A 72,089-nucleotide genomic window follows, 5' to 3' on the forward strand; every position below is an offset into this window, starting at 1 on the left:
TACCCCACTCACAACTATGGATAGATCAACTAAACAGAAAATTAACAAGGAAACACAAACCTTAAATGACACAATGGACCAGCTAGACCTAATTGATATCTATAGGACATTTCACCCCAAAACAATCAACTTCCCTTTTTCTCAAGTGCACACGGAACGTTCTCCAGAATAGATCACATCCTGGGCCATAAATCTGGTCTTGGGAAATTCAAAAAAATTGAAATCATTCCAGTCATCTTTTCTGACCACAGTGCAGTAAGATTAGATCTCAATTACAGGAAAAAAAAATGTTAACAATTCAAACGTATGGAGGCTTTTGAATAACCAACAAGTCATAGAAGAAATAAAAAAAGAAATCAAAATATGCATAGAAATGAATGAAAATGAAAACACAACAACCCAAAACCTATGGGACACTGTAAGAGCAGTGCTAAGGGGAAGGTTCATAGCATTACAGGCTTACATCAAGAAACAAGAAAAAAGCCAAATAAATAACCTAACTCTACACCTAAAGCAATTAGAGAAGGAAGAAATGAAGAACCCCAGGGTTAGCAGAAGGAAAGAAATCTTAAAAATTAGGGCAGAAATAAATGCAAAAGAAACTAAAGAGACCATAGCAAAAGTCAACAAAGCTAAAAGCTGTTTTTTTGACAAAATAAACAAAATTGACAAACCATTAGCAAGACTCATTAAGAAACAAAGAGAGAAGAACCAAATTAACAAAATTAGAAATGAAAATGGAGAGATCACAATAGACAACACTGAAATACAAAGGATCATAAGAGACTACTACCAGCAGCTCTATGCCAATTAAATGGACAACTTGGAAGAAATGGACAAATTCTTAGAAAAGTATAACTTTCCAAAACTGAACCAGGAAGAAATAGAAGATCTTAACAGAGCCATCACAAGCAAGGAAATCAAAACTGTAATCAGAAGTCTTCCAGCAAACAAAAGCCCAGGACCTGGTGGCTTCACAGCTGAATTCTACCAAAAATTTAGAGAAGAGCTAACATCTCTCTTACTCAAACTCTTCCAGAAAATTACAGAAGGTAAACTTCCAAACTCATTCTATGAGACCACCATCACCCTAATTCCAAAACCAGACAAAGATGCCACAAAAAAAGAAAACTACAGGCCAATATCACTGATGAACATAGATGCAAAAATCCTTAACAAAATTCTAGCAAACAGAACCCAACAACATATTAAAAAAATCATACACCATGACCAAGTGGGCTTTATCCCAGGAATGCAAGGATTCTTTAATATCTGCAAATCAATCAATGTAATACACCACATGAACAAATTGAAAGATAAAAACCATATGATTATCTCAATAGATGCAGAGAAAGCCTTTGACAAAATTCAACACTCATTTATGATTAAAACTCTCCAGAAAGCAGGAATAGAAGGAACATACCTCAACATAATAAAATCTATATATGACAAACCCACAGCAAGCATCACCCTCAATGGTGAAAAATTGAAAGTGTTTCCCCTGAAATCAGGACAAGACAAGGGTGCCCACTCTCACCACTACTATTCAACATAGTGTTGGAAATTTTGGCCACAGCAATCAGAGCAGAAAAAGAACTAAAAGGAATCCAGATAGGAAAAGAAGAAGTGAAACTTTCACTGTTTGCAGATGACATGATCCTCTACATAGAAAACCCTAAAGACTCTGCCAGAAAATTACTAGAGCTAATCAATGAATATAGTAAAGTTGCAGGATATAAAATCAACACACAGAAATCCCTTGCATTCCTATACACTAACAATGAAAAAACAGAAAGAGAAATTAAGGAAACAATACCATTCACCATTGCAACAAAAAGAATAAAATACTTAGGAGTACATCTACCTAAAGAAACAAAAGACCTATAGATAGAAAACTATAAAACACTGATGAAAGAAATCAAAGAGGACACAAACAGATGGAGAAACATACCGTGTTCATGGATTGGAAGAATCAATATTGTCAAAATGGCTATTCTACCCAAAGCAATCTATAGATTCAATGCAATCCCTATCAAGCTACCAATGGTATTTTTCACAGACCTAGAACAAATAATTCCACAATTTGTATGGAAATACAAAAAACCTCGAATAGCCAAAGTAATCTTGAGAAAGAAGAATGGAACTGGAGGAATCAACCTGCCTGACTTCAGACTCTACTACAAAGCCACAGTCATCAAGACAGTATGGTACTGGCACAAAGACAGAAATATAGATCAATGGAACAGGATAGAAAGCCCAGAGATAAATCCACCAACTTATGGACACCTTATCTTTGACAAAGGAGGCAAGGATATACAATGGAAAAAAGACAACCTCTTTAACAAGTGGTGCTGGGAAAACTGGTCAACCACTTGTAAAAGAATGAAACTAGAACACTTTCTAACACCACACACAAAAATAAACTCAAAATGGATTAAAGATCTAAATGTAAGACCAGAAACTATACAACTCCTAGAGGAGAACATAGGCAAAACACTCTCCGACATAAATCACAGCAAGATCCTCTATGACCCACCTCCCAGAATACTGGAAGTAAAAGCAAAACTAAACAAATGGGACCTAATGAAACTTAAAAGCTTTTGCACAACAAAGGAAACTATAAGTAAGGTGAAAAGACAGCCCTCAGATTGGGAGAAAATAATAGCAAATGAAGAAACAGACAAAGGATTAATCTCAAAAATATACAAGCAACTCCTGAAGCTCAATTCCAGAAAAATAAATGACCCAATCAAAAAATGGACTAAAGAACTAAACAGACATTTCTCCAAAGAAGACACACAGATGGCTAACAAACACATGAAAAATACTCAACATCACTCATTATCAGAGAAATGCAAATCAAAACCACAATGAGGTACCATTACACGCCAGTCAGGATGGCTGCTATCCAAAAGTCTACAAGCAATAAATGCTGGAGAGGGTGTGGAGAAAAGGGAACCCTCTTACACTGTTGGTGGGAATGCAAACTAGTACAGCCACTATGGAAAACAGTGTGGAGATTTCTTTAAAAACTGAAAATAGAACTGCCAATATGACCCAGCAATCCCACTTCTGGGCATACACACTGAGGAAACCAGATCTGAAAGAGACACGTGCACCCCAATGTTCATCACAGCACTGTTTATAATAGCCAGGACATGGAAGCAACCTAGATGCCCATCAGCAGATGAATGGATAAGGAAGCTGTGGTACATATACACCATGGAATATTACTCAGCCGTTAAAAAGAATTCATTTGAATTAGTTCTAATGAGATGGATGAAACTGGAGCCCATTATACAGAGTGAAATAAGCCAGAAAGATAAAGATCATTACAGCATACTAACACATATATATGGAATTTAGAAAGATGGTAACGATAACCCTATACGCAAAACAGAAAAAGAGACACAGAAGTACAGAACAGACTTTTGAACTCTGTGGGAGAAGGTGAGGGTGGGATGTTTCGAAAGAACAGCATGTATATTATCTATGGTGAAACAGATCACCAGCCCAGGTGGGATGCATGAGACAAGTGCTCGGGCCTGGTGCACTAGGAAGACCCAGAGGAATTGGGTGGAGAGGGAGGTGGGAGGGGGGATCGGGATGGGGAATACGTGTAACTCTATGGCTGATTCATGTCAATGTATGACAAAACCCACTGAAATGTTGTGAAGTAATTAGCCTCCAACTAATTAAAAAAAAAATAAAGTAAAAAAAAAAAAAAAAGAGGCAAAGCAATCAACAGAAACAGACTTAAAGATGACACACAGTTGACTATCAGAAACTTTTAAATGATTATGATTATTACAAGCTGTAGAGGAAAAATAGACAATATGTGATCAGATAGGTAATTTCAATAGACAAATTATAGGAAAAATAAAGCGCAAGTGCTAGAAAATAAAAAACATGGTAATAGTTATGAGGAATCACTTTGATGACCTCATCAACAGAATCAACACAGTCAAGGCAAGAATCAGTGAAGCTGAGTTTAGATTAAAAGAAATTACTCAAACAAAAAAGCAAAGAGCACAAAAAAGTGGGGCATGGTAGGACCAACACAACAGAATATCCGAAAGCTACAGTGCAATATTAAAGTCTAACATATGGCTAACTGGAATCCCAGAGACAAGAGAGAGAAATGGGAATGGAGAAATATTTGAAGGGACATCAGCTGAGAATTCTCTAAAATTAATTTGTATTGGGAGGAAAAAAACTAGTTTTTCCTTCTCCTTAGTAGGGAAACACCCTCAGTTCCTCCTGTGTGTCCAATCACCAAATGTGTGTGGGATTCCCCACAAATGAATTCTCTGTGACATCATCTAAGTGTCCTACAATATAACTCAATTCTAAATGTATTGATATCCACCTGGAGATAGTATCAGATCCCATAGGTTAAGAGCTCAATACCACAAGACTGATGCACATTTCAGATGCCAATCAGATGCCTAGATTACCCACAACTCGTCTGATGTAGACAAATCAGAGATTCCCATGACCTTTTGCCCCCTGGATTCAGTTATTTGCTAGAGCAGCTTATAGAACTCAAGGACACATTTATGTTTACCAGTTTATTAAATAATATAGTAAAATATACAAATGAAGAACCAGATGATGAGATACACAGGGCAAGGTCTGGCAGGGTCCCAAGCACAGTAGTTTCTGTCCTTATGGAATGGGAGGTGCATCACCTTCCTGTATATTGATGTGTTCCCCAACCTGGAAGTTCCCCAAACACCTTCATCACAGAGGCATGATCAATTATTAGCTCCATTTCCAGTCTCCTTCCCCTTTGGAGGAGGGAGGCGGAGCTGAAAATTCCAAGCTTTTAATCACATTTTGATCTTTCTGGTGACCAGCCCCCATCTGGAGCCATTCCAGAACCCACCCAGAATGTCCTCATTAGAACAAAGGATCCTCCTGGGTCTCTTATCACTAGAAATTTACAAGGGTTTTAAGAGTCCTGTGTCAGATATGAATCAGAAACCAAATATTAGAATAACACATGCTCTTAGTGCTTTTTTTCTCTCTTAGTGCTCTTATTACTTAGAAAATAACAAGGGTTTCAGGATCTATCTGTCAGGAACCAGAGAAAAGACCAATATATTAATATATTTTCTATTGTCTAACATAATGACAGGCTCAAAAGCATAAATTCAAGAAGCTCAGAGAATGCTAAACAAGATAAAAAAAAAAAAAACCCCACTCTAGATATATCACATTTAAATTGCTGAAACCAAAGACCAACAGGAAATCTTGAGGCACCCAAAGAAAAAATAACACAACAGAAAGGAAAGAAGAAAAAAATACAGCAAACTTCTCATCAGAAATTATAAAAACTGCAAGAGAGTGGAATAACATCTTTAAAGTTCTAAAACAAAACCTTGTCAACTAGAATTCTATATCCACTGGAAATATTATCAAAATTGAAAGAGAAACACTTTTTCAAGCAAACAAAAAGTGAAAGGATTTATTGCCAGCAGACCCGCACTACAAGAAATGTTAAAGAAGGTTCTTCTGGTAAAAGGGATGTGATTCTAGAAGTCTCACCTGTATCTATACAATGAATGAAGGACACTAGATATGGCATTTGTTGTTGTTCAGTCACTAACTCATGTCTAACTCTTTGTGACCCCATGGACTGTAGCATGCCAGGCTCCTCTGTACTCCACTACCTCCCAGAGTTTGCTCAATTTTAGTTCATTGAGTCAGTGATGGCATCTAACCATCTCTCATCCTCTGCTGCCCCCTTCTTCTTTTCCCTTCAATGAAAGTAATTATTAAATTTGTTTTTATTGTTTATAAATGCTCCAAAAGATAACTGGCTAAAGCAAAACCAGTGGCACTGACAGAAGAGAAATGGGCAAATCCACCATTACAGACAGATGTCGCCATTCTTCTCTCAGCAATTGATAGAACTAGTAGGCAGAAAGTCAGTAAAGATCTAATGGTCCTGAACAACACTGCTAACCATCTTTAACTAATTGACATTAATGCTACACTCTCACTAAAAACAGCAGAATAGACTTTTCTTTTTTTTTTTTTTTTTCATTTATTTTTATTAGTTGGAGGCTAATTACTTCACAACATTGCAGTGGGTTTTGTCATACATTGACATGAATCAGCCATAGAGTTACACGTATTCCCCATCCCGATCCCCCCTCCCACCTCCCTCTCCACCCGATTCCTCCGGGTCTTCCCGGTGCACCAGGCCCGAGCACTTGTCTCATGCATCCCACCTGGGCTGGTGATCTGTTTCACCATAGATAATATACATGCTGTTCTTTCGAAACATCCCACCCTCACCTTCTCCTACAGAGTTCAAAAGTCTGTTCTGTACTTCTGTGTCTCTTTTTCTGTTTTGCTAACTTTCTGGCTTACTTCACTCTGTATAATGGGCTCCAGTTTCATCCATCTCATTAGAACTGATTCAAATGAATTCTTTTTAATGGGTGAGTAATATTCCATGGTGTATATGTACCACAGCTTCCTTATCCATTCATCTGCTGATGGACATCTAGGTTGCTTCCATGTCCTGGCTATTATAAACAGTGCTGCGATGAACATTGGGGTGCACGTGTCTCTTTCAGATCTGGTTTCCTCAGTGTGTATGCCCAGAAGTGGGATTGCTGGGTCATATTGGCAGTTCTATTTTCAGTTTTTAAAGAAATCTCCACACTGTTTTCCATAGTGACTGTACTAGTTTGCATTCCCACCAACAGTGTAAGAGGGTTCCCTTTTCTCCACACCCTCTCCAGCATTTATTGCTTGTAGACTTTTGGATAGCAGCCATCCTGACTGGCGTGTAATGGTACCTCATTGTGGTTTTGATTTGCATTTCTCTGATAATGAGTGATGTTGAGCATTTTTCATGTGTTTGTTAGCCATCTGTGTGTCTTCTTTGGAGAAATGTCTGTTTAGTTCTTTAGTCCATTTTTTGATTGGGTCATTTATTTTTCTGGAATTGAGCTTCAGGAGTTGCTTGTATATTTTTGAGATTAATCCTTTGTTTCTTCATTTGCTATTATTTTCTCCCAATCTGAGGGCTGTCTTTTCACCTTACTTATAGTTTCCTTTGTTGTGCAAAAGCTTTTAAGTTTCATTAGGTCCCATTTGTTTAGTTTTGCTTTTACTTTCAATATTCTGGGAGGTGGGTCATAGAGGATCTTGCTGTGATTTATGTCAGAGAGTGTTTTGCCTATGTTCTCCTCTAGGAGTTGTATAGTTTCTGGTCTTACATTTAGATCTTTAATCCATTTTGAGTTTATTTTTGTGTATGGTGTTAGAAAGTGTTCTAGTTTCATTCTTTTACAAGTGGTTGACCAGTTTTCCCAGCACCACTTGTTAAAGAGGTTGTCTTTTTTCCATTGTATATCCTTGCCTCCTTTGTCAAAGATAAGGTGTCCATAAGTTGGTGGATTTATCTCTGGGCTTTCTATCCTGTTCCATTGATCTATATTTCTGTCTTTGTGCCAGTACCATACTGTCTTGATGACTGTGGCTTTGTAGTAGAGTCTGAAGTCAGGCAGGTTGATTCCTCCAGTTCCATTCTTCTTTCTCAAGATTACTTTGGCTATTCGAGGTTTTTGTATTTCCATACAAATTGTGAAATTATTTGTTCTAGTTCTGTGAAAAATACCATTGGTAGCTTGATAGGGATTGCATTGAATCTATAGATTGCTTTGGGTAGAATAGCCATTTTGACAATATTGATTCTTCCAATCCATGAACACGGTATGTTTCTCCATCTGTTTGTGTCCTCTTTGATTTCTTTCATCAGTGTTTTATAGTTTTCTATGTATAGGTCTTTTTTTTCTTTAGGTAGATGTACTCCTAAGTATTTTATTCTTTTTTTTGCAATGGTGAATGGTATTGTTTCCTTATATTCTCTTTCTGTTTTTTCATTGTTAGTGTATAGGAATGCAAGGGATTTCTGTCTGTTAATTTTATATCCTGCAACTTTACTATATTCATTGATTAGCTCTAGTAATTTTCTGGCAGAGTCTTTAGGGTTTTCTATGTAGAGGATCATGTCATCTGCAAACAGCGAGAGTTTCACTTCTTCTTTTCCTATCTGGATTCCTTTTAGTTCTTTTTCTGCTCTGATTGCTGTGGCCTGCTTTGTCTCTTAACAGTAGAACTTTTTTTCCTTGCTTCCTTTTATGCTTCATAATTTTTTGTCGAAAGACATTTTGTATAAAACAAGAGACAAAAGCATACATATATTTAAGCTTGGAAATTGACAGTTTTTTCTTCTGCTAGCCTTAATTGTGGAGGTGAAATCAATCTAGTTAGAAGTTCAGCTGGAATTGAATTTTATTGTTGCTACAGTTATCCCAAGCACACCACAGATTTTCAGTAGTCTCTGGTGATACCATGAGGATGGATCTTGGTTTGCCAGTGATTTTTTTCTCAACAGGTGCTACGCACTTGCCTTGAAGTCTTTGTGCTTAGTGTTATACTCGCTCTATGCTCTTGCACCTCTGATTGCAGTAGACTGCTTTTGCTTGTTATTGAATGCATTTTATCCTAATGGTAAGAAGTGCAGGACAGTGAGGAGCATCCTCTGCTGTCCTATAATTAAGCTAAGCCAGCAGGCACTATGTCTTTGGATATCAGTGATACCTTCTCAATGATCTTTCCATGCCCTCAGTGACAGGATATCTCTAATGGTCTGAACCCACAATGGATTTCCTGTATATCTCCTAAGATTTCAAGTTTTAATTCTATTCCCTTCCTGCCAGTTGCAGGGGGTCTTCATTTATGCCCTAAAATTGTTAAGAGTTTGCTAGTCTTCTTCCAGAAGCTTAGGGTTTATAATTTGTAGGGAAAATGGGGGAAAAGGTTCTGGGCAGTCTTTGCGCTTTTCCTGCATCTGCTGCTCTTCTCTTGTAAGCCTGCATCAAGAGGATGGCTTACTTAGAACCCTCATCCTGTCCCGTCCCCACCTAAATCTTTTCTGTAAGTACTGAGGAGGTCTATGGAGAAGAGCCTGAAAGTGATTACAAATTTCTCTTGTGCTCCCAAGGGTTTTGTATTCTCAAGCTAGCCCACACCTGGCCTTGAGCAGTTTGTTACGACTCTCAGATTACCTGCTGTTGTCCTCGTTGCCAGGCTATGCAGCATCTGGTGGTGTCTGCCTCAGGTGAGCCAGTGCTTATGTTACGTCTTTCCTTGGGTGCATTTATCCCCTTAAATTTCAGGTAACCCTGCAATATTAGCCCTCGGATTAATGTAAGAAAAGTTGCGGATGTAGAGATTCCTGGCTTTTTAATTCATTGTAATGCTGTGAGAAATGCTTTTTCCAGTTTTCTAGATCACAAGTAGAAGCCTGATTCCCCAATTTTAGAAAATTTAGATATAAGTGACATATAACATCGTATTAGTTTTAAGTGTAAAACATGACTTGGTATTTGTATATATTGCGAAATGATTACCACAGTATTTAGTTTTTTTTTTTTTTTTTTAGTTTTGAGTATTACCTTTTTTTACACTGGCATTTTAAATGACATAGTTATATCCAGTCATAAGAGAAATAATAGAACTTGCATATACTTTATCCAGTGTATTTTTTGCTTTTAGTTATATCACATATGAAATAGTGTAGCTTTGTGTACATACTACCAAAGTCAAATTCCATTACCCCAAGGATACCTCACGTTGCTCTGTTAATAATCATACCTATACCTTGTCCCTGATCTTTGTTGACCACTGATCTGTCCTCCATTGCCAAATTTTGTCATTTCAAAAGTGTTACATAAATGAAATCATACAGTATATGACCTTAGGGGATTGTTTTTCCTACTCAGGATGATAATTCCTTATAAATTCAAGTTATTGTATATATCAATAATTTTTTTTTTTTTTTTTGCTGCTGAGTGGTGTTCCACCATATGTATATACTACTTGTCTGGGTGGTTTCCAGTTTTTCACTATTACAAAAAAAGTTACTGTGAATATTTATGTACAGGTTTTTGTATAAACATTTATGTACAGGTTTTTGTGTGAATGTGAGTTATCATTTATCTTAGATAAATGCCCAGTACAATTTCTGGGTCATATGGCTTTGCATGTTTTGTTTGTAAGAAACGGCAAACTGGTTTCTACATCGGCTGTACCGTTGTATTTCCATGAGCAATGTATGAGTGACCGTTTTTCTCCATTCTTGTCAGCATTTTGTGTTGTCACTGTTTTTCTTTTTTAACCTTTCTGATAGGTGGATGGTGATATCTCCTTGTGGTTTATATGTATGTCACCAATGGTGTGATAGTGAACATGCTTTCATGTGTTATGCCATATATATATTCTCTGAGTATGTTTTATGTCTTTTTTTTTTTGTTTATGTCTTTTTGCCCACTTTCTAGTTAAAATTTTAGTTGTTTTGAGAGGTCTTTATTGTATATATTTTTGTCAGATAAGTGGTTTGAAAATTCTTGTTCCTAATCTGTAGCTTATCTTTTCATAGGACAAAAGTTTTAATTTGAAGAGATCCAATTTATCAGTCTCTTATTTATGGATCATGCTTTTGTTATGAAGTCTAAAAGAAAATCTTTCTAAACATAGAGCCTTAGGATTTTTTTTTCCTGAAAGTTTTACGGTTTATTTTACATTTAAGTCCAAGATGCATTTTGAGTTAATTTTTGCAGAAAATGTGAAATTTAGGTTGAGATCGTTCTGGTTTTTTTTTTTTTTGCCTATGGACATCTAGTTGTCTGAGCACCATTTGCTGTAAAGGCTATCCTTCCTTTCTCCCTCCACTGAATTGTACCTCACCTCTGTCAAAAATCAATTGTGCATATTTTTATGGTTCAACTTCTAGGTTCTTTATTCTAGTCCACTGATCTCTGGTTTCTTGATTACTGTAGCTTTATAGAAAGCCTTAATATCACACAGAATGATCCCTCATATCATTCTTTTTTGGGTCAATATTTAATTATTTTAGTCCTCTTCCCATTCCATATAGATTTTAGAGTAAACTTGTCTATGAAAAACTGTTGGGTTTTTGATAGGGTGTGCTTTTGAGAACTGACATTTTACTCTGTTGTCACTTCATTTATTTAGGTCTTTCTCCTTTGATTTGTTCCATAAGCATTTTGTACTTTACAGCATACGGTTCCTGTATGTTAAGTGTATACCTAGATATTCCATTTTTTAAAATAAAGTTTTATTAAAGTATAAAGGAGATAGAGAAAGCTTCTGATATAGACATCAGAAGGGGGCAGAAAGAGTACCCCGATATTCCATTTTTTAAGTTTTCACATTCTCATTAGCATATAGAGATCAGATTTTTGTATGTTGACTTTGTATCCTGTGACACTGCTTAAATCACTTATTAACTGTGATTTAACATTTCTTGGGATTTTTTTGTGTGTAGAAAGTCACATGCAAAAATTCATTAGCTATTACTGAATTTATTTAGAAACTGTTTAACATTATCATTACCCCCCAAAATAGCATATGGTGAAATACTGCAGCCATTTTCTTTAAAATTGGAGTTATATATGATTCCTGCTTCCATTATTTAATATTTTGGAAAATTAAAGCTAAAGAAATTTAAGGGAAAAAACCACACCAAAAACAAGAGTTTTATTCATTTCCAATTTATATGACTTGGGTTTTAGGGTTGATAATTCTTTTCATACATTGTGGGATTTGGTTTGCCTGTGTTTTGCTGAAGATTAGAGATAAACAATTTGCAGCTTTTACTTATTTTTGGTACTGTCTTTGATTTTACTATCAGGGTAATACTGGCCTCATTAGTTGGGAAGTATTCTTGTTGATAGAATTTGTCCTATTGACAAAAATTACAGAATAGGCCAATTTCTGAAAGAGACATTTTCTAAAATAGATTTTTTCCCTTTAAGAGTCTCTTTTACATTGGTACTAATCCTTTAAATGTTTGGTATAATTTTTCAGTGAAATCATATGGGCTTGGAGATTTTTTTCAGAAGCTATTAATTATGAATTTAAAAAAATTTTAATGGTATAGGGCTATTTAGATGATTTCATATTGAGCTTTGATGGTTATGTTTTTTGAGGAATTGGTCAATTTCTTCAAATTTATGAATATAAAGTTATTTGTAGTATTCCCTTTTATCTTTTTAGTGATTAGAATCTGCAGTGATTAGATTAGAATCTATAGACTTGTGCCTTTTTCTTAGAGGTTTATGCCTTTCTCTAACCAATTTCATGGCTGCAGAGCAGGCAATAAGATTAATAAAGACTGGAATTTTGCCAAGTAATTCAAGGAAGAATGGAGTGATGGAGTTGAGAGTATATGCAAGGGAGCGATTATAGACTCTGGGTAAGTGAGGGAGAGAGGAGAGAAATACTATAAGGCACTAGGATTAAAGGACTGTGGGTTCTAGTGAGGTCTAATGATTGCTGGAGTCAGGGCCTATCCAGAGTAAGAAAAGTTAAGGGCAAGTAGTGAGAGATTAGTGATAGTGAAGTCGCTCAGTCGTGTCTGACTCTTTTGTGACCCCGTGGACTGTAGCCTACCAGGCTCCTCCGTTAATGGGATTCTCCAGGCAAGAATACTGGAGTGGGTTGCCATTTCCTTCTCCAAGTGAGAGATTAGGATGCTTGAAATTGAGACTAAGAATTACAGTTGTTGGCAATGACAAGGGAGTGGCTAAAGTTGATTAGATATCAAGATCATTAGCAGAGAAGTCAAGGGACTGAGAAGTTGTCAACTAAGAGAGTGACAGTGAAACAGAGAAAAGATCTCTAGGGAGTAAGGAGGCGTGAACCAGGGATGGTAAGTGACTATGGGTGTATTGTCTGATGATCATGAAAAACTTAAAACCTGGGGTATTTATGGAAGGAAAGGATAGTCTGCAAGTAGCACTCCAGAGAGAAGAAAACTGTTACTGAAAAAATAGGTGCTGAGTGACAGCCTGCAGGAGACAGCCAGGATTCTGTTAGAACAGTGGTTCTCAAACTTTAGTGTGTGTTAGTATCACTGGAGGGCTTGTTCAACTACAGGTTGCTGGCCCCCATAACAGAGGTTCTGATTTAGTGAGTCTTAAGTCTGAGAAGACTCTTGAGAGTCCCTTGGACTGCAAGGAGATCCAACCAGTCCATCCTAAAGCAGATCAGTCCAGGGTGTTCACTGGAAGGACTGATGCTGAAGCTGAAACTCCAATACTTTGGCCACCTGATGTGAAGAGTTGACTCATTGGAAAAGACCCTGATGCTGGGAGGGATTGGGGGCAGGAGGAGAAGGGGACAACAGAGGATGAGATGGCTGGATGGCACACCGATTGGATGGACATGTGTCTGAGTAAACTCTGGGAGTCTGTGATGGACAGGGAGGCCTGGCATGCTGTGATTCATGGGGTCGCAAAGAGTCGGACACGACTGAGCGACGGAAATGAACTGAACTGAAGTCTGAGAATCTGCATGTTCCCAAATGATGCTGATGAAGCTGGTCCATGGACCACTCTTCCAGGACAACTCAAGAAAAAAACAGGAATAAAAAGCAAAAAGGTTGATTATATAGATAATGTTAACAAGTAAAATCCATGCAAGAAGTTAAGAGAAGCCAAGCGTTTTTTAACTAAGAAATAATGTACAAATTGAGGAAAGATCAGTTATACATCAGTATTTTCTCTGCAAAACTGACTTAAACAAGCCTACTAAAATTTTGTTGACTATCTAAAATGTGCCAGATCTCTTACTGACTGAGCAAGGGTTGAAGTGTTAAATTGGTTAAACTAAACACTGATAACCATAACATCGCTCTCTATATCGGATGTTCCAAAGGTTTATAGAAAAACCTCAAGTAAACCATTTAATGTAAAAGGATATTAATGAAGCTGAACTTTCTTTTTAGATGTAGACAAAGATCATTCATTGAGCAGTTTTATTATTTAAAGGCAGTTGTTGAAAGAGTTAATGTGTATTTGACAGAAGTTAAGTTTCTTTTTTAGAAGTAAGTTCTTATATAGTATTTTTATTCTCTTCAAAGTGGAAAATTTCTCATAGATCTTAAAAGCATTACATAATATTTAAATGAACCAGAAAATATTGAAAGGTCTAAAGAAAAAAACAAAACAAAACCCTATAATCCCATCACCTAGAGATAACCACTATGCATTTCTGATGTGTCTAAGACTATATATACTTATATAAAAAAACAAATTAGAATATATAGATATATATAAATTAGACTATATATAAATATAAATTAGAATATATAGATAAGTCCACATGCTCTTTTAGGAAAATAACTGCATACTGTTTAATATATACATGCTAATTTCTTGGTTAAAAATATAGTGTAATATGTATGACTATGACTTTTATTCTGGCTGTTTCATGAAGGTATCACCACCATTTCAGCCTCTAGTTAATCATATTTTTAAAATGGTTGACAGCTTAAAGATATTTCAAAAAATTATCATATTGATTATAAAAATAAGTCAAGAAAACTTTCTCTTTCTCTCTATAATACATATACACTTTGAATTTTCACTTTAGATGATACTGGAATAGTGCCTGAATGTTACAAGAGTCCAAATTTTAAAATACATGAAGCTGATATACATAATTATACATAATTCCAACTTGAGGGTGATGAAACAAAATATTTCACAGATTTAAATACTTAGTATAGTTAAGTAAAAATTTAGACATCCATTGCTATCACATGCATATCAAGAAATGTATAGATTCTTAAAGACATAATTAATATTCACTGTTATTTTGTCTCAAATTTAACATCTTTCAAACCACAGATAATAAATATAAATTTTGAATATAGAACCAATAGAGAATCTTATGTAATCTGACACTCAAAGAAACCAGGTGTTATTTGTTAGAGGTTCTAAATATTTCTGAAGGCAGACAAATATATGTTTTAAAAGTTAAAAACTCATAGTGATCATTTTGTAATATACAGACATATTGAATCACTATGTTGTATACCTGGAACTAACACAGTATTACAGATTAATTATACTTTAATTTTAAAATGTAAATAAAATAATAAATTAACAAAACAAAACAACCCTGCTTGTTGGCCCCACATTTTGCCACCCAGAGTCATTTAAAGAAACCCAGGCAGAATCGTGGCTCACTGAAACATTATTTACATTACAAAAGGGCCCTATATGCCAAAAAGAGGCCTGAACTCCATTAAAGGACAACTCCCTGTAAAAAAAACAAAAACAAAAAACAAAGTTAGAAACTCAAAAAGAACTATTTTTTTGATTCTTATATCAAAACAAGAAGTGACCATCTTTGAAACAAGAAGGGACCATCTTTCTGGATTTTCATTGCTTAGATAGGACCTATAATATATAGTAGAATATTGGTAAAATGAATAACATTTGGGAGTTTATTCAATTTTTAGGTATCAAAAATATAAAATTTCCTATAAATTATGTCATTAAAAAAAATGAACATATAGTTGTCAAAAAATGTAAGTGAAAATTGTTTAATCATCTTAGAGCAGTCAGAATACAATATAAGTTAGTATCTTGGTGTTGGAAAGCAATCACTTTACCATTTGCATTTTAATCTTTTATAATTCATTTAAGTTGATGGTTAATCAAAAAAGTGAGTTGTAATCAAAGTTGTTTTCAAACATTGTCATAATATCACTTTGAAGAGTCATATCAATGGTACCAGCCATCTGTAGAAAAGAAGAGAAAATATAAATGTTACTTTAAAAGTTTATGCTTTCATTGTATTACATCTATATAAGAAAATGATAATACAGTATTTGGAACACAGAAAATGAATGCACTTCCTTTAACATAATGAGTTTGTACATAACTCCTAATTTCTGTTCAACTACTGATTTTTGTTAAAATATCACTCACATGATAAATAAAAATTAAAACTTACAAGAACACAAAGAACAAGTTTAATTTATCTCTCCAAGTAAGAAAGTTCTCAGTGTTAATCTACACATGAACTAAGATTACATGGTTTGATGTATCTCTCTAACCAACACAGGACTAAACACACATAATTATTTTCTGAATGAACTAGTATCTTACCCATGTGAGAGAACTACAATATGTAATGTTAAAGTCATGATTCTGCCAAATACTGTGTAACCTAAGGCAAATTGTCTAACCAAGTTTATTTTATATATAGGTATTTATGAAGAGCAACCAGACTGAAAGTATAACATTCAGCACAGTTTTGCTCATTAAATGCTAAAAAACTAAATAAAATAAGCTGAAGTATAGGAAAAGCTAAACTAAGACAAAAGAAACAAATGTTTTCTTACTATACTCTGAAGACATCTCTAAATGTCCGTGAGACACAAGTTAGTCTTTGCCACATGTAAAATGATACCAACTATGAAAGTTCACTTTTTTTTTTTTTTTTTTTTTAAGACAGTGAACAGTAACAGCTCACAGTAGTAGCACCAGTTTGTAACCAGTTGGTTGACTTCCTGGTTGAGAATCAGTGTTCTTTGATTACGTGGGAGATTTGGAATTATGACTTGGCTACCAAAAGGATATTATTTAATAAGAAGTTGTATGATTCTTAAAAACTATAAAAATGCCTTTAAATATGATTTAGAGACAAGGGTAAATTCTTAGATCTTAACCCCAGCTATTTTCCTAGTGCCAGCTATTAGGATACCAAATGTCTAGCTCAAGCAAATAGTTCCTCAGAAGTTCTATTTTAACACTCCAGTGAATGTTGGATATACTGTCCTGGTTTAAATATCACTGATACTCTTATCTCTAAATATCCAGACTTACCAAAAAATTCCAAAAATGTGTAATGAAACTTATTTTGTTTAAAAGTACTTTATTTTAGATTCTCTTCCATCTTGACTAAATCTGAATTTGTGGATATTGATTGATATCAAACTGGATACTGCCTGTACTAATTAATCTTAGATACCACAATTTAAATACTAAGGCTCTCTGCAGCTGACACAATAACCTGGATATTCCTTTTTCGGTGGTCCTAATACACACTTCAACCATTCAAACTTAAGATCAAAACTTGGGTCAAGGGAACTGGCAGAGGCTCTCCTAAGGAGCTTATGCTAGATGTCAAGTTATTGCTGCCATTTACAGTACCAATCTGGTCCAGAAGCTGCAGCATAAGAGTTTGGCGTGTTAAGAATGATAGTAGGTAGCTCCAAAGTCAAGTTTTTAATTGTCAAGCTGCTAGAGGTGACACTTCTAGTCACATTTCAGTGGGTTCCAGAAAAATGTTTGGGATTTTAGAAATACCAGATTACCTAGTTGGGTTGTTGGGTAGGAGGAAGCTTGCTGAGAACACTTGTGGGTAGCTAAAGTCAGGCCCTTGTGAGTACCAAAAGGAAAACTTCCTAGGTCACTAGTGAAATACTTCTAGTAAAGTACTAATTAAATTTTAATAAAAAACTTCAAAAATATATATAAAAATTTGCTAATTAAAATTCAACAAAATGAAAAATTGACTTCCTTAGTTGCATTAGCCATGTTTTAAGTCCTCAATAACATGTAGCTAGTTGCTATTATAGTTGATTGAGTTAAGCACATTCCTATAATTGTAGAAAGTTCTGTAACAAAGATCCCCAATCCCCAGGTCACAGACTGGTACCAGTCCATGGTCTCTTAGGAACTGGGCCACACAGCAGGATGTGAATGCCAGGCAAGCGAGTGAAGCCTCATTGATATTTACAGCTGCTTCCCGCCGCTCACATTACCACTTGAGACTGCAAATGACAGTGGCCATAAGGTATGTTTGAGCTCGCTCACATCTCCACACACGTCACACCTCCACACACGCTGGATCAAGTCAAGGCAGAATGTCCTGGACTGCCCAAAAAGCACTGAAAAGCCTGCTTCCGTTTTCAACATCCTGTCTTTGTGAAGCAGTGACAGCAACCAAAGTGAGATTATGGAGTAGACTGGACACAAGCAACACACTTCAGACGTCACTGTCTCCCATCCCCAGGGATGGGATCTAGTTGCAGGAAGACAAGCTCAGGGCTCTCATTGATTCTGCATCTTGGTGAGCTGTATAATTATTTCATTATATATCACAGTATAATAATAATAATTGAAATAAAGTACATAATAAGTGTAATGCACTTGAATCATCTTAGTAAGCACCCTACCCGAGTCTGTGGAAAAATTGTCTTCCACAAAACTAGTCCCTGGTGCCAAAGATTGGGTACTGCTGCTCTAAAGTAAACTCCATCATATGTTACAACACTGGTCAACACAGTTTGTTTCTGTCTTCACGTTCTAAATAAGCTGATAAAACTTGTGTTTTATTCCCTAGGAAATTCATTTGTATCATAAGCAATACTACATGTGTGCCTGTGTGCTCAGTTGCTTAGTCATGTCTCTTTGTGACCCCATGGACTACAGCCCACCAGACTCCTCTGTCCATGGAATTTTTCAGGCAAGAATACTGGAGTGGGTTGCCGTTTCCTTCTCCTGGGGATCTTCCAGACCCAGGCATCAAACCCTGCCTCCTGCATTGGCAGGTGGATTCTTTACCACTGAGCCATCTGGTAAGCCCAGTCAACACTACAGCAAAAGCCAATGACTTTTTTCTTCTGGAACTAGCATTTCTGTGTGACCTGTGAATTCACATGACCTTTCCAGGATTACAAAAATATCCAGCATTCAACAAGATAAAATTTGTATCTGGCATCAATGATTACCAGGTAAGTAAAGGAGAAAAACATTATCGTAAAGGAGATTAATCAATCAATTGAAACCAACAAATGTCAGAATTAGCAGAGAACCCATTAAACAATTATGATAATTGTTCAAAAGTTCAATAGAGTTAACTAAAAACATTAAAAATACCCAAATCATACTTCTAGATATGATGACTATAATGTCTGAGATGGGACAACTTCAAGTGGTCTAATACAAAAGTAACTGGAATCTCTAAAGATTCCAACTAAACAACATTCTGGAAATGGCAAAACTATGGCAGTAAAAAGAATGGCTGCAGGAGGGAGGGATGAACATAAGGAGAACAGGGAAGTTTCGGCAAAGGGAGAATACCATAATGGTTGACGTACCACAGTGGTTGATGTATGTCATTATGTATTTGTCAAAACCCATAAATTACAACACAAAGAGTGAACCCTGATGCAAACTATAGACTTTGCTTGATAAACCAAGACTGACAATGGTGTGGCAATGTTAATTCATAGACTGTGTAACAGATGTCCCACACTAATGTGGGAGAGACTGTGTTGGTAGGGAAGGGGGAGGAACATGTGGGAACCCTGCTGTCACTCAGTTTTGCTGTGAATCTAAAACACTTTAGAAGAAGTCCTTAAAGGAAAAGGAAAATCAAACCATTGGAAGTCTAGATCTAAACGAATAAAAACACTGGAAATGGTAACTAGGTAAATACAAGTTTTTTAGAAACGTCATTTAAACTTTGACAGATAATTTGACTGCTTAAACAATAGCCTAAAGGCTGGGAGGGAGGAAGTGGAACTATACTATTTTAAGGATATTATACTAAATGTGAAGTGGTGTAATATAAGTTGAAAGAAGACTGTGACAGCTAAACTATCATATATATGATAAACCATAAAGCAACCACTAAAGTAACAAAGAGTTACTTAATAATAAGCCAATAAAGGAAAAAAAAAGGAATCATAAAAATACTTATTAATCTAAAAGAGTGCAGAGAAAAAAAGAATAGATGACACACATAAAAGATAAGATGAACTCAAATGTAACCATATCAATAATCATATTGAATGTAATTGGTTAAACATTCCTGTAAAAGGCAGAAATTGGATTTTTTTTTTAAAGGCAAGACTACACTATATGTTGCAAGAAAATAATTTTAAATATGAAGCACAGATAAGTTAAAAGGATGGAAAAAATGTCTGCACCATGCCAACACTAGTCTTAAAAAAGGTGAAATTGTTACATTTCAGAGAAAATAATATTACTTGGAATAAAAAAAGTCATTTTATAATGAAAGGGGGTCAGTTAATCAAGAGGATATAACAGTCCTATATGCTTACGTACCAAAGAACAACTTCAAAATATAGGAAATAAAATTGATAGAATTGCAAGGGTAAAAAGCCAAGCCTATAATTATATTGTCATAGGTACCAATGCCCTTTCTCCATATCTGATAGAACAAACAGGCAGAAAATCAGCAAGAAGTTAATAGACTTGAAAAAACATTATCAACCAACTTGTCCTGTTTAATGCCCTGCCCAACAGAAGCAGAATGCACATTCTTCTAAGTGCATACAGAATATTTACCAAGGTAGATCATAATCTGGGCCATAAAACAAGTCTTATTATTAGTGAATTTAAAATAATTCAAGACATTGTGTGTTCTCTAACCACAATGGAATTCAATTAGAAATCACTACTTTTCTATTATTTTCACTAGCTAGAAAATTTCCAAATATTTGGAAAACTAAGTAACACACTTCTAAATAATCCACAGATAAAAGGAAGAATTCTACACTTTTTATACATTGAAAAGTGAAAGTTGAAAGTGAAGTCGCACAGTCGTATCTGACTCTTTGCGACCCCATGGACTGTAGCCTACCAGGCTTCTCCGTCCATGGGATTTTCCAGGCAAGAGTACTGGAGTGGATTGCCATTTCCTTGGACACCTTAAACAGAAGTTTTGTGGGTTTTTTGTTTGTTTGTTTGTTTCCAGTTTCATCAAGGTATAACTGACATATAACTTGATGCAGAGTTGAACTAAATAAACACCAAGATGGCATATCTTTTGGCCAAAATTCACAGGTAGTTTATAGGTTTTTCAAGAATAATAACAGTACGTGATTTTATCTTTGTGCCAGGCATTTTCAGATGTGCTTAATACAAGTAAATTCATTTCACCTTTTACCTTTATTATCCCTACTATATTATCCCTATTATTATGCCTTGAGGCACAAGGAGGTTAAATGAATAGCCCAAGCTCTAAAGTCTGCTTATTGGAAGAACCAGGATTTGAACCCAAAGTTCAAACCCAAACCCAAAGGCTCGAGGATTGATACTCTATTATTATACTATGCTTGTGTCATTTGACTATGAAATTTTAATTTTACTCTCTGATTTTAGAATGAACTTGATCCTCACTAAAGAAGTAACTCCTCACACTAAAGAGGTAATTGTTACTGAAGAACCACCTAGAATACATCTTTGAACATGTAAAGACACTGCTCTGTTAAATCTTTTCTTTGTTAGATTCAGTAAACTAAAATTTACTTACTGCTTCTCTTCTCCTCCGCTCTTGCTCTTTCTCCCGTGCTAAATTTCGGTCTTTGAGAAGCCACAGTTTGCCTTTATCTTGAGCTTCCTGTGACTGCTGATGGTCTTTCTGCTCTTCTCCAAGACACTTGGTTTGCATTTTATTTGGAAAAGATTCTAGAGTGAAGCCATGGTCCCTTAAGAAACAGGAAAGTGAAAAGTAGGTTTCAAGCTCCTTAAAACCTTTTATTATGAAGATACATTGTTAAATGACAAATATAAAGCAGTGTTCTAGATGTCCTTCTTCATATGTTATGACATTATTTTTTAATATTTCTGATGTCAAATTTTACATAGGGCAATATATGTTAACAAAGAGAAGGTTTTGGAAGATTATGAGCAAAGTTTACCATTATCTTTTTATACATAGAATGGAAACAATATTAAGACATTTCTGGAAAATAATGATACCGTCATAATTCAGTAATATTAGTATTTTTAATAATTCTTTAATCACTCGATTATTTATATCCCCTTTAAAATAGGTATTACTACTTAATTTTTTAAAAATTAGTAAAAATTCACTTTTTTAAATATAATTTGCTCTGTGGTCTATTAAATAGCTGAATATAGTCACTTACAAGAAAGAAATTTAATATCTTTAAAATACACAAATAACAACAAAATATATATATATATATATATATTTAAAATACATGTCCATGTCTCCCCAAATCTCCAGTAATCCAATAAATTACAGACCTCTGATTTTCTTGAAATACTTTTGGTTCCTTTGTATTCTGTTCCAGATGTTTCTGTATTAGTTCCTGTGTTCGAGCTCTTACTTCCTTTTCTATTGCTGCTTTTCTAAACTGGTTGAAGAGCTCATCTGATGATTTCAGTACACCTGATGTTTTCACTGGTTTGCCTAAACTTTTCCAAGAATCTGCATTCTTGATCTTTATATCCTAAAACAAATATTTGATTCAGTATACATCTAAAGATGTCAACTATTTGGAAGAAAAACATTATTTTTGATATAGATAAAAAATAAAGATTCCAAAGGCTTTAGGTAATTTTACTAAAGTTAAAGGTGACCAAAGTAGAGAAAAAACAGGATAATAAAATAGCTAAATTCAATTTATTCATCTAAGACCAAATTAAAACAGCATGCTTGACAGTTAATTTAATAGGAAACATATGTTAAGGGTATGATAATCTATAAAGAATACAAAAATTAACTGGTCACTGTAATCAAGACATTTATGAACAACAAGGTCCTACTGTATAGCACACAGACAACTATAATCAATATTCCATGACCATAATGGAAAATGTGTGTGTGTATGTATTATATATATATGTATATATGAATCACTTTGCAGTAATTAACACTATAAATCAACTGTATTTCAATACAAAAATTAAGTTACAAATCTTAAAAAAGATTATAATTCTATGCAAAAATTAACCAAGTATACAAGTGATTAATCAGAGGCAAAGTAAGATGATGGCAAAAAGAATGTAAGAAGTAAGAATGGTACAGTATTTGTTGAAAACCCTCTGACATAGCTTTGTTTTCCTTTCTTTGGTATGAAGAAAAGAATTAACTGCTTGTGATCGCTGTTCTTAACGGAGACAGGCCAAGGTAAAGGTCAGTGGCTGACCAACAGAAATGTATGTAGCTGAAAATCTTCCAGTACTGCATTTTTTTAAAAAAAAGTAAATTTTTAATAATATATTTTATTAAAGGAATCAAACATCCTTCCTCACCCCTAACACACACACACACACAAACCTTCACCATTGGTCACCCAGTTGTATTTATGAAGTCTTTCTTATATGTTGCCAATAAAACCTGTTTTTGTTCCTACCCATGGAATGGACTAAATACTAGTTTCACACTTCACTTTTCTATTGAGTCAGGTAAAGAATATTTGCCTTCAGATAGAGACATAAAACAGAACAGGTAATACATGGTAGTATACTTAATAGGAAATAGAGGGAGGATGGAACCCTGGTCTCTGGCTTTGTCCTTAAAATGTCTATTTAACTGCAATACAATTCTGGCAGACTCTAAAACAGGAAAGTTCATATTTGGGTTTGGAGTATGGGACAGTTTCTCAGATATTACAGAGAAGAATAAGAAGATTTTGAGGTGAGAATGGAAAGCATTCCTCACTGAAGGAAGAACATAGGCATATGCTTAAGACTGAAAAGCTAAATTGGAGTCACAATGTAAAGGTGCTTAGTCTTCATTTTGAAGTCGAGGCTAGAAACTATTGAAGGTTTTGTATGTAATAATTATATGATCAGAGCAATACATTAAGAAGTACAGTTAAAAGAATGTTAAAAGCAGAATGGGGACTTCCCTGTGGTACAGTGGATAAGAATTCGCCTGCTAGTGCAGGGGACATAGGTTCAATCCCTGGTCTGCGAAGATTCCACATGCCACGGAGCAACTAAAGTCGTGTACCACAACTACCGTGTCCATGCTCTAGGGCCTGCATGCCCTAACTACAGAGCCTGCGTGCTGGAACTACTGAAGCCCATGTGCCTAGAGTCTGTACTTCACAACAAGAGAAGACAATGCAATGAGAAGCCTGGGCACTGCGATGAAGACCCAGTGCAACCAAAAATAAATAAATAAAAATAGATTAGAACAAGGAGGGTTTCAAGTTAGTCTGCAGTTATAAATAATACAAAGAGCTTACATTGAAGGCAATAAGGCCTGGTCTATGAAGTGGAAGTGGAAAAGGAAACATCTTGAAAATAAAATATAAAGAGATTAACAATTCCTTGACTTCAGGAGACTAAGAAATCCAAAAGGATTAAAACTCACAGGATGCCAGGTCTAGAAGTATATATTTGAGTCATCTGCAGAGAGACCATAATGGAAATCACCACAGTGGATGTTCAGAGACAGAAGTAGTAGAAGACCCTGATTTCCTCACACCATCAAGCCTTTGGGAGGGATGCAGCAATTTCAGACATCATTGGTTTTTCTGATAGGGTTTTACAGGGATGGGGCAATAGCTAGATCTGAGGTAGAATTAAGGTACTGCTTTTCAGTTGAGGGTGACTCCTTTGCCCAGGAAGGACACATGGCGACGTCAGTCAAGTTTCTGGTTGTCACACAGTGGTGAAGACAAGGGTGTTACTAGCAGCTAGTGGGTAGAGCTGAGGGTCCCTGTGAAGCATCCCACAATGTATAGACCCTACTCAACGAAAACTTATCCAGAAAAAAAAAAAAAAAAAAAAGAAAACTTATCCAGTCCAAAATGTCAATAGGAAATGATGGAAGGAAGGAAGGGAGAGGAAAAAGTGGGGATATGTGAATATCTCATTCATGGTCAGTTTCTGACAGTTTTGAGAGTCACTTTGACTGTAAGGAGATCAAACCAGCTCTCCTAAAGGAAATCAACTCTGACTATGCTAAAGCTGAAATTCCAATACTTTGGTCATCTGATGCGAAGAGCCGACTCATTGGAAAAGACCCTGATGCTGGGAAAGACTGAAGGCAAAAGATGAAAGGGCGGCAGAGGATGAGATCGTTAGATAACATCACTAACTCAGTGGACGTGAATTTGAGTAAAATCCGGGACATAGTGGACAGGGGAACCTTGTGTGCCGCAGGCCATGGGATCACAAAGAATCGGACACAACTTAGTGACTGAAAAACAACAACTATATTCAAATGTCTAGAATAGTACCTGATGTATCTAATGTATCCCAAACATCTAGAATACTTGTTGAAAGACTGATCAATGTGTGGTCTGAGATTAAGTGCACAGAAGACTCCATGAGGAAATCACCTACAACAGATTGTAAAAGCTAGTTTTATAACATGTTTAAAAATAAAGATAGCTGGCAAATACCAGCATTCAAGAATTTAAAATTAAATACAAATATGAGGACTGATGGTAGAGGGTGGGGAAAGGTGTTGCTCACAGTTTAACTTCTGTTTTTTAACAAATAGGCAAAAGTTAAGTCTTAAGAGATCCAAAATTCATTCAAATTAGCACTTAAAATACCTCTGTGCCATTTCTGTATTCAATTGTAAATTTCTTTAAGATCTGTGAGAAAAAAATAACGTTATTCTTACCTTCTGCACTGGAACTTGACCCTGATTCTCTGATTCTAACATCACTGTGTCATTATCACTGGACTGAGGCATCACAGTTAGGCCGTTCAGAAGTTGTTCAGAATCATCTAGATGCACACATTTTAAGAACAGTACAGTCAAGTTAATATATTTCATCTTGATTCTCCACAGTTTGACATCTTCCCCCTTTCTATGTTAGAAACTATGAAAACAAAATAACCAGTATTTTTATGCTTCTTAATTTTGGGGTATCGTTAGTTGGAGAATTGTAACACTGTAAAATAAACATTTTTCACTTGAAATTTTACCTCTCTATATTTCTTCCTTTTTTTTTGGCTGGGGAGGCAGTCAACATAAAGTATAGATGACATTTTGGATGGTTTGCCTTGGAAACGAACTGAAACATGTTATTTTTGATACTCAAGTACTGCATTTCAGACTCTTTTGGTGACTATGAGGGCTACTCCATTTCTTCTAAGGGATTCTTGCCCACAGTAGTAGCTATAATGGTCATCTGAATTAAATTCGCCCATTCCTGTCCATTTTTGTTCACTGATTCCTAAGATGTCGATGTTCACTCTTGCCATCTCCTGCTTGACCACATCCAATTTACCTTGATTCATGGACCTAACATTTCAGGTTCATGTGATATATTGTTCTTTACAGCACTGGACTTTACTTTCACCACCAGACACATCCACAACTGAGTGTCATTTCTGCTTTGGCCCAGCTGTTACATTCTTTCTGGAGCTATTAGTAATTGGCCTCTGTTCTTCCCTAGTAGCATATTGACCTGGGGGGGCTCATCTTCTGGTGTCATATCATTTTTCCTTTTCGTACTGTTCATGGGGTTTTCATGGCAAGAAAACTGGAGTGGGTTGCCATTTCCTCCTCCAGTGGACCACAATTTGTCAGAACTCTTCACTATGACCCGTCCGTCTTAGGTGGACCTGCACGGCATGGTTCATAGCTTCATTGAGTTACACAAGCCCCTTCGCCACGACAAGGCTGTGATCCATGAAGGGGTTTACATGCCATAATAAGTGAAAGATGATCAATGTATGGCATACCTGAGTAAGTAGGAAGACTGCTGCAAGCCTATTGCTGAAAGCTGAGGGTAGAGGGGATCCTACTTTAGTAAGCCTGTGCTTCAGAATCTGGCTAGAAAAGCCTGGAGCAAAGTAAAATGATAAAGGCTTAAGGATGTAACTTCAGAGTATTATCAGTATATACAGCAGGCAGATAAAAATAGGTCTCTGTAAAGAACATTCAGAGATGTAATGATCAAGAGAATAGCGTCACAGAAGCCATGTATATTAAGGATCTGACAGAAAAACAACTTCATAGGAATGCCCTCTGGCACCTTAAAACACTACAAAGCTCATCCTTCATCAGACATCTGTTATTCATCTGCGTTCCAGGTCTGTCAACCTGGACCCATATCCAGTCCTGGGTTATGGACTGAGCCCCAAAGTGTATACACCTTTAGTTATTAAAACTTGGCATATAGTCATCTTTAGTACACCTGCTCACTCAACTTTTGTGCTTTCTTTCAACTTTTCCCTTTTTCTATCACTTAATTTTTTTGTACTACTTTAATAGCTTAGTTTTTAGCCTTCTTCTCTGGTCTCTATTCCCCATCCCTCTAACTGACCTACACAATACTGGCAGATTAATTGCACTTAGGCACACACTTTGCTCCAGAAATCTTCATTGGCTCTCCACTGACTATACCATTACAATTAAGTCCAAGGTCTCTAGAAATTAAGGTTATTTATGACCTGAACCTGATCTATTGGCCAAAAAGTTCCTTTGGTTTTTAAATAAAAATAGAAGACACATTTTTCATTTTCACCAAGAACTATTGAACAACATATTCACCATTTTGTTCTACTACCTTCTACCGTTTTTCAGGTAATTTCATAATTTCATCTTCCCCAAACTTTTTATCTTTTTGAACAACGAACTGTTCCAGGTGACTTTTACAGTCTTCCAGGGAATTGAAATTTTTTCCATTAAGAGAATTTTGTAAAGATCAAAATAAATGAAAGATTACGCCTTTTCTGGGGTTCCCAGGTGGCACAGTGGTAAAGAATTCCTGTCAATGCAGGAGATGCAAGAGATGAGGGTTTGATCCCTCAGTCAGGAATATCCCCCTGGAGTAGGAAATGGCAACCCACTCCAGTATTCTTGCCTGGAAAACTTCATGGACAGAGAAGCCTGGCAGTCTACAGTCCATCATATTGCAAAGAGTCAGACATAACTAAGCACACACATACGCATCTGTATGCTATCTGTTAGTTAATTCCAGACGCTTTATGTCAAGTGCTGTTTTCAGTTGGTCTAACTGGAAGCAGTACTCCTTGGAATTAATCATTTGGTTTTCTGGAAGGAGCTCATAATAGAGGACTCCCTTCCAACCCCCCCACATATACAACACCTTCTTTGGATGAAGACCCGTCTTTGGAATGGTGGGGAGACCACCTGCAATGCAGGAGACCAGGTTAATCCCTGCACTAGTTCCATCTCTAGGTCAGGAAGATCCTCTCAAGAAGGAAATGGCAACCTACTCCAGTAGCCCAGCCTGGAAAATCTCATGGACAGAGGAGCCTGGTGGGCTACTGTCTGTGGAGACGCAAAAGAGTCAGACACAACTTAGTGACTAAACAACAACAAATACAGAAATATTCATCTTTCAAAGAGATCAGGTAATTTCTGCCTCCTTCACCTCTTTCAATTTTACTTTCACTTCTTTTAGGGCAAATTATTTTTACTTTATATACCAAAGTTGAGCACAATAAAGGACAGAAATGGAATGGACCTAACAGAAGCAGAAGATATTAAGGAGAGGTGGCAAGAATACACAGAAGAATTATACAAAAAAGATCTTCATGACCCAGATAACCATGATGGTGTGATCACTCACCTAGAGCCAGACATCCTGGAATGCAAAGTCAAATGGGCCTTAGGAAGCATCACTATGAACAAAGCTAGTGGAGGTGGAATGGAATTCCAGTGGAGCTATTTCAAATCCTAAAAGATGATGCTGTGAAACTGCTGCACTCAATATGCCAGCAAATTTGGAAAATTCACAGGACTAGCCACAAAGTCAGTTTTCATTCCAATCCCAAAGAAAAGCAATGCCAAAGAATATTCAAATTACTGCACAATTGCCCTTATCTCACACGCCAGCAAAGTAATGCTCAAAATTCTCCAAGCCAGGCTTCAACAGTACGTGAACTGAAAACTTCCAGATGTTCAAGCTAGATTTAGAAAAGGCAGAAGGAACCAGAGATCAAACTGCCAACATCCACTGAAACACTGAAAAAATAAGAGAGTTCCAGAAAAACATTTACTTTTTCTTTATTGACCATGCCAAAGCCTTTGACTGTGTGGATCACAACAAACTGGAAAATTCCCGTCCACATGACCTGCCTCCTGAGAAATCTGTATGCAGGTCAAGAAGCAACAGTTAGAACTGGACATGGAACAACAGACTGGTTCCAAATTGGGGAAGGAGTACGTCAAGGCTGTATGGTGTCACCCTGTTTATTTAACTTATATGCAGAGTACATCATGAGAAATGCTGGGCTGGATGAAGCACAAGCTGGAATCAAGACTGCTGGGGGAAATGTCAATAACCTCAGATATGCAGATGACACCACCCTTATGGCAGAAAGTGAAGAAGAACTAAAGAGTCTCTTGATGAAAATGAAAGAGGAGAGTGAAAAAGCTGGCTTAAAGCTCAACATTCAGAAAACTGAGATCATGGCATCCAGTCCCATCACTTCATGGCAAACAGATGGGGAAACAATGGAAACAGTGACAAATTTTCTTTTCTTGGGCTCCAAAATCACTGCAAATGGTGACTGCAGCCATGAAATTAAGACACTTGCTCCTTGGAAGAGAAGCTATGGCCAACCTAGACAGCATATTAAAAAGAAGAGACATTACTTTGCCAACAAAGGTCCATCAAGTCAAAGCTGTGGTTTTTCCAGTACTCATGTATGGATGTGAGAGTTGGACTATGAAGAAAGCTGAGCACTGAAGAATTGATGCTTTTGAACTGTGATGTTGGAGAAGACTCTTGAGAGTCCCTTCGACAGCAAGGAGATCCACCCAGTCCATCCTAAAGGAAATCAGTCCTGAATATTCACTGGAAGGACTGATGTTGAAGCTGAAACTCCAATACTTTGGCCACCTGATGCAAAGAACCAACTCATTTGAAAAGACCCTGATGCTGGGAAAGATTGAAGGCAGGAGGAGAAGGGGACAGCAGAGGATTAGATGGTTGGATGGCATCACAGACTTGATGGACATGAGTTTGAGTGAGCTCCAGGAGTTGGTGATGGACAGGGAAGCCTGTCGTGCTGCAGTCCATGGGGTCGCAAAGAGTCGGACGCGACTGAGCGACTGAACTGAACAATCATATAAAAGCAGAAACTGAAGAAAGTACAACTGATCCAATTGAAAACTTAGTCAAAGCCTGATATTTCATAGATAGGATGTTAAAATAGGAACAAAAGACTGTTAAATATAAATGTATACTCACACACCCACAGCCACACACATATATATATTTGGCTGCACCAGGTCTTAGTTGTAGCACGCCGGATCTTTAGTTGTAGCATGTGGGATCTAGTTCCCCGACCTGGGATTGAACCCAGTCCCCTGCATTGGGCGTGTGGAGTCTCAGCCACAGGACCACCAGGAAAGTCTCCAAAGACCACTTAGACTGCATTCTTTCCATTACTTTTCAGTGTCTATTCTTCTTCAAAGCTATCCCCACCATTCTCCTATGAATTTGCTATAATGAAAACAACCTTTCCCTATCCAACTGACATTCAGACACATTCAAATCTCTCACATTTCAAAGTCCAAAACAAAACAATCTCTCTTCTAGTCTTACAAAAACAAACACTTATCTTCCTGGTTAAAGCCATAGCCATCCTCCCATTCTCTTCACCAGCAAACTTCCAAGTGGACTGGTTTATGTTCAGATTCCATTACTCTCAATTTACAAGAATCTGCCTCTGCTCCATCACAATGGCCACAAAAGAAGCTTTTGGAAAAGCAAAAAAAAAAAAAAAAAAAAAACAACAACAAAAACCCCGCAAAAACAAAAAACCCAGCATATCACATTGCCAATTATAACCTTCTCTCTTCATTCCTCACAGTACTTTAATGCTTTGTACAAGGACGTGATACTTGTGATGATTTCCTCCTAAAAACGTATCTGCCGGGTTTCTATTATACCATTTTTCCTTTTCCTCTAGGTTTTGATTACCTCTTGTTTTAACATTCATTTTTTTCTACTTTTACTGAGGGAGTTTGGTTACCTAGAATTTGTTCTTGACCTTTCTCTTCCTGCTTTGTATCTTTTCCTTCATTTTTACGGCTTCAAACAGCTTCTATATATTCCTAAATATAGTTCTTGTTACACCCTGTTAGTTCCAGAAACCTATTTCTAGTTATATATTTCCAATTAGATATTCTGCAATATTTTAAATGTGGTGGTACTAGTGTTAAAGAACTTGCCTGCCAATACAAGAGACTTTATTAAAAAGAAGTGGGTTTGATCCCTGGGTGGGGAAGATCCCCTGGAGTGTTGAGGACACGGCAACCCACTCCAGTATTCCTGCCTGGAGAATCCCATGGACAGAGGATCCAGGTGGACTACAGCCTATAGGGTCACAAAGAGTCAGATACGACTAAGGTGACTTAGCACACAAACATGTCCAAAATGAAAAATGCCTTTTATTTTCAAGCCAGCTATTGGATAATACTCTGGTAAGGCACTGATTCTAATAAAGCTTAGTAATTCTGCCACAGAAATATCTAATTTATCCATATCCTTTTTGTACTTACTGCCTTAGTTTTTGGTCATCATAGTTTCTTTCCTAGACTACAGCACTCAGCTTCTTTACTTGGTCCCAACTATATCAGAGCATCTTCATCTTAGTTCATCCCCTATATAGCAAGCAGCAATCTCTTCCTAATGTAAAATTTGATTTTGTCATGCTCTTGTTTGAACCTGCTCGTTGTGTGCAAAATAAAAGATCCTAATGTAGCAATGGTATTTAAGGTAATTTATAACTTAAAAACAACTACATCTTCAGTTACTCTCCTAAAGACCTTAAAAATATTTTTTCAAAAAAGAATGGATATAAACATTTCATATTTTGGATCTTTTATTTATTCTTCTTCCTGGGATACCCCTCAGTGTTGCCTCTGATATTTTCCCCTTTATCTCCACTCCTCCAGTCAAGAGCTATAACTCAAGTTAAATACAAAATGGAATATTCTAACACAGAACAGTAGGGAGCTTTTATTGGAAGCAATAAAGGAGGATCATCATGTTCTTCCTAATCTGTGCTTCAGTAAAACATCTTAGAAATTTCTTCTGCTTTGGAGAAACTTCTGCCTTTGGAAGGTCAAATGGAAACCATGGAGCAGTCTAGACAGAAGACCTGGATATGGTAAGTTCACATCTGCTCCTAGTCTAGGCCTGAATACATTTGTGTTGTCTCAAGGTTTAGGTACCCCATTAGGTGGGCTCACCCCTGTCAGAGAAGCATCTCCCTGTGTCACACATCCCCAGGAGAACCATGATGAGAAAGGTGATAATTCTCTTCTGACAAGACTAATAGATGAGACATTTATAAAGTCAAATGAATCTAACAATATAAAAATTTCCAGTTTTGGAAGATGTTTTTGGTAAATGGGAACTACCATAGGCTACTGGGAACTATCCACTACTACTATTACTAAATGGGAATTTGTAGTGGGAACTACTACTAAATGGGAACTACCACTAGTAATTCTAGCTCAAGTTTCCTCAACTGTAAACTGTTTTTAATGTTTATAACTATTTCTCTACCTCTAGAGTCTCTAACAATCTTTTCCCCATTCTAATCTACCTTTCCAACCCACAAAGACATCATGGAAATTAGAGCAACATTTCACAAGTCTGCTCAGAGCTTGCTATGTCCGACTCTTTGCAACCCCATGGACTGTAGCCTACCAGGCTCCTCCGTCCATGGGATTCTCCAGGCAAGAATACTAGAGTGGGTTGCCATTTCCTTCTCCAGGGGATCTTCCCGAACCACGGATCGTTCCTGGGTTCCTGCATTGGAGGCAGACACTTTAACCTCTGAGCCACCAGGGAAGCCCATGAACTACAGCAGTGACAGGTTTTTATGTATGGCCCATATGCCAGTGTATATAATCTATATGAAAGTAAGTTGTGTGTGAACTGTACATATAATTTTCTTTCATTCAAATGTAATGAATACTTTTGGGTATAAAGGAATATGCTTCAGGGATTATCTCTACCCTGGAATTTACTAGTTATGATTTTCAGTATTTCAGATAGATAACATTTAAGATGACCTTGGCATTTTCATTTAGAAGTCAACTATTCAATCACAGCTATTTACTCATTAATTTCTTACCTAAAAGAGGCAGAATTTGTAAAGGTGAAATGTTTTCCACACTCTGTGAATGTTCTGGTTCTTGATGATTAAGTACTAATTGGTGGTGGTTTGGTGGTGTTCCATTTGAACATGCAGTCTGATGAACCAGGCTAGTTACTCCAGAGGTTGTATCTTGCACAGAAGATTTTACCTGTTAAGACAGAGTTAAACAAATCTTTCAGAGCTTTAACCACAGAAGAAGTATAACAAAATAAAAATACAAGAGAATAGAATATAACTTAACATTGTCTTTGATTATGTTATTAAAGTCACATAAATTTATAAGGTATAATTATCACGATCTTACAAATGAGAAAAGGTTTAGAAAGATTAAACAACTTGGTCATTATATAGCTTGTAAGTAGAGTCAGGCATCAAAGTCTATGGTCTTAAGTTACTAGCATACACAGACTCAACTCATATGTTATTAAACAGTGCTATTTTCAAATGCTTTCCTGTGACTTACTGAAAATAAAATCTGAGCTTTTATACCAAATCTAGAGACTAATCCACTTTTTTTTTTTTACCTCCTTTCCTTAGTGAATTAGAGATATAAATGGAGGGTGTGTTTATTTTTTTTAAAAATCACATGGCAGTTGACCCACAGATTATCAACAAATTCTGATTGAGTATTCTGTTAACTACTTATTGGACTTCCCTTGTGGCTCAGCTGGTAAAGAATCTGCCTACAATGCAGGAGACCTAGGTTCAATCCTTGGGTTGGGAAAATCCCCTGGAGAAGGGAAAGGCTACCACTCCAGTATTCTGGCCTGGAGAATTCCATGGACTGTATAGTTGCAAACAGTTGCACATGACTGAGCGACTTTCACTTCACTAACCACTTATTAAGAAAAGCTGTATTATAATAAATATTTATTTAATACTTGGATGAGCCTTTTATATAGTTAATTTCTCACAATAATCCTATGATAAGAAAGAAAGTAAAAGTGAAACCAGGGTCTCCTGCATTGCAGGCGGATTCTTTACTAGCTGAGCTACCGGGAAAGCCCATAATCCTATGTTAGTTGCTCAGTTGTATCCAACTCTTTGCAACCCTATGGACTGTAGCCCACCTGGCTCCTCTATCCACAGGATTCTCCAGGCAAGAAAAATGGAGTGGGTTGCCATTTCCTTCTCCAATAATCCTATGAGTTTGGTATAGTTATTATCCCCATTTATAGTTCATAGTGGGCTTGCCTGGTGGCTCAGATGGTAAAGCGTCTGCCTGCAATGAAGGAGATCTGAGTTTGATTCCTGGGTTGGGAAGATCTCCTGGAAAAGGGAAGGGCTACCCACTCCAGTATTCTTGCCTGGAGAATTCCATGGACAGAGGAGCCTAGTGGGCTACAGTCCATGGGGTCACAAAGAGTCAGACACAACTGAGTGACTTTCATTTTCACAGTTTACAACAGGACTTACATGTAACTTAAATTCTCACATTTATTCAGTGGCAAGATAAGTTACAGTGCCCAAGCCCAGGTACCTTATCTGCTAAACTATAGACAGTACAGAGACAAATGAGACAATCTTCCCTCTCCACTGAATAAAGGGGTTAGGATTATCATCAGTTGATAAGGCATAAGCAAGTGTATGAATACTTATGCTAGCTTGAATAAAATTAAGGCCATAGGAATGTTTATCTCAACAATAATAGAGACCCAAGCCCAAAGTTTTAAAGTCAAATGCTGAGATTTAAATCAGCAAAATATTACTTTCTGAAACACATAAGTACGTACATTTATTCATTATTCTATAAATATACTTTGTTTTTATGTCTTGAATGAGCATTAAATTCTTCAGTGAGTGACACTGAGAAAAACTTGGTCACAAACAGATCATAAAGATAGAATTCTATATATTGAGAATTATTCCAAAGTTTGTTTATAACTTGACATAATTTTCTGTTTTGACTAATACCTATGGCAAGACAGATCACCTGGATCTTTTTCCCACTCAAAAACCTTTGAGAGTTAATGCTTATCTTATCTAGCAAATTAAATATTAACATTTTATCTAGGTGCACAAAGCCCCCCCATTACATCTCCAAAGATAACTAATCCCATACAAACACCATCTGCTACCATATTTTCCTGAACACACCTCCTTATGCTTTTTGACTCGCTTCATGCTGCTCTGTTTAAAAAAGTCCCTAATCAGCATGTCAATATACTAACCATTTCTTCCCTTTCTCTGTAATTTAAAACCCATTTTAAGCATTTCCTCCTTCATGTAATAATATATGTGTGTGTGTATATATATATATATTCCTCCTTCGTTTTCTCAATATAGATGATTATAGATGATTACAGCACTAGCCATACAATCTCTTTAACTGTGTGATTATCTCTCTTCTTACAACTAAGAGCTCCATCAAGATAGTATTATTTATATTGTGTTCCCCTTGGAGTTAGATGTTGTTACATAAGCTTATGATCTAATAAAAGGGGTGTTTGTGCTAGTCGCTCAGTTGGGTCTGAGTCTTTGCAACCCCATGGACAGTAGCCTACTAGGCTCCTCTTTCTATGGAAAGCTCCAGGCAATAATAATACTGGAGTGGATAGCCATTCCCCTCTCCAGAGGATCTTTCTAACCCAGGGATTGAACCCCAGTCTCCTGCATTGCAGGTGGATTCTTTACTGTCTGAGTTATCAGGAGCCCTTAATAAAAGTCATATGTTAGTGGCTCAGTTGTATCCGAACTCTGAGACCCCCATGGACTGTAGCCTGCCGTGTGCCTCTGTCCATGGGATTCTCGAGGCAAGAATACTGGAGTGGATTGCCATTCTCTTCTCCAGGGGAATAATAAAAGGTATATACCTATAATTCTGTATTTGAAATGGGTACAAAGGATTAAAAGTTTTATGAGGATGACAACTTGAATTAGTAGTAAAAGATAAAATTACTTTTACCCTTTTCAAAGCATGTCAACTACTAATCAAACATAAATGTGCTAAAATCAATAAATGGTAATTATAAGCTTTAGAAACTCTACTACCACCCCCCTACTACTTTTTGGGGATAAATTCCACCTTACTGTGCACATCTTACTGCATGCACATGGGGATACCAAGACTCTCCTTCTGTATTTAGAGCCTTAAGACTTAGCCAAAACTTCTATAATTTGTTCTACTTACAGTTTGACTTAATATTAAAAAAAATACATTAGAAAAATGCAGCCAAATCATTTCACTATTCAATCTTTTTTATGAAGAAATCTATGAACATCTACGTGAAAAAATGAATGACAACAAAAAAATAATAAAAAATCTTTTTTAAAAATGAGTGATAACTCTTCATTTAAATAAAATCAAACAATTATAACCATGTAGTTATAACCCATATAATCTTAAAATTCTGAGGTAAAATGAAGAATTAACTTACCTGTAATCTCTCTTTAGGAGAATCATTCTGTTTTACTCCAGTAAATTTAGGAAACATTTCTGCAAATGTATATAAAAAATATTTTATAATTTGCCAACTTAAAAATCATCTAAATTGTAGGTCTTGCATATTAGAAATAAAGTGATTTTAAGAAAACGGTCAACTTCTGAAATCAAGAAATTCTTACACTTACCAGGTTTCTGCCCTCTTGGAATCAGTCAAAATTTCTAAAGAGATACTTGCTTTCTTTTCTACCTAATGGAATAAATCTCTCCTTACAAATTTCAACTTGGATTTTTAGGCAAAAAGAATGATGTGTTACTTCAGAGTAAACCACTTGAATAAGTGATAGTTTAAAAAGAAACAAGTTACAGCAGAGATAAGGGTTTAAACAAGCAGTACCATTTATACCAAAACCATCTTTTACCAAATAGCCATTAAGAGGTTTAATTAAAATAATTACAAGTTTACCATAAGAGAAAGGAATGTATCTGAGAGGATACAATCTTATTAAAAGTGAAGCTATTTGATTAGGCATGATAAAGTCTGCTCTGCTCCTAAGCATTATAATAAAGACCCCATCTAATTAATCCTGTTTACTTCTGAGCTATCTGACAGCCTCCACTACAGAGCAACAGGTGGGTTTCACAGCACCTCCTTTACCTGTAGAAATGCCTTTACAGCTGACACTGGCAGTAGAGTGGATATTAAAAGAGACCTCTCTGACATGGTGTTCACAGGTTCCACTTTCTTGATCCTACAATTCATTCTGGTGCTATCCTCCCCAGTCACAAGCCTAAGTCGGTGTGGTAAAGCACCAAACTGGTAGTTAATGCCTTGATCCATCTCTCCAAGCCAGCTTTCATGAGCCACCAGAGCATCATTTGCTTCAGGCTTCAGGGCACCAAGGCTAGTCAACACCAAATCTTATTCAAACTTAACATTCTAATTTTAATAGTTACCTTCTGCTTCCTGAAATGCCATCAGTTTCCACTGGATGTGTTACTGTTCTTTCCTAAAATGTTTGATGCTGGACATTGTTAAAATTGCTAAATGCCACTCAAGGACATGCTTTAATTTTAAAAATTTAAGTATTTAAAATGACATGAACCATCTTAATGTCACTCCACTAAATATTATTTTAAGTGTTAGGGGAAAGGGAAGGCAAGAAGACAGACTGCAAAGACTGAGGGTACAGATCCAGGTAGCTTTCACATTTAGGAGAAAAATTATGATTTCAGCTTTGAACAAAAAAACAAAAACGAAAAACAGACTTCATTAATATGATCATATACGTACATCCATTTATCTATCTTAATTATCCAAATATGCACCTAAACAAATTACTCAATGATATAAACTCTTAACTATAATAAAAATACAACATATCACATTAGTGTTGTGATGAAAAATTTAAGGGCATTATCTTAGTTTTCTGATACAAAACTAAAGCTCACAACTATTACAAAAACTAACCTCAAAATCTAAAAACATGAGCAAAAGGCATCAAAGAATTTTAATTAAAAAAAAAAACCAACACCAAGTATAGGATGCCTCAAACAAGTCTTACAGACTATAGATATATGAATAATGGTAGCCTAAAACTCAGTATTTTGCTTCTCCTATTCTTACATAGTTGATGTTCCAGACACAAAATAAAAGTGCATATTTCTATTTGTTTATAAGTTCCTGGCCTTTGGAATTAAAAGGCAAATATATATATTTTCACTATCAAGCTTAAGACCACATTTCAATAAATGAAGAAACCCTGCCAGGTCTTAATAAAACTGAGCACTACAGTGACAACATATACACTTATCAACTAACTTCTCCAGGGAACTGTGATAACATGTATACCTACCTTATGAGGATCCAATTGGATAAAATATGTTAACTACTGAACAAATGAATATTTCGCACAGTATATATATGTGTGCTATTTTCATATTTCCCCCAAAACTTCAACATAAAACTCTGATTGAAAGTTTTTACTTCCAACCCAACAAATTTTCATCACAGAGTCAAAAAAGAGAGATCTGGAGTTAACTGTTTGATTGAAGGATTTGTTAATACCCATCATCTATCAAAGCACTGAGATCAATGCTCCAGTGATACCAAATATTATCATCAAGCCAATACTGACTTAAAAACTTGATAAACTGAATATGAATATAATACCATACATAATGTAAAACCAGAATGTAATGCCATTATAGCAGAAAAAAATTACGGAAGATTTTTAAATTAGAAAAACAAATCACACTTCTATTACAAAGGACTGGGTACAGAAAAGTGATTGGAGGTCATTACCTTATTTTATTGGAAATGCTATCTGGACACTAAAGTTTTACAGGTGATTTCTAATGTACTGCTGCCAAGGTTGAAAAACATTATTCTAGACAGCCTGTTTATTCATTAAGATGCAGTTTTTAAAATGCACATGACACAATTTATCCTATTTCTAAGACTCCTGGCTCAAGTACAGACCTCAATATGTGCAAGTTTTTAAGCAAGCCTGGGTCCCTGAATTTATCCTTCTGGGGGTTTAAAAACACCTTAATTGATAAGAAACTAATGAAAGTTTAAAATACTTAAATGATGAATACTAATCATTTCTCTTAAACTTTCTAGCTTGAATGGTGAAAAGTTACTCCAAACTGTCTTTTCATGGCTTCCCTGATAGCTCAGTTGGTAATTTGCCTGCAATGCAGGTGACCCTGGTACGATTCCTGGGTCAGGAAGATCCACTGGAGAAGGAATAGGCTACCCACTTCAGTATTCCCTTGTGGCTCAGCTGGTAAAGAATCCATCATTTCATACTTCCTATATTTACTAAACCACCCTCCCCCTTAAAAGGTAAACTAAAATCTAAACTTCAACCAAGTTTTTCCTTTCTTCCTTGAATGAAAAAAAAACCCAAAAACTGCATCATTGTCACTTCTACAGAAGACCTGGATATAGCTAAAATGCGAAATGATTCTTTTATTCCTACTTTTAAGTCAATGAAACTAAGAAAGTTAAAAAAAAAAAAGGAACAATTGTTACTTAAGGAATTTCATAAATTTCACTTTAAGAACATTACACTGAAGCCAATAAAAGCAAAAAATCCAAAATATGAAGTGACAAATTCATTTTGTCTTAATCAGGTAAAGAACTGTTGCCATAACCATTCAATTTCTTTGTATATAACTGTTTTAAGAATTGAAATGATAATCATTCCTGAAAAATATTATATTCCACACTAGTCAGGTATTTGAGCTAATATCTGGATAGTTCCTGAAGCTATTTCCTACAAAGTTAGAATCAAAAAAGCAGTATTATCTATGAGCTGCGCCATTTGATGGTTTCTCAGTATTATTAAATCTGTTAATACTCCTCCTCATTATATCACTCAAGATAGCCAATCTTTGTTGAATATTAAAAAAAAAACTCAATTGCTTGTGTGTACATTCTAGTACAGCCTAGTTAACACAGGATATATGCATCTGGAATTCATTTATATTGTCAAGCCTATTTGTATCTTTTGATCTGGCATTTAATGATATTTTGGGTTATGAAAAATAGAAAGGTTTTATATTTATGCCAATGTTTAATCACTGCCATAAATATAAATAGGATAGGATTTTATTTTATTTTTTTTGGTCATGCCTCATGGCTTGTGGGATCTTGTTTCCTGATCAGGGATTGAACCCAGGCCCTTGGCAGTGAAAGTGCAGAGGCCTAACCACTGAACTGCCAGGGAATTCCCCATCATCCTTCTTGACTTATCAGCACATGATAATTTGCGTATGCCAATGTAACTCAAGAAGATACTTTAAATGACAATAGCAAGTCACACTGAAATTTGCAGTTAAGTACTGCTTCCAGCTAATAGATTTCTTGCTTGTATTTTTCAAAGATATGGAATTTCATGACAGTTCTATCTTGGAACTGATTTAATATCTTGTTTGAAATTATAATTAAAGAATTATTAAATCTTTCCTTGTAACTTACTCCTCTTCCATTTAATTAACCCAATTTAATTAGCCTAAGCAGAATTAGTCCATTTTTTCAAACATGCATAAAATAAGATTTAAGATTACATAGAACATAACAATTTAATGTGGAATAAACAGCTCTACCACTATCTATAACATATAAATGTTTTTCAGATGTTACCCTTAAAATATTTTAATATACCTGGAACAGAATAATACTGCAGTAAAGAAAGCAACTCATAATACAAGAAAGCTATAAGGAGAACTTTTAAGTCAATACTGTCAAGGAATTTAGAAATTAGAGATCTAATTTAGAGATCTATTAATTTAGAAATGTGTCCTTGACAACAGAAATTATAAAAGATTGTGACTTGGTTAAGAAAACTGCATATGGTCTCAAGTTGCTATAAAAATCCAGGAAGACAAGTATTAAAAAATATATTAAGAAAAATTACTTGAGATCAATATTCTTCTATCAGAGAAGAATTTCTCCCATCCAAGTACTAACCAGGCTTGACCCTGGTTAGCTTCTGAGATCAGACGAGATCAGGCACATTCAGGGTGGTATGACTGTAGACCAGAGAAGAATATCTCACAGAAACTTTCAGAAAAGATGCCACTACTAAAATTTTGAAGAAATGAAATTATATACATATGTCCTATTTTGAATAATCCAAACTCTTATTTAACCCGAGTTCTGATAATTGAGATATTCCTTGTTAAAGTCTCAGCTCTTGACAAATCATAATAAATATTAAAGTTACAGTTTTTTACTTATATTTTCAGTTAACTTTTACTAATATACCTAATTTTTACACATTATTATTTTCTCCAGATCTCCATTTCCCCTCACCCTGAAACTTAAGACTTGGGATTTGTCCATTTCTTGATAACATCATGTGCATAATTTAAGAACGATAGATGCTTTGCTTATTTTTACAATAGGTATAGCTAATGATAGTCTGAATTAATTATTTTTCACAATTTGTAGTCCTTTTACTTAGTTTTTGTTGTTCTCAGGAAAGTTAAAGAAAATGTTGTTAACTTATACACCAGAAATAAAGAGCCTTACAGTATTATAAAGGGTACAACTGAAGTTAATAGGAGAAAAGGTCCTATTGCTTCATTTACTATTTTATTAAGCAAAGTTAATTACTGCATTAAGTTAAGCATTGCATTTGCAACTTATATATATATTCAGTGTTTTTTCAATGAAGTACATAGTTGGTTTATAAAACAATGAAAATTTCAAACATAAACAAAAACTCTTATTATCCTATCATTTTAGAAGACAAACTGACCTTAGTGTCATAAATCTATCTATACACTCTCCATACAGTAGACTGAAATGTAAAAATTTGCTTCATTGATTTTAACAGGTGTTTTTAAAAACACTTCGTTATTTGAAAAAGCTGACATCAAACAAGAATGTCAGTCATAAACAAAAATTCAATGGTGCTTTAAAATTAGAGCTCGGAGGCTGCCTTATTCTGTTTGAAAGTTAGGAAAGCATATACTACCACTATTGTAAGGACACAGTAGATGACATTCTTTCCCTCAAGCAACATACTGTAAGATTCTATTGGAAACTGGTAATTCAAATTAAAGTACTTCACTGAAGCACTCTGAAGTATTTTTCTGCTAATACTCAAGGTCTTAATCAGTAGTCAATATAAAATTAGATAATTTAATAAGAGTTTTATCCTATAAATAAAAGACAAAGTGGTCTAACTTCTTAGGCAACAAATGCTTTATTAGATGACATTACAAATGCTAGTCACAATTTAAAATACTAAATGCAACTTAAAGAGTTTTCCAGCATGTTTTGCTTAAAAGTCAACTACAAGGAAATAATGTATACGGAGTCCTAAATTAATTAAAAAATTTTCTAGGGTGACAAATTTCAATAAAAGTAAAAATTCTGTTTATTCTAACAAAAATGTTTACCACTATATACTTTATAAATCTAAAACAACATGAGGCCATCAGCACCACAAACTAAAAAGAACCAGAAGTGAACCAATATACTGCAAGGCAGCAGACTCTTAATACCAGATCGAAATAAGATGGATATTCTTACAAATGCTAAGAATTCCTGATGTGACAACATTTTGTGTGGAATGTTTTAAAAAGAATTGAATCTCATGACAAACAAGAAATATCTTATTTAAAATAAAGCAAAATTTGAGGCCTAAAAGTGCCCTATATTTGAATGTGCCTTTTAGTGAACAATGATGGAATGCCTCTACCAAGACCATATCCTGAGGGCAGCCATACCTGTCAACTATGTAAGTGTCAATGAAAGAGTACAAACAAAACATGAATGAATGAGTTAAACTTGATATAGTTGATGATAAACTCTTTGAGGTAATATCATACTTTAGCATAACTGAGACACTGAATCTAAAGTATATTTTTCTACAAATGGAAGATAACCTACAGTGAAGAAAACACTGAAGTGAAAAAAAATCTGCTTTACACCATTCTAGGATGACTGGTTTCTTAATTCAAAATGATTATCCAATTCAGAATATTTTGTCACAACAGTGCACACTTTGCAACATTAGAGTGATTTGATATCTCAAAGTAAAAGATGTCCTCAAATAATATTTTATTAAAAGAAGATCAGCATTTTATTCTTTGATATTTTTGGTATTAAGATCTGAATTATATATTGATATTATCCCACCGTTAGTAAATTATTTTCAACAGTACAAGCCTATTTTCAATATTACAAGCCTGTAAGTCACATATGTATAATAAGAAGTTTCACTTTACACAGTATCTCTTTTAAGAAAAAGCTGTAAGACTGTCAACATGCAATTAAATAAGTGTGGCATCCCACCACAGATTCTGGATAAGTAACAAACATTTTTTCGCACTGTAAGTCTCAGGATTACAAGAGAAATATTTTCCCACAAGCAGAAGTAGGCTAACCTGGTTCGGAATCACTGCTGTCGGAAGAGCTGGAATCACTGCTGCTGCTTTCAGACTCTGATGAACTGCTGCTGCTGCTACTGCTACTGCTGCTGCTTTCACTCAGTCGAGAACCACTTCCAATAGCCTTGGATGGTTCAGTTTTCTCAGCTACAAAATAAGACAAGACATTAAAAATGGCAGATATTAAACTGTCACAGGAACATTTTAAAAACTGCTACTGGGACTTTCCTGGTGGTCCAAAGGTTAAGAATTCACCTGCCAATGCAGGAGACACAGGTTTGATCCCTGGTTCCAGAAAATTCCACACACTGCGGGGCGACTAAGTCTGTGTACCACAACTGTGTACTGATCTGAGCTCTAGAGCCAATGAGCTGCAACTACTGAAGCCTGTGTGCCTAGAGCCTGTGCTCCACAACAGTAGAAGCCACGGCAATGAGAACCCCGCGCACTGCAACTAGAAGAGTAGCTCCAGCTCGCTGCAACTAGAGAAAGCCCATGCACAGCAACTAAGACCCAGCACAGCCAAAAATAAATAAGTAAATAAATTTAAAAAAACAACAAAAAAACCAGATACCTACATTTTGTTTGATGTTTTCTAGAATTTAACTGATTATTGACATCCAGTAACCGTTTTTCCAACTCTAGTTTTTTCTCTGAATTAAGTTCTTCTCTTGACTTCATTATTCTCTTACCTATGTGATTTAGAAGGAAAAAAAAAAGTGAGTACAACCAAAAGTGAGTACAACACAAATACTAGACTGCTTTCTAATACATACCATGATGTTTTAGTGGTCTTTTTCTTAGACATCCAGCAACATATTTTTCCAGTTCTCTCAATGTTGACAATTTCAGTGTTTCAAAGTCTATCTCTATCTCATCAGGGTTGGAATTTCTCAATGAAGGCTCTCTGGATTGTATTATATGAACAACTCGCCCAAGTTTATCTCCAGGGAGTTTGTTTATAGCCAAACTCAACTGTCTTTTCTCATCGTAGTTCATAGGTTTTGCATTATCTTCATCTTCAGATTTCATAGTGAAGACCTGTTGTTTCCTCTTCTTTGGCAGACTGTAACAAAAGTTAAATTTAATCAAATGTATTTCAGATAATGTTATCTTGATGAGGCATCATTAAAGATACTTACTTGCACTTGGATTTTTCCTTTAGTTTCATTTGCTTAGACTTTTTCCTTGGATTTTCATCTCTGTTATCAATCTTTTCTTTTTTCTTTTCCCTTTTAGACTTCTCATTCTTTCTCTTTAGTTTACGAAAAGGTACTTGGGACAGAACCTGTAGCTGTTGATGAACAGCTTTAAGCTGATAAAGGAAAAATGCTTTAAACATTAATGATTCTAAATAGAGTAGAAAAAAATGAAGGCACTCAAAAGTCAATAGTATCCTTTATGAAATTAATTTACTTCAGACTGATATTTCATTTCATAAATTCATCATTTTGAAGGGTGTGTTTCAAAGAATATTATATATTTAACCCATAAACTTAAATATTCATCTAAAAGCAAACCAAGAATCATTATTTTTCCAGGTAGTCTTAAGTCTTAAATCGTTGATTTTTCAAGATTGAACTCATAGCAGGTTAACATTTTATCATAAAAGGTAACAAATGTTAAACAAAGATCCTACCCATAAACTATCCAGGTTATGTTATATAAATTTTTCAGTAAGAATCAACTCATTGTAGTTATATAAATAACAGAATTTTAAGATGTATAGATTTTTGAGTAGAAAAAACTATTAAACATTAAATATGTACCAATAAGTAAAGTCACAGTTGCTAAGTGATCTAGATATAACAGCTTTTAATCTACTCTTAATCTGCAAATACGATTTTATAATAGATCATCAGCAAGCAGCAGCAGCTCATAGAAAGAATATAAAAACTTCTATCAGTAAAATGAACTACCTGCTCCTGAAGCTTTGCAAGACGCTGAACTCGTTCATCTTCAGAATCACCAGAAGAGTTATCTTCAGAAGAAGCTTCACTACTGCTTTCTCTACCAAAGGTTTTTGTGGTATCTGTTTTGATGTAACATACAGGCATACTCTCAACAGGTTCATCTGGGATCTTTGCAAAATGCATTTCAAAAACATCCTATAATGGAAAATCACACTGTTAAGGGCCTCTGCATTTCTGATTTAATGCAGCAGTAACATCTTTTAAGAAAATGCACATTTCAGTGTCACTTTTTTTGGCTGCACCATGCAACTTGCTGTATCCCAGTTCCCCAATCAAGACTGAACTCTAGCCCCTGGCAGTGAAAGCGTGGTGGAGACCTAAGCGCTGAACTGCCAGGGAATTCCCTCAGTGTCATATGTTGATGAGAACTCTTTTTGTGGTAATCATTTCACAGTATATGCATATATTGAATCATAATCTTATATACCTTAAACTAATCAATGTCAATTATATACCTATAAAACTGGAGAAAAAAAAAAGATTTACCAGAAATATAGTTAAGACCTCATGCTTCTACCAACCTTAGCAACTTTTGTGTTTTTCCAGGTAAGATAGATCTTTCAGATTAACTGGGAGACTTCTTTTCAGATCTTCTGCCCTGAGACTGCATCATTCTACTAATTCCCAATGACTCAGCCTCAAAAGTCCTTGAGCCTTCCATTCAGGCTCATTGAATGGGACATTGACTCCAGTCAACTCTGTCTCAGGTATCTACTGTCCTTTCTTCACTAATATTTCCCCAATGTCTTCTATATGTAGGACAGTTTCATTAAAACATTTACTACTAATGTATACTATACCTCATAAAGCAAACAACCCACCCCCACAATTTTAAAAGTACAAATTATGCTTTACTTAGTGGGGGTAGGGGGTGTTATTTTTTATCTCTTGAGTTATGAAACTTTTTAAGCTATGTTCAGAGGAAACTTATTTTCACAGCACAAATAAAAACTTACTTGAAGCATTCTTGCCATTGTAACCACTTCATGGTCTGGAGGGTTGTACTTATAGCAATTCATGAACATTAATCTAACATCTGCAGCAAATTCATATGCATCTTTATATACCTGGTTATCCATTTTTGCCTAAATTAAAAAATTACAGAATTTTGAGCACCTATATTAAGTGTTTAAATTATAAAATAATTCCAACATACAATAGAAAAACAGGTAATACCAAAACCAGATATCCACCATCCAGATTTGACAAAATTAAAACTGTTACATTTGTTTTGTATTTTTAGACTTTGAAAAAGACCCAATGAATTTTGACAAGTAGAGATGAAGGAGGACATTCCAAGTAAAGAAAAGAACAGAAACAAAAATCACAAAAGCAAGGGAAAAAGGGAGTGTTTCCAGATAACCTAGGATAGACTAGTTTGATTGTAGCAAAATAATGAGTAAATAAACTCCTTAAATCAGCCTTGAACATCTAAATGAAGGGTTTATAACATTAAAATTCTCCTGGGAATGGAAAGACATTAAAAACTGAGCAGAAGAGACATATCAGGATGGGTTACATTTTCAGGTAGCTGCACATAAAGTGGACAGAAGAGTGAGGATGTAGAGTAGCCAGTTCAATGAAAAATGATCAGACAAAAAAATCCTATAAACTGCTGGGCAAAACAAGTGCATATTAACATAAAATCTATGAACAAATACAAAAAGCCAATAAACAAATATAGCATGCCAGACTTTATTTGTAATTAAAGAAACACAAAACTAAAACAAGGAGCATAATTTTCTACCACTCAGATCACTGGCAACTTGGAATGATTTCAAAGAACTAAATTAAATAAAGTCACTATCTTCTTATCCCTGGAACTCTTTAATAGCCTCATCGCCCAGTCTTCACATTGCTACTAGAGAAGTCATTATAGGAAACAAATATGATGACATAATCCTCATGTTTAATGCCAGCTCTAGGCCTCTACGATGAGGGTTTTTCATGTTCAAGTCCCAGTTTCCTTCCAGTCTCATTTTCTCCTAATCATTGCTTCATATTACATTTCATGTTGGCTTAAATACTGTATTCTGGATTTTTTTTTTATCACCTCAGGGTGTTCCAAGTTGCTTCCCCTGCCTGAAATGTCCTATAACTTATTAAGTACTATTTACCCTTTAAGACTCAGCTCAGGTTTACCTATTTCAGGTAATGTTTCATGAACTTTCAGTCTGTATTAATATAAGTATTAGGGGAAAGTAGAAAAGCATATTTTGAACTCATAATGGTTAGATGTTTTTTCAGAACTTAAAACATGAGCCTCATCTTGAAAGTGCTAATTTCCAATCAAGAAGAATAAAATAAAACACACAGAAAGAGATTATCTACAAAGGGATGACAAGCAGACTGACAGCAGACTTCCTAGCAGCAACAATACATGCCAAGAGATACTGTCCTAGTGCTGAGGGAAAACAACTAGTTCTACAACGCCACAGTTGGTTAAGGAACCATTCAAGAATAGACAAAGCACAGATACTTTCAGAGATAAAACTATTAAGAGTTTACTACCTACAAATGCTCATGGATGAACCACTAAAGCTTGCACTTTGGCAAAAAGAGAAACCAAGACAGGAAAGAGTAAGAAGCAAGAAATAAGAAATAAAGGTGAGCACAAAAATTAGTAACATGTTCACTAAAAATGTTGATGAAATAAAACAAAACTGTGTTTATTTAATAAAAGAAGAACCAAACTTCTAGATAATAAAGAACAGGGAGTACAATGAGTAGTTATTTAGGAAGAACACTGAGATATGCATCATTTTGAAAATGGTATAGTTCTATTCTTTTAGTAGTTTCTCTATAATAAATATACATAATGAAAATCTTCCAGTAATTTAAAGTTTCCAAATCAGCAATAAAGAAAACTTACCAATCTGGCAGAGGATTGGAAACCACATAAATGCCTTGCCAAAAATTTTTTTGTAATATAATCATGCAAATTAAAAATATTTTAAATATATAACAATATCTACAAAGTGAAAGTTTAGGGTACAGAGTTATATTACACTCTATAACTCAAACACTGTGGTAAAATAACCAAGAATGTGCTTGAACTGAAGAAAATAAGAAGATACACTTTAAAATATTCCCATTATTTAAAAATGTTCCCATCATTTACTTCAGGTGGTATGACTGGTGCTTTTTTTAAATCTTTTTTTGAATTTTAAATTTCTTTATGATGACAAGATTACCTTTATAGTCAAGAAAAGAAGTTCCTCTTATTAGGACAACATTTACCTTGATGGTTCCAAGATCCATTGGGGTTTTCACAATATCATAGTAGTTATGGAGTCCCAAAGCATTAACATCAACAGGATTATAAAAGGGCCATGCATATGACAAATGTTTCTTTCCAAGCATTTCTTTAAGAATCTCACTACAGTGCCTTAATTGTTCGGTTACTTTAGCATTCTTTACAACTTTATATTGTTGCTGAGAATCCGGCAAAACATTCTTTAGCATATTTTCTTTTATAGGTGGCATTTTCCCTGATTTTTTTTCTGTAAGTGTTGGGGAAGATTCACCACTTGCTTTAACTACTGAAGTTGTAGGAGTTGTTGTATCTGCTTTCCTCTTCACACCCTTTGTAACCTAAAGTGAAACAATTTGAAAACAAGATTATATTTAAGGTGACATCCAGAGCAACAGTTTTCAAACTTTGATCATTACCCTTATCAGTTAAAAAAAGGAAATGATATTTAGCACCAGGTCATCCATGTTTTTAGGAAAAGTTAATTTTTCTTTCATAGGTAAAATAAATAGTTCAAATATTTCCTTCCCACATCCCAAAGAATTGTCTGGTCAACTTTGAGACTAACCAAAGGTGGGGAAAAGTCATGGTTATATTAAAAAAGAAAAAAAGTTTCTGAATACCTGAAATCAGTACACAATTTTAAAAAGAAAATTGTTAACCCACCAAGTTGTGAACAAATAAAAGTTATATCACCCCCTCCACACAAAAAGTAGCTAGACAACTGATACTAACACTACAGAGATAATAAATCGGTTCAGATTCTACCTAAGAAATTTCTAAAATTTGTTTTGCACACCAGGTCTCTGTTCACAAAATATGTACAGACAAAAAGACTTTTGACTGCTGCATCTCTCTCTCTCTTTAGTTTCTAAGTTGTGTCTGACTCTTGCGACCCCATGGATTATAGCCTGCCAAGCTCCTCTGTCCCTGGGATTCTCCAGGCAAGAATACTATGTTGCCATTTCCTCCTCCAGGGGATCTTTCCAACCTAGGGATTGAACCCAGGTCTCCCTGCACTGCAGGCAGATTCTTTACCAAATGAGCTAAGAAGGAAGTCCGATTGCTGTATGCTTAAGACCAATTTTTCTATAAACTTCAAGAAAAGGTATAGATATCACAAAAAAAACTTACATTGAAACATTTTAAAGTGAAAGTAAACTTACCTGGGTGACTGTTTGTGAGACAGTGTTGAATGGAGCACCTTGTGCCAGGTTTGAAGGAGAAACAGATGTTTCAGGAAATAGAGAAGGAATTACTTGCTGTGTAAGCAGTTTTCCCAGTGCTTTGGGGGACTGTTTTCCTTTAACAGAAACTGTCATATTCTGTTGAGTACCTAGTAAAAGGTAAACAAGAGTCAGTATCCGAGTAAGACATAAAGCAATTTTTCTCTTAGCATCCTACTTTAATACATTTAGTTCAACTTCTGTGATTTTAGCTTCACATAGCTGTAAACCTCAGCAAAAATTTCAGACACATTGGAGACAACTATATGGTACTGTGTGAGGTCTTCAGAATGCTCTGCATATTAGTCCATCACTGGCCGACACAGGACAGATGTGAACACGATTCTCTCATCAAAGGAATATCTGTACATGTTTTTTTTGTCCTGTATGTTCCCAGAGAGTGCTAAGACTGGAGACATTTGGATCACACCACCCTGAAATCTATTACAATCAGCACCCAGGATCCATAGGTTGGGCACATGCAGATTCAACCCTCCTTTGTATTCAACCTGATACAATGCTCAGATGCAACCCATGGATATGAAGGACCACTATACTACGCCATTTTATATAAAGAACTCAAGCATCCAAAGATTTTGGTATCCATGGAGGGGTCCTGGAACCTGTCCCTCATGATTTCGAGGCATGATTATATTTCAAATGCCCATCCTTCCATCAGGGTAATTCTATTCTTCTAATTGCTCAGGTCAGAAACGCTGGAGTCATCTGTGACTCCACTCTCTCTCTCAAACCCATTTCCAATCCATCAGCAAACTATTTTGCTCTATCTTCTTATCCAGAATTCAACTATTAAGGTGGTAATAACCCTGCATTACTGCACTAGCATCCTAAGAGGCCTTCTTTCCTTCTGCTTTTTACATCCTGTATCCTATTCTCAAAAATAACAATCAAATTCAAATAAGATCGAAACACCTCTGTTCAATGCCCAGTGGTTTCTAACTTTTCCTCCAAGTAAAAGCTAAAGTCCTCACAGTGGCTGCTCAGGACCCCATAGGACCTCTCTACCCTTTTCCCCATACGTCTACTGTCCTTCCAACCTCTTTTTCCTATCATCCTACCCCGTTCACTTATTTCACTCCAGACTACTGGCCTGCTGTCCTCAAGTCTGATAAGCATAAGCAGACTATTTGTTTCACCTGTCAGGAGACAGCCTTATGGTTCACTTCAACATTCCCTTCAGACTTTACTCAAATTTTCAAATATCACCTTCCCTTCTCCTGCCAACCTATATAAAACAACCCCCTTTCTCTATTCCACCAGTCGCTAGTTCACTTTTTTCTATGCTGTTATCATATTTGACATACAACATATAAGAATCCCTAACTCCCCAAATCCTATAAATCTAGGAGTTAATAGAACACAGATGGAATTTAGGAAAAGTATACCTAATACCAAGCCCTGAAAATTACCTCAATATTTAGAGACTGATAAGGGCAAGAGGACTACAGAATAGAAAGTAAATCCACAGAACTAATGTGTACCAAGAAACAAAGGCATTTCAAGAGACAGTAGCCTTCTAAAGCAAATACTGACAAATGAGAATAGAAAAGTATTACTTAAATTTAGCAACATAAAGAATTGATTAGAATTGAAATGATAAGAACCTTTTTAGTGATATAGTATGGCTAGAGCCTATACTGAAGTGAGTTCATGAGTATGTAAGAAGCAAGCAAAAAAACAGGAAGGATATAGGGAAAAGGTGAGTTTTAAAGATGAAACACTAGAGCATATTTATAGCATAATAAAATTAACCTGATAGAGAATGAAATGATACATGAAACGGGATAACCCAAAGCAATAAAATCCTTAAGAAGGTAAGGAGGGAAGCAAGATTCAGATCATAAATGAAGGCAATGGCCCAAAGTAACAAAAGAGAAAAGGATCCTGTTATAGGCGTTTGCCGACCCCTCTGTCTGGAATGTTCTTTGAACCTATCATGTATGTATCTCTTTCACTACTAAAATGTAAACTCTAATTCAGAATAGTGTTTTGGTACATAAGAAGTACCTAAATATCTGTTCAATCAATAAATCAACACCAATTCAATTATGGCAAAGTTTTTTCTTTGTCATAAAGTATCAACATGTAATCACATTATTTAGACTAGCTACCATCGTACGGTAGTTTACCTACCAACGTGCATAAAAATAACATGACTTAAGCAATAGAAAGCTTCTACTAAAAGTCACTTGGAAATCTACACCTTCCCAAACTTGAGTTCTATCACCTCTAAAGCCTTCTTCAGCTTTTCCAGTGCAAGTCACTTTCTCACTTGAACCACAGCACACGCTATGTGTAATTTCACCTGACAGTTATTCTAATGCACTGCCTTATTATTTTAAGAAGTTTTATAATGCTTAGGCTTACTCTGTAAGACTTAAGATCAATCTTTTTCAAAAATAAGAATAAAATAAAAAGTTATTAATCAGTAAGTATCTATCTCACAGGATGGATGAAAGTAAGCTATAAGCCATGATCCACCCTAAAGATCTATTAACAACTAGGAAAAAAGTATATCATACTATCAATAAAACAACCTCAACCATACCCTGAAGTGGAACAAGTTTCCTATGTCCCAGGCACTTAATATCTACCTTACAAATATTTATAAAAATGAAAGCTAAATAATTTCCAGATATCATATATGAAGAAACATGGAATGATTACAGAACTTAACCAAGGTTTATAGCTTCAGTGACCCAAAGATAAACCAACATTTGAACTGTGACAGTCTTGGTTTACCTCTTCAATAACCCTTCTGAACACCTAAGATTAATTTTATAATTTCTTATTTAAATATTATGATATTAGCTGTAAAACATTTCCCATTAAAGTTAAAAAAATTTTTTTTTATGTGAACCACTTTTAAATCTTTATTGAATTTGTTACAATATTGCTTCTGTTTTATGTTATTTTGGCCACAAGACATGTGGGATCCTAGCTCCCCAATTAGGGATCAGACCTGCACCCGCTTCACTGGAAAGCAAAGTCTTAACCACTGAACCACCAAGGAAATTCCCCTCCCTCCTAGAGTTTTGAGTTAAGACTTAGAAAAAGAGAATCTTCAAACCCAAGAGCAACTTTTCATTCTTAGCTAGGGGAACTTTTGGCATAGAAACTATTGGCAATTTTGGCCCTCTTAATTAATACAACACAGATACATGATCCACTAAAATAGCAATTGCAACTATGATTTCTTTGGTGCCCACTATGATGGAAATGGCAGAGGGCTTCCCAGGTGGCTCAGCAGTAAAGACTCCACCTGCCAATGCAGCAGATGGGGGTTCAATCTTTGGGTCAGGAAGATTCCCTGGAGAAGGAAAAGGCAACCCACTCTACTATTCTTGCCTGGGAAATCCCAGGGACAAAGAAGCCTAGCAACTAGACAACAACAATAATAATGTGAATGGCACTATTCTCTAGGAAACCTGGCTGCAAGGCCATAATCTACGTAATCCTAATCTCGTCTGACAGTCATTATGACGACCATCTTTGTGCTCAAGGTTCAGATTGTTTAAAGGGACATTTTATACCAATATAATAGGATGCAGAAGGACCTCTAGATGTCTATCTCCTTTCAGGGATTTATTTATACTTTTGGCAGCACTGCATGGCTTGCAAGATCTTAGTTCCCCGACCAGGGATCAAACTCATTCCTCTGGCAGTGAGAGCACCAAATCCTAACCACTGGACCACCACGGAATTCCCAGGGATTTATTATTTAGTTCCAGTCATCAAACTTATACATACATACACAAGCATTCAAATAGATATGACAAAGAAAGAGAACATAAACTTTTTCTCGCTTACCTTTCTTTATTCTTTCCTTACCACCCACAACTTGTTCTTCTTGTGGCATCTGAGATAATTTCTGCCTAAACAGCTTTTCTAGAGCTTGAGCCATAAGAACAATGTCATCTCCAGGCTAGAAAATACACAAAATGCAACATAAGTTTACACAGAATGGCCACTGTATCAAATTTCTATAATTCAGGCTACCTTAGTGAAGGTAGTGCCATAGTACTCTTAGACAGTATTTACTGCTTCTAAATTAAGTTTAGAAAACAGTATAGCAGCTCACACTTAAAATTCTAACATCCTACCCCTTTAACTTCTAAAAAGGACTGGGAATGCCTTTCTGAGCACTAGAGGGTTATAATCCAACCAATCTACTTATACACGAAAGTATTAGAAATCAGAATTTCCACCTTACAAACAGGCTACAAACAAAACATATTCATGGCTGTGGAAAGTACCTCATGGTTTGACTTGATGTGATTCAATTTTCAATTAACTAAGCAACAGAGTGACACTGTAGAGCTAGGTTTTTAAATCTTAACTATCTGCTTAGAAGTCTTCAACTTGCTTTACTTGGCTACTGAGAAAAAAATAAATTACAAAGCAAAAGCCTAAAGTGGAGACACAGTTCTAAGTTAGCTATTAATAGTTTAGGAAAATTACTGAACTTTTAAAAAATTAAATGTAAGTGGACTCTTTAGAATTGTTAAATTAAAATGAATTTACCAATGGTATTGTCAGAACACCATTAGTTATGATTTTTTTAAAAATTCATATTGACTATAGTCTTAAATCTATTACACATAAGGTGGCACTGATGATTATCTTGGAAGCCAAACCAACATGTCTATTACATTTCAGTATCTGAATAAATGAGATATAAATTTAAAAAATTTCTAGATGTGATAGGACCACTTGAAAAAGATGCTGTACTTAGGGAAATGGGAATCCCATATGGAGGAAGACTGAGTACACAAATCCAATTTTATGGATGAAAATAAAAGTGAAGATTAAGCTCACAATGTACACATATATTATCATACAGGCTAATACATTAACATAAATGCAAATACTACCGCTGGGATAAAACAGAACATGTCTGAAGTTTAAGTTAATTTGTATGAATTTTAGAAGTATATCATTCATTTGGCTTCTTAGGTTATAGCTAGCAATCCATACCATAAAAATTTAACTAAGTTTAGTGTATAGTAAGATTTATCATTCATCTAATAACTAAAGTGGCAGAAGCATAGATGAGAACATTTTGAAATAACACTTTACTCACAGAAACCAGGATCACTGGTATTTTATTTTTTAAAAATATAATAAGCCATTATAGCTATTCAGACAACAAAATGAACAAATACTGCTATGTGAAAATTAGGAAATAAAGTAAAAAACAGTATTTTTACAAATATGTAATGTACCCCAAATCAAGACTTGAAATTTGAAATCCACACACTTGTTCATTTATATACATCTCCTCTATGTAAGAGCAAAGAATTAACATGTATGGCATAAGGCTTACAGACCTTGTTATATAAATAACAATTTGAGAACATTGTATTGAAATCTTCTATGCATTCTGAAGCTTTCACATAATATTTATGTTCCAAGCGCTTCTTGATTGTATTTAAATCCATTGGGTTTTTTATAATGGTATAATAATCCTGTGGTGTAAGAAGAAATTCAAAACGTTAGTTGTAAGAATGAATTCACAACAATTGGTACATAAAGAATTTTACGAAACTAAACACCTGTAACTAGAGACAGAAACTGATTACCTTTAAAAGCCATAATATGGAAATAAAACCTTTTGTGATAAGAAACAAAGTTGATTACCATGACATTTTTCTTCAGAGAGAAGAAAAACAAAAGCCAATAACAAAATAGAAAGCATAACAAAACAATAAAAGAGTAGAACCATCCTGGAAAATAACAAGTAAAGGGCATGAAGAAAAAGAAACTAGGATTTATGAGTACAATCTCAGCTCCACACTTTACTAGTTATATTACAAATTCTTAAGCATTCTACTATCAGATGGCTAAATGGTGGTGCTAGTGGTAAAGAATCTGCCTCCCAATGCAGGAGAGGTGGGTTTGAATCCTGGAATGGAAAGATCCCCTGGAGGAGGGCATGGTAACTCACTTCAGTATTCTTGCTTGGAAAATCCCACAGACAGAGGAAACTGGCAGGCTACGGTCCATCAAGTCCCAAAGAGTTGTACACAACTAAAGTGACTTAGTATGCACAAAAATTTCTAACATAAGACCTAAAGTTGAATTCTGTGCGTGAAGCACCTGAGTCTGCCAGGAATTGTCGAGAGTGACTTCTTGGTGAAAGGGACATTTAAGACAACCTTACATCAAAAATCAAGAACATATGCTATAAACAAGAAAGCATATACTTATAATTTACCAGAAATTGCTAAAATGAGAATTTCAATCCTCAGAAAAATGAGTTTTTTGGCTAAGGAAAAAACATTCATTGGGATATTCTTTAGTGGTGCTGAATAATTTATTAAATATATTTCATAATATTATTCTGTCAGTGGACATTTACAGGGCTTTATTTGTTTTAAACAAACATAATTATAAGACATACTCACAGGCAACTTTAGTTTGACAGCATCCACAGGCTGCTGAAAAGGCCAGGAGAAACTATGCTTCCACAAAGCCTTCAGGACAACTTTCTGTAGATACTGCAGCTGATTTGTCCATCGCCCATTTTTCTTAGTATTTATGTACTCTGGTGGTGCAGGGTTAACAAGAGCTGCTTGTCGACTTGGCAGAGACATTCTCAACTGCTTCAAATCCTTATATTCTAGTGTTGTCTACAGGTACCTATCCTATTAAAAAAAAAAGAAACCAAAACAACAACAAAAAAAATGGAGTTATTTTCAAAGCACCTTTAAAATGGTTTCTATAGGAACAGAAAAGTTTCCTTCAAAAGTAGATTTCATATTTTAAAGCATATCATGATTAGGACAGAAAAAGAAAAAAGAAAAAAAAATATTAGTCAATTTGAAAAACAAACACGAACCTTTTTCTATGTAAGTACTAAAAGTTGTTTCATTATGTATGCCTTCGTTTTGGGTGATTTAAGTTACTCCAGTGTTTTACAATAATTTCTTTCTGCCTTTCTTAAATACAAATTGAGGTCTTAGCAGGAAAAGTCTATAAATTCCTGGTTAAAAAAAAAAAAGAAGTAATAGGGAATATTAAAGGTAATGTGAGTATACAGTTTATTCTACAACTATTAATTAGCAAAGGGAGAAAGGCAAAGGAATTTTTCTGGCTAATTTAAATAAAGTGATTTATTTTAAAAGTGAATTATTAGGAAGAAAAATGACAAATGTTAAAATGCTACTGTTCAGCGCATATTACTACAACTAACATAGCATAATTTAGAGCTTCATGAATATTTCAGAGAGATGGTATCTAACATCCCTAGACAATATTATTACTTTAAGGATAAAAGAGCAAAGGTACTACCAAGTGTATCAGCAAAATGAAAAGTATGATTATTAAATAAATTGTCCATTTTTAGAGATCAGTGTTAACATTTAGCCAGTATATGCACACACACACATATATTGCATTAAAGCAGTGTTAGTTTTCAACTCTTGCAGTAGAATTGTGGCAAAATACATACAGCATAAAATTTACTATCTTAACTCTTTTTAAGCATACTGTTCAAAAGCATTTTCATATTTTTGAGCAACTAATCTCCAGAACTTGTTCATCTCACAAAACTGAAACTCTATACTATACTCACTAAACAATTCCTAAATCTCCCCTCTCTCCAGCCCCTGGCAACCACTGTTTAATTTTCTGTTTCTATGAATGTGACTACTCCAGTAATCTCATATAAGTACAATCACACAGCATTTGTCTTTTTGTGACTTGCTTATGGTGGCTCAGCTGGTAAAGAATCCAGCTGCAATGCGCGAGACCTGGGTTTGATCCCTGGATTGGGAAGATCCCCTGGTGAAGGGAAAGGCTACCCACTCCAGCATTCTGGCCGGAAGAATTTCATGAACTGTATAGTCCATGGGGTTGCAAAAAGTCGGACACATGTGAGTGACTTTCACTTCACTATCGCAGCATAAGGTCTGAGGTTCATCCATGTTGTAGCCTGTGTAAGAATTTCCTTCATCTTAATAATAATAATATTCCATTGTATGTATACACATTTTGTTTCTCCATTCATTCACTGACAGACACTTGAGTAGTTTCCACCTACTGTCTATTGTGAATAGTGCTACTATAAAAAAAAAATATGGGTTTCCCAGCTGGCTCACTGGTAAAGAATCCACCTGCCAATGCAGGAGATGCACGTTCAATCCCTGGGTCAGGAAGATCCCCTGGAGAAGGAAATGGCAGCCCACTCCAGTATTCTTGCCTGGGAAATCCCATGGACAGAGAAGCCCAGTGAGCTACAGTCCATGGGGTCACAAAAAGAGTCAGACATGACTTAGTGACTAAACAACAAATAAATACCTCTTCAAGACCCTGCTTTCAATTTGTAGGGATATATCCCCACAAATGCAGATGTGGAATTGCTAGATCATATGGAAATTTTTAATTTTTTGAGGAATCCCATACTGTTTTCTACAGCAGCAGCATTGTTTTACATTCCTACCATCTAAGGGTTCCAATTTCTCCACATCTTCACATGTGCTATTTTCTGTTCTTTTGATTAATAGTAGCCATTGTAATGGATGTGAGGAACTGTGGATCATTTAAAAAAATACCAGTGCCCTTCTGAGATGGCCCACCCACTGTCTGTGGAGTGTATTTCTCCCAAGGTTGTCTTGCCTTTTCAGAGCATCACTGTCTACAGAATGTGTATCTAAATAAACCCACTTCTAGGTCCCAAGCTCTGGAAATATGGCTTGAGAATCTGCTTTATTTCTTTTTTAAGTTCCCTGGACATTCTGATGTATAGTTAAGATTAAGAACCACTACTGGGGCTTCCCTGGTAAAGAATCCATCTACAATGCAGGAGACCCCAGTTCGATTCCTGAGTTAGGAAGATCCCCTGCAGAAGAGATAGGCTACTCACTCCAGTATTCTTGGGGTTCCCTGGTAGCTCAGACCATAAAGAATCTGTTTGCAATGACAGAGCCCTGGGTTTGATCCCTGGGATGGGCAGTTTCCCTGGAGGAGGGCACGGCAACCCACTTCAGTACTCTTGCCTGGAGAATCCCCATGGACAGAGGAGCATGGCAGGCTATAGTCCACGGGGTCACAAAGAGTCAGACATGACTGAGCCACTAAGCAAAAGAACCACTACATCAAAATGAATTAACTTGGAGATGATTATCAGTCTTACAATTTTATCTCATCATTTCACTTTTCTCATCTTATATGCACTAGAACTCAATAAAAAGTCATTGAGAAGAAAGAAGGTGCTATTTCAGTGTTGCAACTGAAACTGGCTCTTATCCTAGCTTTGTAATTATTTAAAGGTAGCCTACTTTTTGAATATCCAAATCACTACATCCTCCCTTCTCCACAGATAACCACTAGGATGACTTCTATCCCCATACATTAAATTGTGACTGTTTTTGATTTTTACATAAATATAGTATTGTTTACTATGTGTTACATTGTATCTGGCTTTTTAAACCAATATTGTTTTAAGATTTATCTGTGTTTTTGCCTGTTGTATTCTATTATAAAATCATATCAAAATTTATCCATTCCTATTGGGACTTTTAGGTTTTCCAATGTTTAACTATGACAAATAATGCCATGAAATGCTTTAGTGTATATGTACATGCCTTATGTTGGGTATAAACCCAGAAGTAAAACTGTTGGGACAAAGGTTATGTATATGTTCAACCTTAGTAGATACCACCAGTTTTCCAAAATGTACCAATTTATATACAATTTATATACAACAATAGTCTAAAAATTCCAGTTATTCCATATCTTTGTATTTGGTATTATGGACAGCTTGCATTTTAGCTATTCTGGTGGGTGTAAGATGGGATCTCACTGTGATTTTATTTCTCTGATGATTCCTCCTCCAAAAGAAATCTCAAATTCTCATTTCTTCCACCACTATGACCCTAGCCCCAGTGACCATCCACCATCACCGCCAGACTCAGCTGAAACCTTCCAAGGTCTGATTCATTGTTCCTTCCACCTCCTTTCCTACTCTCCCAGCTCAATCACTTCACACCAGCCATCCTCTTTTTTCAGTTCTTTGCATCAAGCCAGTTCTCTGGGCCTTTACACTCTGCTTGAAATGCTCTTCTTCCAGATCTATTCAAAACTGTCAGCTCCTTAGAGTGACCTTTCCTTGACATTCTCATTTTAAATAGGCATACTTAACTAGCTCCTCCCCAGTTCTAATTTATCAGCTAATATCTTCTTCACTACTATTATTTTTACCTACTTGTCACTGTCAGACTTTCAATCCAACCCTCCACCTAATCCCCAAAATGTAAACGCTGTTTCAATTTATGGACCTTGTTTGCATTGACTCAGTGCATAAGACAGAGCCCATATATGCTGAATTAAAGTGTTCAGGTTCAATTTTATGTTAGAGATAGAGCAGATATGACTTGTTTATATAGGGAGAAGTGGGGAGAGAAATCAAGAATGTTTTACTTCTAAGTTAGTTCCTGCTGCTCAGGAATCTGTCTTCAAAAAATAATAATAATAATGAATGAATGAATGTATATCAATTATAAAACACCATTTTCAAATTTGTTCCACTCCTCAAAATCTCAGCCTCAGGGCTTCCCTGGTAGTCCAGTGGCTAAGATTCTGGGCTCCCAACGCAGGGAGCATGGTTTGAGCCCTGGTAAGGGAACTAAGATCCCACATGCTACAACTGGGATATGAATGTCAAAAAAAAAAACACCTCAGCCTCAGTATACCCATTTGCAAATGATCTCAGATCCTATAAAGTTTATAAGAAACTTTAAACATTAATTTCTTGGTTTCTTTTATTTCCTAGTCTATTTCCTCTTATTTCCTAAGTGTCTCACCTCTCTTCCATAAGGATCTTCTTTCCCTTTTTCCAGAAACCTATTGTTTCATTATTACTTTATCTCCATTATTGTATGTTTCTTTTTTTTATTATGTTTATGAAGGATTTTCTTTACTTAAATAAAGATTATGCAACACATGGTTCTGCTTCCTGCTTTGTCTTAAGGTTTCATTTTCTGTGTGTTTATCTGTTATTAACTTCTGCTGATATCTCTGCCTACAAACATGTTCTAATCAGCATCTTAAAATTATTTTTTTTAAAAACACCTTTCCACACAAAAATCTGTATGCGGATGTTTACAGTAGCTTTATTCATAATTACCAAAACTTGGGAGCAATAAAGATGTTCCTCAGCAGAATGGATAAACTGTGAAGCAACAGTCAGGCAATGGAATATTACTTAGTGCTAAAAAGAAATGATTTATACAGACACAAAAAGACATAAAGGAATATTAAATACAACAACAACAACATATGACATTCTGGAAAAGGTAAAACTATGGAGACAATAAAAACCTCAGTGGTTGCCAGGAGGTAGGGAGAAAGAAGGATGAAAAAAATGGAGCAGAGAATTTTTACAGTAATGAAAATACTCTGTATGATACCATAATGATGGATACATGCCATTATACATTTGCCTAAATCTTTAAGAAGAATAACACAAAGAGTGAACCCTAATACAAACAACAGATTTTAAATTATAATGTTGTATCAACAAAATTGAAAAGTATAGAGATGAACAAAATGGTTCATCTATTGTAACAAATACACCATTTTGTTTCAGGATGCTCCTAACAGGAGACTATGTATGTGCTGGGCCAGAAATACATGGGAATCTCTGTGTATTTCAATCTTGCTGTGAACCTAAAGCTGCTCTAAAGCAAACAAACAAAAAGCCCTTGGGTGCAAAAAATTTTGTGAAGGTCAAATATATCCATCCGATTTCTCCAGCTCTCTTCTGAAACTGCTCTCCCAAGATCACTAACATATTTTGAAATATTCCAAATCCCTCTCTGACCTTCCTCAGTTATCTCCCCAGACTCCTCTGTAGTATTTGTAATGGCTAGCAACACTCTTAAAATTGTTCCCTTTTGCATTCAATATACCCATAACTACTCATACCACTTCCTCATATGACCGTTTTATTTCAACACTTGTCCACGTTTTCTTAATTGTGGTATTTTAATCAGACATCTGTACCAAATTAGTCAAATCCAAAACTGAGGCTTTTGTATTATTTAGGAAAACAGTACTAACTAGTAAAAACTTAAATACTATGTATTGGGATAAAAGACAGACAGACAGACAGACACACACACACACACACACACACACACACATATGTCCAGACAAGACAAAATACAGTCTACATAGCATCTATAAAGAATTTTTACCAAAAATCTGTAACAAGCTTATAGATTTAACATTTTTGTAACAGAAAATTCAATGGCTATGGCTGTGCTGTACAGAATGATAGCCTCTAGCCATATGTAACTTTAAATTTAAATTAACCAAAATTACCAAGATTAAAAATTTAGCCTCGGAACTTCTCTGATGGGCCAGTGGTTGACAATTTGCCTGACAATACAGGGGACACATGGGTTCAATTCCTGGTTGGGGAAGATCCCACATGCCTTGGGGCAACTAAGCCCAGGTACCACAACTACTGAGACTACATACGTTAATAAGGACCCAGCGCAACCAAAACATTAATTAATTTTTTAAAAGTTCAACTACATTTTAACTGCTTAATAGCCACATATTCCTAGTGCCTATCATATGGGACAGTGCAGCTACAGAACACTGCCATCACAGCAGAAAACTTTTGACAGTGCTAGAATAAAACAAAAATCATGAGACAAATTTATAACATGGAATATTTTATAAGACAAATGGCCCATTTTTTTAATAAAAACTCAAGACTTAAAGAAAATCAGGAACTGCTCTGAATTAAGACATAATAACTGAACTCAACTTATTACCCTATGTCAAATCTTGGTTTGAGAGCAACTATTAAAGACATTTTTGAGGACTTCCCTGGAGGTCCAGTGGTTAAGACACCACACTTCCACTGCAGGGTGCACAGGTTCAACCCTGGTTGGGAAATTAAGATCCTGTGTGCTGTATGGTGTAGTTTTAAAAAAAAAAAAAAAAGACATTTTTGGAGACAATGAGGGAATTGGTTCAATAGGTGTGAGAACAGTAGGACAATTATGTAAGGAAAAAAAGTTTACTTTAAATACATGCTCAAAAATTTTAGTGTGACCACTGCAACAAAAAGTATAAAATATCCAGGAATAAACCTACCTAAGGATACAAAAGAACTGTATACAGAAAATTATTAAGACACTGATGAAAGAAATCAGAGACAACAATAACAGATGGGGATATTCCATGTTCCTGGGTTGGAAGAATAAATAATGTGAAAATGACTGAACTACCAAATGCAATCTACAGATTCAACTTGATCCCTATCAAATTACCAATGGCATTTTTCACAGAACTAGACAAAAAGTTTCACAAGTCATATGGAAACACAAAAGACCCTGAATAACCAAACCAGTCCTGAGAAAGAGTGGAGCTGAAGGAATCAACATTCTTGACTTCAGACTATACTACAAAGTTACAGCCATCAAGACAGTATGGTACTGACACAAAAACAGAAATATAGACCAATAGAACAAGATAGAAAGTCCAGAAATAAAGCCACACACCTATGGGAACCTTATCTTTGATAAAGAAGGCAAGAATATACAACGGGGCAAAGAGAGCCTCTTCAATAAGTGGTGCTGGGAAAACTGGACAGCTATGTGTAAAAGACTCAAATTAGAGCACTTCCTAACACCATACACAAAGATAAACTCAAAATGGATTAAAGACCTAAATTTAAGACCAGAAACTATAAAACTCTTAGAGGAAAACACAAGCAGAACACTCGATGACATAAATCAAAGCAAGATCCTCTGTGACTCACTCCTATAGTAATGGAAATAAAAACAAAAATAAACAAGTGGAACCTAAACTTAAAAGCTTTTGCACAGCAAAGGAAACTATAAAGGAGGTAAAAAGACATCCTTCATAATGGGAGACAATAATAACAAATGAAACAACTGACAAAGGATTAATTTCCCAAAAAATACAAGCAACTCATACAATACCAGAAAAACAATCAAAAAAGTGGGGAAAAGACCTAAACAGACATTTCTCCAAAGACGACATATAGATGGCTAACAAACACATGAAAAGATGCTCAACATTGCTTATTATTAGAGAACTGCAAGTCAAAACTACAATGAGACGTCACCTCACACCAGTCAGAATGGCCATCACCAAAAAGTCTACAACAATAAATAATAAATGCTGGAGAGGGTGTAGAGAAAAGGGAAACCTCTTGCATTGTTGGTGGGAATGTAAACTGATACAACCACTATGGAAGACAGTATGGAGGTTCCTTAAAAAACTAGGAATAAAGCCACCAAATGACGCAGCAATCCCACTACTAGGCACACACCCTGAGGAAACCAAAATTGAAAAAGACACATGTACTTCAATGTTCATTGCAGCACTATGTACTATAGCTACAACATGGAAGCAACCTAGATGTCCATTGACAGATGAATGGATAAAGAAGCTATGGTACATATATGCAATGGAATATTACTCAGCCATAAAAAGAAATGCATTTGAGTCAGTTCTAAACAGGTAGATAAACCTACAGTCTATTATACAGAGTGAAGTAAGTCAGAAAGAGAAAGAAAAATATCATATACTAATGCATATATATGGAATCTAGAAAGGTGATACTGATGAAATTTGCAGGGCAGCAGTGGAGACAGACATAGAGAACAGACTTAGGGACACGGGTTGGGAGCAGGGGAGAGGAGAGGATGAGATGTACCGAGAGTAACATGGAAACTTACATTACCTTATCTAAAATAGACAGCCAATGGGAATTTGCTGTGTGGCCCAGGGAACTCAAAGAGGGGCTCTGTGACAACCCTAGAGGAGTGGGTTGGGGAGGGAGGTTCAAGAGGGAGGGGACATATGCATGCTGCTACTGCTAAGTCACTTCAGCCGTGTCCGACTCTGCGACCCCTTCCCTGGGATTCTCCAGGCAAGAACACTGGAGTGGGTTGCCATTTCCTTCTCCTATGCATACCTATGGCTGATTCATGCTGATGTTTGGCAGAAATCAACAAAATTTTGTAAAGCAATTATCCTTCAATTAAAAAATAAATAAAAACTTCAGTGTGAATACCCACATTTGTGAAATGTTTAAAGATTTGGGGGGAAAACCTATATAGACAAGCAAACAGCAAAATGTTGACAACTGTTGGTGTTATACAGGGGTCCTTTGTACTATTTTATCCATTTTTCTATGTCAGCAATCTTTAATAATAAAGTACATTGTGACTTAATGCTGCAGATGGACAAAAGCTCTGATAATCATCACTGGGCAAAAAAAGAGCAAATATTTGGTAATCTGATAATTATCTCAGAAGTGCTCTGCATTATTTGGCTGGAGGTCCTGGTTTCTAGTGTGAGGTGAAACTATCCAGCAATAGAGGACTAGGTATTAACTCCTTTATAAAACTGCTTTATAATTATCCTAGTCTTAGTATTCAAAGTTATGTCAGTCCTGTTTTTTTCCCCAGCCACACCACAAGGCTTGTGAGGTCTTAGTTCAGCCTCTACGAGGGATGAACCTGAGCCCTCAGCAGTGACAGTCCTAACCAGTGGACCACCAGGGAGTTCCCTGTGTGTGTGCTTGTACTCTTTGTGACCCCATGGACTGTAGTCCACCAGGCTCTTCTGTCCATGGGATTTCCCAGGCAAGAATACTGGAGTGGGATGCCATTTTCTTCTCCAGGGGATCTTCCTGACCCAGGGATAGCACTTGCATGTCCTGCACTAGCAGGCAGTTCTTTACCAGCTGAGCCACTGGGGAAACCAATCCCTATCTTGTTCCTTATTTAAAAACTTTTTAAAAGCTCATGTGGCTTTAAAAGATAACTGGCAAATTTCTGTCAGATAGCTGTCAGTTTTATTTTACATTCTCCGAAGACTTTTATTCTTTCTAGCTTTTACTCTTAATAACCAAGAGTAAACACAAAATGCCAGTATAATGGTCTAGCAACATAGCCTCCAAAGATTTCCCATTATTGACATAATGGTAGGTCACAATCAGTAAGGTGTCAGAAGTAATTTGTCACTTAAATAGATTGAGTGTTGACAATATACCATTTATGGATTTCATAAAAATTGTTTATTTGAATTTTAACATCCACATGGTTTGAACAGTACACAACAAAGTTTCCCATTTTTGTCCTCCAGTTAACCAGATACCCCTCCTCAAACTCTTAGCAACTTCTTGTGTTTCCTTTTAGAAACTGTTTTTTCACACTTACTTCTCAATTTAAAACAGAGTTGAAATTTTTTGACGTTTTGAATAAAGATTGTTTAAAAATATTTTCTATTTTGATAAATGTCAGAGAATAGGTTATTTTGTTGTAATGGTGACACTTCTGGTTGAGTTCATAGATCTCACACATGCAAGAAAGCAGTACAGCATAAAGAACTTGGATTCTGTTAAGAGTTCTCATCATGAGAATAAATATTTTTTTTCTATTGCTTTAATTTTGTACATATATGAGATTATGGATTTACTAAATGTATTGTGATAATGAGTTCATGATGTATGTAAAGCAAATCATTACGCTGTATACCTTAAATTTAAGCTATCTTTCCTTCCTTATTTTAAGTTATTTTTGCTTATACACCTCTGGTGTTATATCCCTCTGGTGTTACATCCCTCAAAGCATTCTTTTTTTGTATTTGGGCTTTCTGTCTTTATTAGGTTTGTGAAAGGTCGCTTAATTCTTAGTTTTTTTCAAACACTCTTATCTCCTGTATATCCTGAATAAAAGTGATGGTAATGGGTTGGGGGGGGGGGCGCAGAGTGTGGATTTTGAATACCTGATGCCTCTAGGACTCAGGTCAAAAGTAATCTGCCCTTGTGATGAGCTCAAATACTGACTTTCAAACTAGACATCTCTAGTTCAAGGGAGAAAATGGTTTCTTCAGGCTTCATTTAATAAGGTCAAACAGGTGATTTGTAGATGATGTATATTCTTCACAACAGTTCAATCTTCTCATCTGCTGGTCCCTCAATTTTCTTGTCTGAACTCTTTTCCCAGATACTCTAGAATAATACTTGCTCTCTTTGGCCTACATCTTAAGTATTTCTATACTAGCTTACCGGCCAGATAAACTTTCTCAAATTTAAAAAATTCCTCTCTTGATCCTATTCTGTCCCTGGGGTCTCTATCTTCTCTTCTGTATCTCACATTAGAGCACCTCGAAAAATGATGTTTTTACTCCCCACCTCAAACATGACTTTTTCCTGCCATTCCTCTAAAACTGCCCTTACACTGAAGTTAATACTTACCATATTCACTTGTTTAATCCAATGGATACTTTTTGAACCTTATACCTTAACTTGACCTCTCAGCTATATCTGTCACCAGTCTATTGTGATTCTCTTGAAACTCTTTTCTGGTTTCCAGGATACCACTTTCCCCAGATTCTATTTGTTCACTCATTAAATATTTACAAAACACCTACAATGGTGGACTGAGCTAGGAAATGGGGATACAGTAATCTCTTCACAAAGATTTATAAACAGGCAATTACAACAGGATACATATAATTATTGCTGTGATGGAGATAAGAAGAGGGTGCTAAGGGAACAAATAGGTGGGTCAGATTAGAATTTCAAAGGAATTATAATCTCATTTTCTTTAACCCATTAATATCCCCCAGGTCCTGTTTACTCCCTTTTTGGAGTTCTCAGGCTCTTCAAGGTATCAAATACCTCTAAACAATTTATTTGAATATAAGTTTACATATTCAGAAAATATTTAAGTGTTCCTATTTTCTATCTCCAAACCACTTCCTTCATTCAATCACTTATAATCTCCCACCTAAATTAATGCAATGGGGATATTTTGATTTTTTTGTTCATCAACTTAACATCATACTGTTCAACCCATAGCCTTTCATAATACACAGACAAATCCTCTTATAGCCCCTTGCCTACCTCACTAGACTCATCTCTTGCTACTCTCCCAATACGGTGCCAGTCACATCAAAAAATGTGCCCTTCTCCACTGTCCCACCCTCCTCTGTACTCACACCATGTCCAAGCCTCTGGAAAATTTCTCCTCCTCATCAGAGCTCCCCTCAGTCTTCAGACTAACTTCTATTGGTCTCAAGACCCAGATCAGTAATCCCCTACCCAGAAGCCTCCCAGGCGGCCTTCCAACCCTACGGGCGCTTCCCACAGGTCCCAAAGCACCCTGTACATACCTTATTTTAATTATTAACACAAGCCAGGGCCTTGAGGCCAGGCCCATCTCCAGATTCCGCAACACCCAACAGAGGCTTTAATATGTTCCAAGGGCTTACTTAATAACGTTAAGCTGAATGGATTAATGAATCAAGGACGAGAAATCTCCTGTCCCAAATGATGACGCCCAGAATAAACAGAACTAAAACGTCAGCTACATCTAAAGCTCCTTGCTCTCTCCTGCATTCACGAAACTAGTTACAAGCAGCGATCCACCAATCCAAGACCTACGAGAACTACAAAGAACATGAGTGTTTTTCAAAATGGGAGGCGGTTGCACAACTAGACTCCCAACCCCCCTCGCCCAACCTTCCTTTTCCCACTCCTTCCTTAGGGGAAAAAAAAAAAACAACTAAGGGTTTAAGAGAAAAGAAAAAAAAAAACAATTTTTTTTTTTTTTTTTTAGAGGGCCCACTGGGGCAAGGAGCTTGCCGCTGGTAAGACCAAAGGAAAGCAACCGGCAGCTCACCCGGGCTTCAGCCACACACCGGGATGGCCTCTCTAACTGCCTTTTCTGTTGCACAATGTTGATGGGGGAGGGGAAGAGAGGGCCAAAGGAAAAAGGCGGTTACTCCCTACCCAGGGTGACAGTGAGGGCCTGGATTCCAGAGCAGTGCTTCCCGCTGGGGTTCCCTTACCCCTTGTGGAAAGGACCTCTCGGATTGCTCCTTTCAGCTTACACAAGATGAAGCGGTGCAGGGAAGCAGTTCTCCACAGTCCGTCGCCGCCAGCTCTCACCCCAATGGCGGCCGCTAGCGGGCAGCGACAGGCGCCTTTATCCGCGACGGTCCGCGGGCGGCGGGCGCATTGGCTGGAGCGCGTCACGTGACCCAGCCTGGCTCCTGACGGCTGGAAGGGTGCCTGAGGTCTGCGCTCCGAGGTCCTAGGCTGCTGCCTGGGTGTTTCGTGCACCAAGTGCACGTTTGCTGACTGCTTGCTTCCTCCTGAGAGCCAGGCCGGGTACAGAGAGCGAAGGATATAGGAATAGGAGCGCCGCCCTCAAGGCGTGTACCGTCAAAACAAATCAAAGGATTAGCTTCCATGTTGTCATGAGGATTCATGAGTTTTGCCTTGTGATGTTTTCATTGTTTTTCATACTTTCCTCCCACCCTCCCCAAAACTCCATTCTCTTGAAAGTAGTGAGTGCTTAGCATTTGGTAAAAGCTGAGATTGGAGCCAACACGAGCTCTTTGGGTTTAAAATGGCACTTAATGATCTATTTCACAACAGCTGGGTAAGGGGACAGTTTGGATTTTGAGAGTCTTGGCCAGTACCTCCTTATTATTCGTGGAAGTGAACTCGAAAAATGTATTCAACACAGTAGTTGCCTTTGGATCCAATTGCAAACAATGTTTCTAAATTCCTTAATATTCATTCCTAGATGGAAGAGTGGTTGAGGGAGGGGAGGAGAAAAACAGCTGAGAACTGCTTGATAAACCCATCAAAACCCAGTCAACCTCCAGTTTCCTGAAGCGTTAATCTGAGGGTCATTAACAACTTGGTATGGCTTGATTCGGTCTCTTTTATGTGGGAGTAAAGGTCATCAGGACCAAGGGTTCACAAGAAAGTCACAACTACTAGAGGTCAACATAAATAGTGAGTTGCAGGCATTTTTACATTAGAAAGCATCTTACTCAAAGAGAGTCTTTTTTTTTTTTTTGGCTTGTTTGTTTGTTTAGTCTTTGTTTCCAAGTAACCCAATGACCAAGAATTGTATGGAAGAGTTAATACCACAGCATTTACTTTATTTAGATTGAATACTTGTTTTTATTGTATAAAATCTCATCATGCAGCAAAAAAGTAAGACTTAGGGTGTAACCCAGGTATAGACCTCTGGTGTGACCATCACCATGATAGAGCTAAGAGAGTTGGTCAAAGGAAAAGAAATCCAGGAATGACTTAGTGCAAATCTTGCTCACTCTCATGTTTTTGGCTCTCCTTCTCCTGAGAACCTGTGGAAGGAATAAGCGCATACTCCACAGAGAAACCTGAGTGATCTTTTTTAAAAAGGCTAAACCTCATCATGTTAACACTCTTAAAACCATTCAATTATTTCCCATTATTTAAAGATAGAGATCAAAACTTTTAGGATGAACTACAAAGTCTTATGTGATTTATCCATGTTCAGCTCCAACCACCCCTCCTGCAGTGCTCCCATCTCCAGCCACTTACCTTTTGGTAAGTGCCTTGTTTCCTCTGTCTGTCTCTCTGCTTCTGTAATGAACTCTTCTCTCTTTGCCTTCCATCCCACACTTAGGTGTCAACCTAAAGTTACTTCCTCAAGGAGGACTCCACTAGATTATATCTTCCGGTTTAAGGCGCTCTCATTACAACTTAATTATATAGCACTTATTACTAGATTGTACTTATATAGCCACGTGTGTATTTCATCTCTTATTTTCCCCACTATACAGTAAGCACAATGAGTGCAAATTATCAAAAGGCTCTAAAGTGTATTATCTTTGAGTCCATTAGCCCTTGATCCTGCTGAGTTTTAAGAACTGTGACAAAATCTGATTTGAATTAAGGGTAGGGGTGGGTAGGGAGAGGGAGAGTGACAAAATTAGATTTGAGTTTTTATTTTTTTAAAAACTTAAAATGGTTGCAAAATGAAAAATACGGAGAATGAAATAATTTGGGAGTATATTTCACAGGATTTGGTGTTAGATTGGATATAAAGATGATTTGGGGCTTCTGGCTTAAGGAATGCACCATTTACTGGGAAGGGAATTGTAGGAGGGAAGAGCAAGTTTGAAATGGAGGGAAGAGCATTGGTGCAGTTTTGAATGCGATGAATTCAGGGTGCCTGTAAGATATATGGGTAGAGATTTTGAATAGGAAGTTTATTGTACAGTTCAAAATACAATCCAGGCTGAATATGGGAGAAGGCAAGAAGGAGGTTAGAAGGTGAAAAGGTTTAGAATAATTAGGAGGGTTTCCCTGGTGGCTCAGACAGTGAAGAATCTGCCTGTAGTGTAGGAGATGCAGGTTCCATCCCTGCTGCTGCTGCTAAGTCACTTCAGTCGTGTCCATCTCTGTGCGATCCCATAGACGGCAGCCCACCACGCTCCCCCGTCCCTGGGATTCTCCAGACAAGAACACTGGAGTGGGTTGCCATTTCCTTCTCCAATGCATGAAAGGGAAAAGGGAAAGTGAAGTCGTTCAGTGGTGTCCGACTCTTAGCGACCCCGTGGACTGCAGCCTACCAGACTCCTCCATCCTTGGGATTTTCCAGGCTAGAGTACTGAAGGAGGGTGCCATTGCCTTCTCCAGTTCTATCCCTGAGAATGGAACAACTACCTACTCCAGTATTCTTGCTTGGAGAATTTCATGGACAGAAGACTAGTGGATTATAGTACATGGGTCGCAAAGAGATGGACATGACTGTGTGACTAACACTTTCACTTCTTCATAGAGGAGGACTTCTCTGGTGGTCTAGTGTCTAGGACTCTGAGCTCCCAATGCAGAAGCATGCTGCAACTTAAAAAAAATAAAAAGATTCTTTGTGCCACAACTAACACCCAAAGACCCAGTGCAGCCACCCAAAGAAGTAAATAAATCTTAAAAAAAAAAAATAAAAAATTATAGAGAACAGGAGAAAAAGCTGACTAGGGAAAGGTGTGTTAGTAAGACATATTTGAGGCAGTTGAGAAATTGGTGACTGTAATGGAGAAGATAGTTGCTTTTATCCAATACTGAGATTTGCCGGGAACGTGTGATAGGCATATAGAGAAAAGTAACTTCTAAAATATTGAAAAGAAAGTATAGTTTAAGACTTGGATATCACAGGACTATTTTATGACAAATAGAAATAGTTGTAATTACATTTTGGGAGGCTTCCCTGGTGGCTCAGACGGTAAAGAATCTGCCTGCAGTGTAGGAAACCTGTATTTGATTGCTGGGTACAGAAAATCCTTTGAAGAAGGAAGTGGCAACCCACTCCAGTATTCTTGCCTGGAGAATTCAATGGACTGAGGAGTCTGGCAGGGGTCACAAAAAAAAAGACTGACATTTTTAAAGAAAAGCATCAAACATAGTTCCATGAAATATTCATTTTAGTTTAAATCCAGGTATCACATGAATGTAGCTAAAAGACTTTTTAAAGTTTCCATCCTTCATTCCATCATCATGTTCAACAAGAGGAAATCTATCTCTCTGGTCTTCCATGGAGTCATAAGTAACCCCAGAACTCGAAGTGAAAGGAATTTTAATTTACAAATGCTTTTGTATAGAAATTTGGAGGCTAAAAAATATATATAGACATAGGAGTTGATTCATCACTAAAAATAAAAATATTTGTGGCAATTCTCTGGTGGCCCAGTGGATAAAACTCTACACTCCTTATGCAGGGGGTC

At 36.2% G+C, this 72,089-nt stretch overlaps 1 protein-coding gene across 1 annotated transcript; it reads right to left on the reverse strand.

The window, feature by feature from the left end:
* Positions 1 to 15,556: 15,556 nt before the first annotated feature.
* BRDT (bromodomain testis associated) lies at positions 15,557 to 56,116 on the reverse strand. Its single transcript, XM_065905301.1, has 17 exons — positions 55,928 to 56,116; positions 54,851 to 54,988; positions 53,331 to 53,445; positions 49,440 to 49,609; positions 48,261 to 48,614; positions 45,977 to 46,105; positions 44,967 to 45,155; positions 44,190 to 44,362; positions 43,824 to 44,113; positions 43,626 to 43,739; positions 43,045 to 43,194; positions 36,131 to 36,189; positions 32,730 to 32,901; positions 25,276 to 25,382; positions 21,933 to 22,138; positions 21,193 to 21,367; positions 15,557 to 15,640 (listed from the first exon to the last, which is right to left on the reverse strand). Exons 1-17 carry the CDS (start codon positions 56,114 to 56,116, stop codon positions 15,557 to 15,559), a joined length of 2,814 nt encoding a protein of 937 aa, XP_065761373.1.
* Between the last annotated feature and the right edge of the window lie 15,973 nt (positions 56,117 to 72,089).

Source organism: Muntiacus reevesi, chromosome 1, assembly GCF_963930625.1.
Source record: "Muntiacus reevesi chromosome 1, mMunRee1.1, whole genome shotgun sequence".
Taxonomy (NCBI): domain Eukaryota; kingdom Metazoa; phylum Chordata; class Mammalia; order Artiodactyla; family Cervidae; genus Muntiacus; species Muntiacus reevesi.

What these genes read in the sequence shown, in the direction of transcription:
- BRDT (XM_065905301.1), bottom strand. Translation starts at nt 56,116, where the DNA reads ATGTCTCTGCCAAGTCGACAAGCAGCTCTTGTTAACCCTGCACCACCA. An exon ending in TTGCAAAGCTTCAGGAGCAG is followed by an intron (nt 44,363 to 44,966) that starts GTAGTTCATTTT and finishes TTCCTTTATCAG; the next exon opens with CTTAAAGCTGTTCATCAACA. An exon ending in CAGCAGTGATTCCGAACCAG is followed by an intron (nt 36,190 to 43,044) that starts GTTAGCCTACTT and finishes ATACATTTGCAG; the next exon opens with AAATGTTTCCTAAATTTACT.